This window comes from Somniosus microcephalus, chromosome 23 (genome assembly GCF_052327205.1).
Source record: "Somniosus microcephalus isolate GS21.2 chromosome 23, FLI_Smic_1.0, whole genome shotgun sequence".
Classification (NCBI taxonomy): Eukaryota; Metazoa; Chordata; class Chondrichthyes; order Squaliformes; family Somniosidae; genus Somniosus; species Somniosus microcephalus.
Genome location: NC_141009.1, coordinates 53,638,155 through 53,710,243, shown reverse-complemented (window position 1 = coordinate 53,710,243; position 72,089 = coordinate 53,638,155). Strand labels below are relative to the sequence as shown.

Genomic DNA, 72,089 nt, shown 5'->3' with positions numbered 1-72,089 from the left:
TCTATTTCATTTCCTTTCCAGTTTTGAAAAAGGGTCAGACATAGAAACATAGAAGATAGGAGCAGGAGTAGGCCATTCGGCCCTTCGAGCCTGCTCCGCCATTCAAAGAGATCATGGCTGATCATCCAAATTCAGTACCCTGTCCCTGCCTTCTCCCCATATCCCTTGATCCCTTTAGCCTCAAGAATTATATCCAACTCTTTCTTGAATATATTTAATGAACTGGCCTCCACTGCCCTCTGTGGCAGAGAATTCCACAGGTTCACCACTCTCTGGGTGAAGAAATTCCTCCTCATTTCAGTCCTAAATGGCTTACCCCTTATCCTTAGACTATGACCCCTGGTTCTGGACTCCCCGGCCATCAGAAACATCCTTCCTGCATCTAGTCTGTCCAGGCCTGACAGAATTTTATAGGTTTCGATGAGATCCCCTCTCAATCTTCTAAACTCCAGTGAGTATAAGCCCAATCGACACAATCTCTCCTCATACATCATTCCTGCCATCCCAGGTATCAGCCTGGTGAATCTTCCCTGCACTCCTTCCATGGCAAGAACATCCTTCCTCAGGTAAGGCGACCAAAACTGCACACAATATTCAAGGTGCGGTCTCACCAAGGCCCTGTACAACTGTAGCAAGACATCTTTGTTCCTGTACTCGAACCCTCTTGCTACGAAGGCCGACATACCATTTGCCTTCTTAACCGCCTGCTGCACCTGCATGCTTACCTTCAGCAACTGGTGCACAAGAACACCCAAGTCTCTTTGCACTTCCCCTTCTCCCAATCTATTGCCATTCAAATAATAATCTGCCTTCCTGTTTTTGCCACCAAAGTGGATAACATCACATTTATCCACATTATAGTGCATTTGCCATGTTTCTGCTCAATCACCCAACCTGTCCAAATCGTACTGGAGTTTCACGATATCCTCCTCACAGCATACCCTCCCACCCAGCTTTGTGTCGTCTGCAAATTTGGAGATATTACATCAATTCCCTCGTCCAGATCATTAATATATATTGTGAACAGCTGGGGTCCTAGGACCGATCCTTGCGGTACCCCACTAGTCACTGCCTGCCACTCGAAAACGACCCGTTTATTCCAACTCTTTGCTTTCTGTCCGCCAACCAGTTCTCTATCCAAGTCAATACCTTGCCCCCAATCCCAGGTGCCTTAATTTTGCACGCTAATCTCTTATGCGGGACCTTATCGAAAGCCTTCTGAAAGTCCAAATGCACCACATCCACTGGTTCTCCCTTATCTATTTTACCAGTTACATCCTCAAAAAATTCCAGTAGATTAGTCAAGCATGATTTACCTTTTGTAAATCCATGTTGACTTTGTCTGATCCTGTCACTGCTTTCCAAGTGCTCTGCTATTACATCTTTTATAATGGACTCTAGCATTTTCCCCACTACCGATGTCAGGCTCACCGGTCTATAATTCCCCGCTTTTTCTCTGCCACCTTTTTTGAATAGTGGGGTAACATTAGCTACCCTCCAATCCATGGGTACTGTTCCAGAGTCTATCGAGTTCTGGAAGATGACCAGCAATGCATCTACTATTTCTAGGGCCACTTCCTTAAGTACCCTGGGATGTAGACCATCAGGCCCTGGGGATTTATCGGCCTTCAGTCCCATCAATTTTCCTAACACCATTTCCCTACAAATACTGATTTCTTTCAGTTCCACCCTTTCATCAGACCTTATGTTCCCCAGCATCTCTGGGAGGTTATTTGTGTCCTCCTTTGTGAAGACAGAACCAAAATATGTATTTAGTTGGTCAGCCATTTCTTTGTTCCCCATTATAAATTCCCCTGATTCTGACTGCAAGGGACCTACGCTTGACTTCACCAATCTTTTTCTCTTCACTTATCTATAAAAGCTTTTACAGTCGGTTTTTATGTTCCCTGCAAGCTTACTCTCATATTCTATTTTCCCATTCTTAATTAATCCCTTTGTCCTCCTTTGTTGAATCCTAAACTGCTCCCAATCCTCTGGATTATTGCTTTTTCTGGCCAATTTATATGCCCTCTCCTTGGACCTTATGCTATCTCTAATTTCCCTTGTTAGCCACGATTGAGTCACCTTTTTTGTTTTATTTTTATGCCAAACTGGGATGAACAAATTCTGTAGCTCATCCATTCGGTCTTTGAATGTTTGCCATTACCTATCCACTGTCAACCCTTTGAGTGCCATTACCCAATCAATCCTACCCAACTCGCTCCTCAGACCATCGTAGTTTCCTTTATTTAAATTGAGGACCCTAGTCTCTGAGTCAACTACTTCATTCTCCATCTTAATGAAGAATTCGATCATATTATGATCGCTCCGACCCAAGGGGCCTCGTACAACAAGATTGCTAATTAATCCTTTCTCGTTACATAATACCCAGTCTAAGATGGCCTGATCTCTGGTTGGTTCCTCGACATATTGGTCCAGGAAACCATCCCGTAAACACTCCAGGAATTCCTCCTCCACAGTATTGTTACTAATTTGGTTGGCCCAATCTATATGTAGATTAAAGTCACACATGATGACTGCTGTGCCCTTATTGCACACTTCTTTAATTTCCCTTTTAATGCCATCCCGAAACATCGACTCTAATTTCTCTCCACGGATGTTGCCTGGCCTGCTGAGTTTTTCCAGCATTTTCTGTTGTTACTTCGGATTTCTGGCATCTGCAGTATTTTGCTATCGTACAGCTGAACCCAATCCTGTTCTCACCTGACACTCACACCTGCACACTTAACGGGGGTGGGGCGGTGGAAAGGGTGTCAATTAATGGCAGTCAGAAGTGAGGATCTTGGCTGTTTTTCTTTGCCCTCTCCCAGGGAACCGGTACTTCGTGCAGCAGAGGCCCAAGCCAAAGCCACCTCCTTCAGTGAAGTGCGGCATCTCCGTTGGTATGTGTGCCGCCTCGTGTATATCGGGAGCTTGTCAAACACTTGGGAACTGCCACTGGCAACAATGCAACAAAATAGGACTGTTCTCCTTGGAACAGAGCAAGTTAAGAGGTGACTTAATGCATCTTCCCCTCACCTCCCCTTTCAGCATTCCGTCGGGATCGCTCCCTCCGAGACACCCGAGTCCACTCCTCTATCACCCCCAGCACCCCTTCCCCTTCGCCCGGCACCTTCCCGTACAAGCGCAGGAGATGCAACCCCTGCCCTTATACCTCCCCCCTTCCCACTGTCCAGGGCCCCAAACACCCCATCCAGGTGAAACAGCGATTTACTTGTACTTCTTGCAATCTAGTATACTGTATTCGCTGCTCACGATGCGGTCTCCTCTACATTGGGGAGACCAAACGCAGATTGGGTGAACACTTTGCGGAACACCTCCGTTCAGTCCGTAAGGGTGACCCCGAGCTTCCGGTCGCCTGTCATTTTAATTCACCGCTCCATTCCCACTCGGACCTCACCGTCCTCGGCCTCTTGCATCGTTCCATGGAAGCTCAGCGTAAGCTCGAGGAACAGCACCTCATCTTTCGATTAGGCACTTTACAGCCTTCCGGACTCAATATCGAGTTCAACAATTTCAGATCATAACCTCGGCCCCTATCATATTTATATATTTTTTATCCGCACTTTTGGTTTGTGCCTTTTCCTTTTTTTTCTCTCTCCCACATGGCAGCTGTCTCTCACTCTGCCAGCGCATTTCACACTTCATCTAGAGCGATTGTCTGTGTCTGTACCTGTCCTATTACTATCTCGTCTCACCTTGAATATCTCTTAATGTCTCTTCACCTCTCACAGACCTTCCCTTTTGTTCTTTCATCCCTGCCCCCATTTCCCAGCCCCCAAACTTGCTGTTTAATCTGTTTCATTTCCTGCTTTTTTCTCCGTTCTGACAAAGGGTTTCGACCTGAAACGTTAACTCTGTTTCTCTCTCCACGGATGTTGCTTGGCCTGCTAAGTTTTTCCAGCATTTTCTGTTGTTATTTAAGAGGTGACCTAACAGGTTTTCAAGACGATGAGAGGTTTTTATAGAGTAAATAGCAAAAAAATATTCCCTCTGGCGTGTGAGTCTATAACTAGAGGTCATAGATCCAAAATCATTGGAAAAAGATCTAGCGGGGAGATGAGGAAAAAATTTTCACTCAGAGAGTTGTCGGGATCTGGAACGCTCTACCTGAAAAGGTGGTGGAAGCTGATTCCATAAATACTTTTAAAAGGTAGTTGAACAGGTACTGGAGGATGAACAGGTACAGGGTTATGGACAAAAAGCTTTATAAAGCGCTGGTTAGGCCACAACTGGAGTTATGCATCCAGTTCTGGTCACCACACTTTAGGAAGGATGTGAAGGCCCTTGAGAGGGTGCAGAGGAGATTTACCAGAATGGTTCCGGGGATGGGGGAATCTTAGCTACAAGAACAAGTTGGAGAAGCTGGATTTATTTTCATTAGAGCAAAGGAGGTTGAGGGGTGATTTGATGGAGGTGTACAAGATTATGACGGGTTTGGATGGGCTAGATGGGGAAAGGCTGTTCCCACTAGTTGATGGTACAAGGACTAGGGGACACAGATTTAAGGTTTTGGGCAAGAGATACAGGGGGGACGTGAGGAAAAACTTTTTTACACAGCAAGTGGTGATGACTTGAAATTCACTGCCGACGGAAGTGGCGGAAGCGGAGACACTCAATGTTTTCAAGGGGAGACTGGATAGGCACTTGAGGGAAATAAACTTGCAGGGCTACGGAGATAGAGCGGGGGAATGGGACTGACTGGATTGCTCTACAGAGAGCCGGCATGGACTCGATGGGCCGAATGGTCTCCTTCTGGGCCGTTATGACTCTATGGGGGAAAAATTGAGTCACGCCCCCTTTGGGGCACTAACTTCGCTGGGGCTGAAATTGAGTGGTAGCGCCCCAAGAGGGAAGTGGGGCGCTAGTGGAAGCACCCTGCCTCCCTCTTGGGGCGCGGCGAGGGAATAAAGGGGAGGGGCCTTGCTGGGCCACCGGGGATCAGGGTGCCAGCAAAAGAGCCCGGCACTTTTCTTGAGTCATGGAGTGCAGCCGTCACTCCGCGGGGGGGGCGGGTCAGGAGGCCGGGGACGGCAGCAGAGGCAGGTGCTGGCAGGCGGCCAGCAACAAAAATGGCCGCCTGGCACCTCGCTTTTAAATAGCGCCGCCCCAGCCGCAGGTAGGCCCCCCTGATCCCGTCGGACATAGCGTCCGGCGGTAAGTCAGGGGGCGCTACCGAAGATTGCGGCCGGAGTGCGAGCGGGGCGGATGAATGGTTAGTGCCGCCGCTAACCTCCTGCTGAATTTCGCGGGAGACGTTGGCGGCGCCATACCCGGGCGCTAGTTGCTTTGCGCCCCCTTAGCGCCCTCTTACGGCACAAACGGGAGGCACAAAGCAACCGAATATTTCCCCCTATGACTCTAAGCAGGGACGTGGAACTAAGCACGACTGCTCCTTCAAAGAGCCGGCACAGGCACAACAGGCCAAATGGCCTCCTTCTGTGCTGTAAGATTCTATGAATCTATGAATAAATGCACCAAATACTAAGTTTGGGGGCTGCGTCAACAGGTCTCACAATAGGGCCTCTCGTAAAGGAGTTTACAAGATGTCTTCCTGCCTTCTATAGAGGGCTGAGGGCCAGACCCAGCAATGAATATACACCAAATGCATAGTGATGGATATTTCAAGTAACACGGGTGTCTCACATAATGGCCTCATTAGAAGAATTAGCCGTCAGAGCTGATCCCTGTTAGTATTTTACATTCGGTTCCATATGTATGAAATGGTTTGAAGGAATTAACACTGATTAAATAAACAACATAAAAAGGAGCTTCTGATTGCTGAGTTGCTCTGAGCGATGGGGAGAGGATTCTAATAGCGAAAGGCTGATCGATCAGTGTTTCTTTTCATGATGGCATGCCACATTTTCTATTTGACCTGGGCCAACAAATTCAACTCAGCTCCCTCGGTGGTGAAGGGCATTGTGTAAATATAATCAGCGCTGTGAAATGCCAGCAAAACAAGGTGTGCTCAATGCCCCAGTGACTCAGAGCTTACCCAGTGATTAGTTGAACCATACCCACCAGGAGGGTATGAGTTTAGACCGCCCCCCCCCCCCCATTCCGTGTCGAGTTGCTTGATTTCGGGCCAGAGGAATAGCCTGCTAATTAGCCACTGTTAAGGCTTGTATGTGACTAATCGCCACCGTGGTGAGGAAGTAAAGGGGGACCTGAGTCTGTCCCCAGCGAGGACTGCCTTCAAGAAAGGAGGGGAGGGGACACGGTGTGTTATGCTGCCTAATAGTTCAATTGGTTGTGAGGTAACCAGGCCATGATCCCTAAATTTAATTTAAGAAAGATTTGCACTTATACAGCACCATCACGACCTCAGGGTGTCCAAAAGCACTTTACAGCCAATGAAGTACTTTTGAATTGTAGTCACTGTTATAATGTAGGGAAATGTGACAGCCAATTTGCACACAGCAAGCTCCCAAAAACAGCAATTAAATAAATGACCAGATCATCGGGATGCTGGTTCATAGATAAATATTGGCCAGAAAATTCCCTTGCTCTTCTTCGAATATTGCCGTGGGATTTTTTTACATTCACAAAAAAGGGCAGACAGGGCCTTGGTTTAATGTCGCATCCAAAAGACGGCACTTCTGACAGTGCAGCACTCCCTCAGTACTGCACTGATATGTTAGCTTGAATTACATGCTCAGAAGTGGGACTTGAAACAACAACCTTCTCGACTCAAAGACTAGAGTGCAACCAACTTGTTTTTTATATACTTTATTGAACATTAAGAACATTTACAACATCGTGATCATTTCATTGTATCATACAAATCAATTCCGCCGCTCTGCACAGCCATTCCGCCACCACATTTTAACATCAAAACCTGAAGTTTAATTTGTCTCCTGTAACATATATTAATCGATTGTACTTTAGAAATTGATTGTAAAATACTATCTTTAAATTCCTTTCTGAATAAAACATCCACAGAGCCTTATAATGATCTTTTAGCTTATATTTAAAATACTCTTTTAGATTGATTCTCCTCCCCTTAAAAAACAGAGCATTCCTTCTTTGCACAATCATGAATCTAGCCAAACTGAACATTAAATTCAACAAAAAACATTTTTTCTTCCTTTCCGATGTCCAGGATCGCAAGTTTCATCAACTCTTGGACACCAACGCCCCTCCGGAACCTTCTTCCCCTTCACTTTCCTCTGACCCCCCCTTCTCCCAATCTCACCCCCGCCACGTTTTCACTATCCCCTCTGACCTTCCACTCTCTGACCCCGAACGATCAGTCTTCAGCAAAGGCCTGAGCTTCATCCCCTTACGCCCCCACCTCAATGAATTTCGAGCTCGGCACGATCTTGAGCTCTTTTTCCGCTGCCTTCGTCTCCGTGCCCACTTCTCTGGCCAGGAGTCTTCCCCCCGCACAACTGGCCCTTTCTTCCGCTTTCAGAATTCCCGTTCTACCTGGACCCCTCCCCCTGGCCTCTTACCCTCTCTAGATCTTTTCATCGCTAACTGCCGCCGTGACATCGGCCGTCTCCATTTCTCTGCTCCCCTCACTCACTCCAACCTACCTCCCCCTGAACTTGCAGCACACCATTCTCTTAGATCCAACCCTGACATTGTCATTAAACCTGCTGACAAGGGTGGTGCTGTTGTTGTTTGGTGAACTGACCTCTACCTAGCGGAAGCTGAACGCCAACTCTCCGACACCTCCTCCTACCTCCACCTTGACCATGACCCCACTACCGAACATCAAACCACCATTTCCAAGACTGTCACTGACCTAATCTCCTCTGGAGATCTTCCCCCCGCGGCCACCAACCTCATAGTTCCCAACCCCGCACAGCCCGCTTCTACCTCCTTCCCAAGATCCACAAACAGGACTGCCCTGGTAGACCCATCGTTTCAGCCTGTTCTTGCCCCATGGAACTTATCTCTTCCTATCTCGACTCTATCTTTTCTCCCCTTGTCCAGTCTCTTCCCACCTACATCCGCGACTCTTCGGACGCCCTCCGCCACTTTAACAGTTTCCAGTTTCCTGGCCCCAACCGCTTCCTTTTCACCATGGACGTACAATCCCTCTACACCTCCATCCCCCACCCGGATGGCCTGAGGGCACTCCGCTTCTTCCTTGAACAGAGGCCCGACCAGTCCCCATCCACCACCACCCTCCTCCGCCTGGCTGAACTTGTTCTCACATTGAACAACTTCTCCTTTAACTCCACTCATTTCCTCCAAATCAAAGGTGTTGCTATGGGTACCCGCATGGGTCCTAGCTATGCCTGCCTTTTCATGGGATATGTGGAACACTCTTTGTTTCAGTCCTATTCAGGTCCCCTCCCTCACCTCTTTTTCCGATACATTGATGACTGTATCGGTGCTATTTCCTGCTCTCGCCCCGAACTAGACAATTTCATTCACTTTGCCTCCAATTTCCACCCTTCCCTCACCTTCACATGGTCCATCTCTGACTCTCCCCTTCCCTTCCTCAACTTCTCCGTCTCCATCTCTGGGGATAGGTTATTGACCAATATTCACTACAAGCCCACTGACTCCCACAGCTACCTGGACTACACTTCCTCCCACCCCGCCTCCTGTAAGGACTCTATTCCATTCTCCCAGTTTCTCCGTCTCCGCCGTATCTGCTCCGACGGTGCCACCTTCCACACCAGTGCTTCCGACGTGTCTTCCTTTTTCCTCAACCAAGGATTCCTCTCTACCGTGGTTGACACGGCCCTCGACCGTGTCCGTTCTATCTCCCGCACTTCTGCCCTCACCCCTGCCCCTCCCTCCCGGAACCACGATAGGGTTCCCCTTGTCCTCACCTTTCACCCCACCAGCCTCCACATTCAACGGATCATCCTCCGCCATTTCCGCTACCTCCAAAGTGATCCCACCACCAAACGCATCTTCCCCTCCCCTCCCCTTTCAGCATTCCATAGGGACCGTTCCCTCCGAGACACCCTAGTTCACTCCTCTATCACCCCCAACAGCCCTTCCCCTGGCACCTTCCCGTGCAAGCGCAGGAGATGTAACACCTGCCCCTATACCTCCCCCCTTCCCATTGTCCAGGGCCCCAAACACCCTTTCCAGGTGAAACAGCAATTTACTTGTACTTCTTGCAATCTAGTATACTGTATTCGCTGCTCACGATGCGGTCTCCTCTACATTGGGGAGACCAAACGCAGATTGGGTGACCGCTTTGCGGAACACCTCTGTTCAGTCCGTAAGGGTGACCCCAAGCTTCCGGTCGCCTGTCATTTTAATTCACCGCTCCATTCCCACTCGGACCTCACCGTCCTTGGCCTCTTGCATTGTTCCACGGAAGCTCAACGTAAACTCGAGGAACAGCACCTCATCTTCCGATTAGGCACTTTGCAGCCTTCCGGACTCAATATCAAGTTCAAGAATTTCAGATCATAACCTCGGCCCCTATTACATTTTTACTTATATATATTTTTTTCCACCCCTTTGTTTTGGGTTTTCCCTCCCCACCCCCCCCTTTCCTTTTTTTTCTCTCTCCCACATGGCAGCTGTCTCTCATTCTGCCAGAACATTTCACACCTAATCTGAGCCGTCTTTTGTCTCCACTAGTCCGATTACCATCTCGTCTGGTTTTGAATACCTGTTAATGTCTCTTCACTTCTTTTGTTCTCTCACAGCCCTGCCTTCGATCTATTTCATTTCCTTTCCAGTTTTGAAAAAGGGTTCGACCCGAAACATCGACTCTAATTTCTCTCCACCGATGTTGCCTGGCCTGCTGAGTTTTTCCAGCATTTTCTGTTGTTATTTCGGATTTCCAGCATCTGCAGTATTTTGCTATTGAACATTAAATTAATTGCCACTCCGCTAGACTCGGGCAGACTCTCCTGCAATCCCCATCTCAAAATTGAGTCCCACGGGATTCTCATTCTCGCTCTTCAGGCCCCACCCAGCAAAAAAATTTCACACAACTGTTGAATATAGTACTTAAAATCATTTAACTGTGGACATAACACCAGTAAATGGGACAGAGTCCCATCGCGTGAAATCCAGTTCAATCCACTCTGGACATTTAAAATTCGCCCACACTCCCTTCCAAATCCTGTTGAAGTCCAGCTGTGGGTATATACTCTGCCAAAACTCCTGACCAGCAGGTGTCTTGAATCTCCATTCTCTAAATACCTCATAGAAATCTCAAGTATTACAGTTGTCAAATTGAACCATCTCTCCCCCTTTCTCCAGCAGAAAGCTTGGACAAGCGGGACGCATTTTACTTCCTTTGGAGATTTCCGCATTTATTTCTTCCATCCAATCCTGTGTCATTGCCCTCACAAACTTCTCATACATGATCCCTATTGCTTTTTCCTCTACCTCCTGATCCTCCTCCCACACCATGTCCCTCACTATCGCTTCTGGCAACCAACCTGGAATTACCTCGTATAGTACATCTTTCACACATATAATACCAGCTTTTATAAAAGCTAGATTAAATAATACCTCTCCTGCAATGTTGACCCACCTGTTCAAAAATAAGGGCTGTTCTAAAAATTCCTCAGCCCCCTTGGGCATAAACTGCACACTTTTTAAAAATTGGGCCCAAGTCTCTACAACCCCCTTATAAACCTAGGGAGTTTAATCGATTTCAAAAACATATTATTGTATTCCATATACAATATCCCCTGCCCTCCTATCCCACTTCAGTTTTAAAAATGCTCAAAATAACTCTTCCAAAAACTTGTATTTGACTTCTGAAGAAATCTCTTCACCCATTTGATTCTAAAGGATTTTTTCTTCAAATCAATATCTGGAAAATTGAGTCCTCCCTGATTTCTCCGTCCAATGATGGTATTGTAAGCCACCAAGGCTGGTTTCCCTTCCCATAAAAACCTCACACAAGCCTCTCAGATGGACTTTTCCGCTCACTCAGGAATATCCTCCACCGTCAATAAGTACCATAGCTTAGATAACAGGAGAGCAGACACCACTGTCGCTCTTCCTTGCACTTTCAACCACCTTCTTTCCCATCTTCCCAAAATCTTTATAATTTTCATAACCTTCGGTTCCCAATTTAATCAATCCACTTCATCCCTGTCTTTCTTGCACCCCATATGCACCCCCAGAACTTCCAAAACCTCCACCACCTTAAAGGGACTCTCCCCCAACCATTCCCCCCAACCTCTTCCTGCAACCAGGCATTGGGACTTACTATAATTCACTCTGGCTCCTGAAGCTCTACAATATTCCACCACTACATCCATAGCTTTCCTCACTGACTCCCCATTTCTCAATGTTAAGGTTGTGTCATCTGCATATTGGTGTATCACTGACACCAGCCCGGAACTGGGAACCACAATCCCAACTACACCTTGTTTCTTTCGCATCATGTAACCTAATGGTTCTGCTACCAATGTGTACAACAATGGGGACAGGGGACAACCCTGTCTCACTGATCTCTGTATCGGAAAATACTTGGATAAAAAACCATTACATTTAACACAGCTAAATATGTTTGAATAAAAAATCCTTATCCACTCAATGAAATTTTCCCCGAAACCAAATGGTTCCAAAACCTTCAATAAAAACTCATGAGAGACCCTATCAAAGGCTTTCTCTTGATCTATCTTTAATACATAAGCCTCCCTCCCACTCTCTTCCATGAGCTCTATCACATCTCAGATTGAGACCACAGAGTCTGCGATGTCCCGGCCTATGACTCCATAGGACTGAGAGGGCAAAACTATCTGCGGCAACACCTCCTTCATACGATTTGCCATAACCCTCGCCAAAATCTTATAATCCACATTTAATAATGTGATGGGCCTCCAATTCTTCAGATCCCTTCTATCCCCTTTATTTTTATATAAGCTAAGCTTATGACACCTCTCCTCATAGATGGGGCCAGGCTTCCCTCAATTTTAATTTCCTTAAAAACTTCTAAGAGCAATGGACTTAAAATCTCGAAAAATTCTTTATAAAATTCTGCACTTACTCCATCAGACCCTGGGCTCCCCACCCCCCCCCCGCCACCACCCGCGGCCTTCATTCCACTTATTGCTACTTTTATTTCCGCTAATCCTACTTCTTTGTCACACATGCTTCTCGCATCCTCCTTTAAACCCTCTTCAATAAAAGCACTAACCTTCTCAATCGCCAAATTGGAAATGTCTTCTTTTGTATATAATCCTTGATAAAAGCTTCTAGCCGCCTCTAAAATCTCCCCACTTTCATGAATGATCTTCTCCCCAACCTTCAACTCTCCAATTAATGATAATCTCTGTCACAGCTTAGAGTCATAGATCATAGAGTTATACAGCACAGAAAGAGGCCCTTCGGCCCATCGCGTCCACGCCGGCCATCAGGCCCTGTCTAATCTAATCCCATTATCCAGCATTTGGTCCGTAGCCTTGTATGCTATGGCATTGCAAGTGCTCATCCAAATGCTTCTTGAATGTTGTGAGGGTTCCTGCCTCTACCATCCTTTCAGGCAGTGAGTTCCAGATTCCAACCACCCTCTGGGTGAAAAAGTTCTTCCTCAAATCCCCTCTAAACCTCCTGCCCCTTACCTTGAATCTATGCCCCCTTGTTATTGACCCCTCTACTAAGGGAAAAAGTTCCCTTCTATCTACCCTATCTATGCCCCTCATAATTTTGTACACCTCAATCAGGTCCCCCCTCAGCCTTCTCTGCTCCAAGGAAAACAACCCCAGCCTGTTCAGTCTTTCTTCATAGCTGAAGCGCTCCAGCCCAGGTAACATCCTGGTGAACCTCCTCTGCACCCTCTCCAATGCAATCACATCCTTCCTATAGTGTGGCGACCAGAACTGCACACAGTATTCCAGCTGTGGCCTAACCAGCGTTTTGTACAGCTCCATCATAACCTCCCTGCTCTTATATTCTATGCCTTGGCTAATGAAGGCAAGTATCCCATATGCCTTTTTAACCACCTTATCCACCTGTTCTGCTGCCTTCAGGGATCTATGTACATGCACACCAAGGTCCCTCTGATCCTCTGTCTTTCCTAGGGTCTTACCATTCATTGTGTATTCCCTTGCCTTGTTAGTCCCTCCAAAATGCATCACCTCACACTTTTCAGGGTTAAATTCCATTTGCCACTGTTCCGCCCATCTGAACAACCCATCTATATCGTCCTGCAGACTGAGGCTTCCCTCCTCGCTATTTACCACCCCACCAATTTTCATGTCATCTGCGAACTTACTGATCATACCTTTTACATTCACATCCAAATCATTAATGTAGACCACAAACAGCAAGGGACCCAGCACCAATCCCTGCGGTACCCCACTGGACACAGGCTTCCAGTCACAAAAACAACCTTCGACCATCACCCTCTGCCTTCTGCCACTAAGCCAGTTTTGGATCCAATGTGCCAAGGCACCCTGGATCACATGGGCTCTTACCTTCTTGACCAGTCTCCTATGCGGGACTTTATTGAAAGCCTTACTGAAATCCAGGAAGTCACACAACACCAAGTTATAGTCCAACAGCTTTATTTGAAATCACAAGCTTTCGGAGCGCTGCTCCTTCGTCAGGTGAAGTGGAGAAATGCATAAAGACTCAGCTTATATAGTCAGAGAATAATGTCAGATGTTTACAGGTAATCTTTCCAACTGCCATTTATCACACCTCGGCAGAGAGATAATCACAGCAATCAAAGGTGTGAATGGTGTCCAAACAGGTCAGTCAGGAAAACATTACATCAAAGAACAATGAGGTGGGGTCACAAGGGGTCAAATGTTGCAGATGCTGGGGTCTGTATGAAAAACAAAAAAAGACAAAAAACATTTTTTTTTTGCTGGAAATCACAGCAGGTCCGGCCGTATCTGTGTAGAGAGAACAAGCCAATGACGACTCGAGTCTGGATGACCCTACGTCAGGTGGGGTTACATGTAGTGTGGCATGAACCCAAGATCCCTGTTGAGGCCGTCCTCATGGGTGCGGAACTTGGCTATCAGTTTCTGCTCGACGATTTTGCGTTGCCGTGTGTCTCGAAGGCCTGAAATCTATGTATACCACATCCACTGCACTACCCTCATCCACAAACCTAGTCACCCCCTCAAAAAATTCAATCAAATTAGTCAGACATGATCTTCCCTTGACATAGCCATGCTGAATATCCCTGATTAATCCTTGCCTCTCCAAGTGGAGACTAATTCTGTCCCTCAGAATTTTTTCCAATAATTTCCCTACCACTGATGTTAGGCTCACTGGCCTGTAATTCCCTGGTTTATCCCTACTACCCTTCCTGAATAATGGTACTACGTTAACTGTTCTCCAGTCCTCTGCAACATCCCTTGTAGCCAGAGAGGTTCTGAAAATTTGTGTCAGAGCCCCTGCAATCTCCTCCTTTGCCTCGCACAGCAGCCTGGGATACATCTCGTCCGGGCCTGGGGATTTATCCACTTTTTGGCCTGCTAAAACCGCCAGTACCTCCTCCCTCTCGATGCTAATATCTTCAAGTATATCACAGTCCCCCTGCCCGATTTCTATGTCTACATCGTCCTTCTCCAAAGTGAACACAGATGCAAAAAATTCATTTAAAACCCCACCTACATCTTCTGGCTCCACACACAGATTGCCACTTTGGTCCCTAATGGGCCCTACTCTTTCCCTAGTTATCCTCTTGCCCTTAATATACTTATAAAACACCTTAGCATTTTCCTTTATTTTGCTCGCCAGTGTTATTTCATGGCCCCTCTGTTGTGTATGTACCTTTAAGAGAATAACTGGTCTCGGACTGCAGTACCGGCAGTGACCACCCCTGTATAAAAGGCGCTAGAGAGCCTCTGTTTGTTAGTTTCGCTATTGACTTCCACCAGTAAAGACTTGTTTGTTTTCACTCCTGCTGGTCCGTGTCTCAATCATTCACGGACTTAACACTGGCGACGAGTAAGAAACGAACTTACCTGCAACTCGGCAGCACCTCAGACGATGTAGTTGAAGGTCGGAGCCAGAAGAAAGAAAAAAAAAATAGAGTCCAAAGAAACTCGGGAAACGGGCGTCGACCGTCAATCATCGGTTTGAAAACTTGCAGGAGAGACTGTCCAGAGCCAGGCTGGGTTCCTCGGTCTGTGGTTTCCCAGCTAATCGGGCTGGTGGCAGGTAGTGCTCTGATCCTTCCTGGGCTGCGGTGGGCTGAAGCTAGATCGGGTGGCTTTTCAACGGGGCCGGGCAGCGAGTCGGGAAGCAAAGAGAGAGAGAGAGGGTGGAGCACACAGGGCGCGGCCGGTGCTTCGAAGCCGGGCAGCGTTCGAACCTAAGAAGAGGGAGGGAAGTGTCCCAGAGGGTCCGCTCCACGACAGGAAAATAATAAAAGAAAAAGAATCAATATTTAACGCGCAAGAAACCGTGGAAAACAGCGCTAACAACAGCAGGGAAGAAGGCAAAGCGCGGGAGGCGCCATTTTGTTAAATCGGGGAAGAAGGCAAAGCGCGGGAGGCGCCATTTTAGATTTGCAAGATGCCGAAGACTGGCTGTATCACTGCTTTTGATAATACATTAGAGGACTGGACCACGTATGTGGAAAGAGTCGAGGTATATTTCGAGGCAAACGAAATAGCGGAGGGGAAAAAGGCATCGATATTGCTTAACTTAATGGGCGCTAGAACGTACGGCCTATTGCGGGACCTGATTACTCCAGCCAAACCGAAGGCGAAGAGTTTTAATGAAATTGTTGCTGTCCTACAGGAACACTTAAACCCTGCACCGCTGTTGATAGCAGAAAGATTTAAATTCCACAGGAGAACTCAGCACAAAGATGAGAGCAATGCTGAGTATCTTACGGAACTACGCAAGTTATCAAAGCACTGCCAGTTCGGAGCAGGACTGGCAGATACCCTACGGGACAAATTTGTCTGTGGACTCCTGAGTGAAGGAACACAGAAGAAGTTACTCTCAGAAAAAGAGCTGACGCTAGATAAGGCTTTCAGCGTGGCAGTATCGTATGAAGCAGCAGCCAGGGGAGCTGCAGAAATTCAACAAAAACCACAGGAATACGGCACCCACGAAATGACACAGGGATTTGCAAAATGTTATCGCTGCGGCAGAACTAACCATGACCAGAAGGACTGCTGGTCCAAAGACAAAATATGCAGACAATGCGGGAAGATTGGACACATTGCACGAGTTTGTAGGTCTGGGAAGAAGACCAGCGACAACAAAAAGGCTACTAAGGAACCGTACAAGAAAGTACAAAAGATGACGGACAGTAGTTCCGAAGATCAGATGAGCGATAGTGAATCCGGGAACAGGAGACTAAGCTGTCTCAAACTTCACAATGTAATCGCAAAAGAGGATCACCGAACCATTTGGGTCACCCTCACGATAGCAGGGTCCCAAGTTAAAATGGAATTGGATACAGGATCAGCGCTAACCGTCATGAATCGACGAGACTACGAGCGGCTATTTTCACACATACCCTTGAGAGAGACATCCATCATCTTGACGACGTATACGGGGCAAAAAGTATACCCCAGAGGAAAAATAAGGGTGCCTGTCGAATACAATAGCAAGAAAATACGGAAATTGTATCTCTACATACTGCCAAATGGTGGACCACCGTTATTGGGATGGGAATGGATCAGGAAGATAAACTTAGATTGGCATTCCATTCATGCAATGACGGTGGACGGTAAAAAAGATGAAGACGTCACTCCTGGACGATTGTCAACAATCTTAGCTAACGCCAAAGAGGTATTTCAACAAGAACTGGGCACGCTTAAAGGCGTAACCGCCTCGATAAAAATAGAAGAGAATGCAGTCCCCAAGTTTTTCAAAGCAAGACCGGTACCATATGCAATTCGCCCAGCCGTCGAGGCAGAGCTGGAGAATCTGGAGAAGGCGGGCGTGTTGTCTAAGGTCGACTGGAGCGAGTGGGCGACACCCATCGTTCCTGTCATGAAGAAAACGTTAAGCAATAAGTCCGGAGAGCCAAGGAAGATTCGCATCTGTGGGGATTTCAAGGTGACGGTGAACCCTGTCCTTCACAGAGTACAATATCCTCTTCCAAGGATAGAAGACATCTTCGCCTCACTGTCTGGAGGGAAGCGTTTTACAAAAATTGACCTAGCACAAGCATATTTGCAGATGGAGGTTGAAGAGTCCTCTAGGAAGTATCTCACAATAAACACTCACAAAGGTCTTTACCAGTATCATCGATTGGTATTCGGAGTAGCATCGGCCCCGGCGATATGGCAAAGAGCGATGGAACAAGTTCTGCAAGGGATTCCGGGGACTCAGTGTTACTTGGACGACATCCTTGTAACAGGTGAAGATGACAGTGAACACCTTAACAACCTAGAACAGGTGCTCACTAAACTACGGGAACATGGGCTGCGAGCCAACCGCCCCAAGTGCGAATTTTTTAAGAAACAGATATCGTATTGTGGCCACGTGATTGATGAAGAGGGGTTACATAAGTCCCCTGACAAAATTGAAGCGGTTGTTAAGGCCCCAGCACCTGAAAATGTGTCGCAACTGAGGTCATTCCTCGGATTGGTGAATTACTATCATAAGTTTTTGCCGAATTTGTCGACAATTTTGCACCCACTGAACGCCCTGCTACGAATGGGGGTAGCATGGAAATGGAGCGATGGTTGTAAGCGTGCTTTTCAGAAGAGTAAGGACTTAATCACTTCAAGGGAAGTATTGGCTCACTACAACCCAGCACTGCCGATCAGACTGGCGTGTGATGCGTCTCCCTACGGCATTGGGGCGGTACTGTCACATAAGTTCCTTGATGGGTTAGAGAGGCCGATAGCTTTTGCATCACGCTCGTTAACTTCTGCCGAGCGTAACTGCACCCAGATTGACAGAGAGGCCCTCAGCCTAGTGTGGGGGGTGAAGAAGTTCAATCACTACCTGCATGGTCAAAAATTTACTCTACTAACCGATCATCAACCTCTTGTCTCCATTTTCAACCCTCAGAAGGGCGTGCCGATAATGACGGCACAACGGCTGCAGAGATGGTCCCTTTTCCTAGGGGCACACCAATATGACATCGAGTACAAAGGAACTAAACAGCATGGAAATGCTGATGGATTGTCACGCCTACCGTTGCCGACGGTGGGAGAAGAAGACCTTGCAGTGGATCCAATGGAGTTATTCCACTCGACCATAGTCGAATGTCTCCCTGTGACGAATGCAAACATAGAAAAGGAAACACGGAATGACCCGACACTATCACGGGTCTATGATTTAACGGTGAAGGGATGGCCAACACATGGCGAACCACTGCTGCCAGCATTCTCGCCGAGAAGAGAATAGCTGTCAGTGTGCAGAGGGACCTTGATGTGTGGATCCAGAGTAGTAATTCCACCTAAGTTGACGGCTAGAGTACTCAATGAGCTTCATGAGGGTCATCTGGGTGGGGTAAAAATGAAGAACTTAGCCAGAGCGTTTGTGTGGTGGCCGGGAATCGATAGAGAAATCAAAGAAATGACCAAGAGCTGTGCAGGATGCCAGAAGGTCCAAAACGCCCCACCACAAACTCCTCTGCATCCATGGGAGTGGCCCTCATCTCCATGGCAATGGGTGCACATTGATTTTGCTGGTCCCTTCATGGACTCGATGTTTTTAATTGCGGTGGATGCACATTCAAAATGGCCAGAGGTAATAAAAATGTCCTCAACCACCACAGAAAAAACTATCACACTTTTACGAACCATATTCACCAGGAATGGGCTGCCTGAACAGATTTGCTCTGACAATGGACCACAGTTTGTGTCTGAAGAGTTCCGGAGGTTCTTAAAGAACAATGGCGTTAAGCATTACACATCTGCCCCATATCATCCAGCCACTAATGGATTGGCCGAGAGGTTTGTCCAAACATTCAAGAAGGCTACCAAGGCAATGTGTAATGAAGATATACCCCTACAACACAAGGTGGACAACTTCTTGTTTGCCTACCGGAATGCGACACAGGCGGTTACCAACCAAACTCCAGCCATGATGTTCTTCAATCGAAGACTACGATGCCGCTTGGATTTGGTTAAGCTAAACGTCCGAAGAGATGTGGAGAACAGGCAGTTTCAGAATATGAATGGAAGGCCGACCAGGAGTTTTAAGATAGGTCAACCAGTTTTGGCCCGGGACTACCGCACTGAGAAATGGCAGCCAGGAACGATTTGTACACGACAAGGACCTCTCATGTATACCGTGGACGTTGGGGAGAGCATTGTAAGACGCCATGCTGACCAGATTCTAGAGTCACTGGAAAACGCCAACTCCACACCACGATCTGATACACCTGGTAATGAACTTGACGTTCCAATTGCAGCTACCGCAGAACCGGTAATATTGGAAGCAGATGAACCAAACAAAGACATTGATCCCGACGCAACATTGCCAGAAGAACCTGATACCCCAAAGAGGCGTTATCCAGACAGAATCAGGAAGCCTCCGCAAAGACTGAACTTATAATTGCTTAAACTTAACCAATGTATCTAACAACAGTAATTCGTTATCATTTAGTTGTTAAATGAATGTTATGTACTGTTTATCTAAAAGGGGAGGAATTGTTGTGTATGTACCTTTAAGAGAATAACTGGTCTCGGACTGCAGTACCGGCAGTGACCACCCCTGTATAAAAGGCGCTAGAGAGCCTCTGTTTGTTAGTTTCGCTATTGACTTCCACCAGTAAAGACTTGTTTGTTTTCACTCCTGCTAGTCCGTGTCTCAGTCATTCACGGACTTAACACCCTCCTCGCTCTCCTAATTTCTTTTTTAATTATCCCCCTGCACTTTTTATACTCCTCTAGAGCTTCCTCTGTCTTTAGTCCTTTGTATCTGCCAAAAGACCTCCTTTTTTTCCTAATCCATTCTCGTATATCCCTTGACATCCAAGGTTCCCTGGGCTTGTTGGTCCCACCCTTGACCTTTATGGGAACATGTTGCCATTGTACTCTCTCAATTTCCTTTCTGAAAGACTCCCATTGCTCCGAAAATATCTAGTGCATCTTTCGCCCTCCAATGCATCTCTAGCCTTTGCACGGAGAATGGCCCCCTTGCATTTTTCAGCTTGCAATAATTCCCACTCTTCCTTTAGCACCCGGAACTTAGTCTCAGCTCCCTTATCCCTTCCGTCAACTGCTTTACAGACATCCGTAAACCTTTTGTTTATATTCTCTTCTCAATGCCGGTTAGCTGCCGCCCTCTTTTTCCCATAACGTATCGAAAAAACTTTTACCTCATATTTGAAATTATCCCACCAAACTCTTCTTTCTTTCAAGAACAAATGTTCCTTCCGAGCATTCTTTATTATATTTAAAATCCCTTCTTTATAAGCAATTTCTTTCAGGTATTGATTGTTTAAAATCCACAGACCTGAACCGATCTTAACTCTGCTGTTCCTAATTCTAAGAGCCAAAGCCGAGTGGTCACTAAAAAATACTTTTTTATAATAAATCTCCATCACCTCAGAACTTAACCCTTCCCACATTAACACAAAATCTATTCGGCTCTGTTTTAAAACATCACCCACCCAACCTGTTCTGGAGAACTCCCTCTTTATGGGGTTCCAGTCCCTCCATACGTCTCTCAAATTTAAATTTGCCATCATTTTTACAATCATCCCTCTGGAGTTATCATCCTTAAAGGTCATCTGGGCTGAATTGTCCATCCGAGATAAAAATACTTTAAAATCCCCCATTATACAAGGATTTTCCACCTCTGCCACTTCAGTGAATAACCCCCGAAAATACTCGCGACGCTTGCAATGGTCGTTCGGTGCATAGATATTAAAGAGATCGCAATTAAATTCCTCCATTTTTACCCTTAGCCGTAAAAATCTCCCCTCAGTGTCCTTGTCCACCAAGGCAACATTCTCATTTATGGACGGACTCACCAAAACAGCCACCCCTCTACGGTTATTGTTTGCACAACTTGCAAACACCTCTCCCTTCCAAACCTTCTGAACTCCTTCTAGGATATCCTCATCCCAAAAGGTTTCTTGCAGACACAACGGGCTCGAATTTCATCGGGCCGTGGAGGCGGGATTGGAGGCGTATGGGGGGTTAAAATTGCCAAAACTAGCGGGCGGGCCCAACCCCGCCTCCAAGCAATTTTCATTAAATCGTGCCTACTGGTCCCGTCTCCGTCCTGCCTCCAAGAGGCGGGATAGTCCATTAAGGCCCTTAACAAGCAGTAAATTGCCTCTATAATGCTATTTTGACAGGCCTTTGTGATTTTAACCCTTTTCCCACGTGAAGCACGCCTGTTCTGAAACACGACGGTGAAACCTGGCGGGAGCACAATTGGATTGCTGACTATCAGCTGCAGCTCAACCATTAAAGAGGAGATTTGATCAGCCATCATTTGCAGGTGGCAGGACTTTGTTGTCTCAGGTCTAGGGGAACTTTTAGAAGGCATAACCACAGCTGTGGAAGTTTGGAGCCTGACAACCATCTCCAGTGTGACCTCCTGGGAAACCCCTCTCGCCACCTTGACTGAGCGCTTCCTCAACTGAGGCATATACCAGAAGCATGGGAGCCATTTATTTCCTTCCCTTCTGGGCATTAGATGAGGACGAAGACCAGCCACGGCACCAGCAGAACCAGGAACAGCAGCAGCACCAACAGCAGCAGCAACAATAGGAGCGCCAAGCTGCTGCTCACCCACCTGAAGCTGCACAGGCCAGAAGGGGCCAGCACATGGAAGCCCATCGGCGCAGGAGATACCCCCCAAACAGGGTGTACAGACGCAGGGTCAGCTACCTCAACATGTTTGAGCAGCAGTGCCAAAGGTGGCTCTGACTTTCGCGAGAGGTAGTGGGTGACATCTGCGCAATGCTGCAACAAGACCTGGAGCCCAGAGGACCAGGTGGACAACCCTTACCAGTGGCCATCAAAGTCACCACCGCACTCAACTTTTTTGCCTCAGGCTCATTCCAGGGATCAGCAGTAGACATCAGTGGCATCTCCCAGGCGGCCGCACACACTTGCATCATGCAGGTAACCGATGCCCTCTTTGCCCTCGCGCACAATCACATCCATTTCACCAAGGATCGAGCAAGTGTCACGGTGCGTGCATTTGGATTAGCTCATCTGGCAGGCTTTCCAAGGGTGCAGGGCATCGTTGACTGCACACATGTGGCCCTTAAGGCACCCCATCGCAATCCAGGTATTTTTGTCAACCGCAAGGGCTTCCACTCCCTTAACATTCAGCTGGTGTGTGACCACAAGAAGGAAATTTTGCATGTTTGTGCCAAGTACCCTGGCAGTTGCCATGACTCCTTCATACTGCGCCAGTCTAGTGTGCCTCCGCTATTCAGTCCGCCAGACCAACTTAACGGATGGTTACTTGGAGACAAGGGCTAGCCCCTGAAGACGCGGCTAATGACGCCGTTGAGGAGCCCATCCAACGAAGCTGAGGAGAGCTACAACTCCAGCCACATGTCCACCAGAGCCATAATCGGTTTGCTGAAGATGCGCTTCAGATGCCTGGATAGATCAGGTGGAGCCCTGCAGTACTCAGCAGCCAGGGTCTCCAGAATCGTCGTGGTTTGCTGTGCACTTCACAACATGGCACACGTCGTGGCTGTTGTGTATGTACCTTTAAGAGAATAACTAGTCTCAGACTGCAGTACCAGCAGTGACCACCCCTGTATAAAAGGCGCTAGAGAGCCTCTGTTGTTTAGTTTCGTTATTGCCTTTCACCAGTAAAGATCTGTTGTTTTCACTCCTGCTAGTCCGTGTCTAAATCATTCACGGACTTAACACTGGCGACGAGTAAGAAACGTACTTACCTGCAACTCGGCAGCAGCTCCGACGACGTTATTGAAGGTCGGAGCCAGAAGAAAAAAAAAGAGGCCATTGAAACTCGAGAAACGGGCGTCGACCGTCAATCATCGGGTTCAAGGCTTTGCAGGAGCGACTTTTCTAGAGCCAGGCTGGGTTCCTCGGTCCGTGGTTTCCCAGCTAATCGGGCTGGTGGCAGGTAGTGCTCTGATCCTTCCTGGGCTGCGGCGGGCTGAAGCTCGATCGGGTGGCCTTTCAACGGGGCCAGGCAGCGAGTCGGGAAGCAAAGAGAGAGAGAGAGAGGGTGGAGCATACAGGGCGCGGCCAGTGCTTCGAAGCCGGGCAGCGTTCGGACCAAGAAGAGGGAGGGAAGTGTCCCAGAGGGTCCGCTCCACGACGGGAAAATAATAAAAGAAAAAGAATACGCACAAGAAACCGTGGAAAGCAGCGCTAACAACAGCGGGGAAGAAGACAAAGCGTGGGAGGCGCCATTTTGTTAAATCGGGGAAGAAGGCAAAGCGCGGGAGGCGCCATTTTAGATTTGCAAGATGCCGAAGACTGGCTGTATCACTGCTTTTGATAATACATTAGAGGACTGGACCACGTATGTGGAAAGAGTCGAGGTATATTTCGAGGCAAATGAAATAGCGGAGGGGAAAAAGGCATCGATATTGCTAAACTTAATGGGTGCTAGAATGTACAGCCCATTGCGGGATCTGATTACTCCATCCAAACCGAAGGCGAAGAATTTTAACGAAATTCTTGCTGTTCTACAGGAGCACTTAAACCCTGCACCGCTGTTGATAGCAGAAAGATTTAAATTCCACAGGAGAACTCAGCACAAAGATGAGAGCAATGCTGAGTATCTTACGGAACTACGCAAGCTATCAAAGCACTGCCAGTTCGGAGCAGGACTGGCAGATACCCTACGGGACAAATTTGTCTGTGGACTCCTGAGTGAAGGAACACAGAAGAAGTTACTCGCAGAAAAAGAGCTGACGCTAGATAAGGCTTTCAGCGTGGCAGTATCGTATGAAGCAGCAGCCAGGGGAGCTGCAGAAATTCAACAAAAACCACAGGAATACGGCACCCACGAAATGACACGGGGATTTGCAAAATGTTATCGCTGCGGCAGAACTAACCATGACCAGAAGGACTGCTGGTCCAAAGACAAAATGTGCAGACAATGCGGGAAGATTGGACACATTGCACGAGTTTGCAGGTCTGGGAAGAAGACCAGCGACAACAAAAAGGCTACTAAGGAATCGTACAAGAAAGTACAAAAGATGACGGACAGTAGTTCCGAAGACCAGATGAGCGATAGTGAATCCGAGAACAGGAGATTAAGCTGTCTCAAACTTCACAATGTAATCGCAAAAGAGGATCACCGAACCATTTGGGTCACCCTCACGATAGCAGGGTCCCAAGTTAAAATGGAATTGGATACAGGATCAGCGCTAACCGTCATGAATCGACGAGACTACGAGCGGCTATTTTCACACATACCCTTGAGAGAGACATCCATCGTCTTGATGACATATATGGGGCAAAAAGTATACCCCAGAGGAAAAATAAGGGTGCCTGTCGAATACAATGGCAAGAAAATACGGAAATTGTATCTCTACATACTGCCAAATGGTGGACCACCGTTATTGGGACGGGAATGGATCAGGAAGATAAACTTAGATTGGCATTCCATTCATGCAATGACGGTGGACGGTAAAAAAGATGAAGACGTCACTCCTGGACGATTGTCAAGAATCTTAGCTAACGCCAAAGAGGTATTTCAACAAGAACTGGGCACGCTTAAAGGCGTAACCGCCTCGTTAAAAATAGAAGAGAATGCAGTTCCCAAGTTTTTCAAAGCGAGACCGGTACCATATGCAATTCGCCCAGCCGTCGAGGCAGAGCTGGAGAATCTGGAGAAGGCGGGCGTGTTGTCTAAGGTCGACTGGAGCGAGTGGGCGACACCCATCGTTCCTGTCATGAAGAAAACGTTAAGCAATAAGTCCGGAGAGCCAAGGAAGATTCGCATCTGTGGGGATTTCAAGGTGACGGTGAACCCTGTCCTTCACAGAGTACAATATCCTCTTCCAAGGATAGAAGACATCTTCGCCTCACTGTCTGGAGGGAAGCGTTTTACAAAAATTGACCTAGCACAAGCATATTTGCAGATGGAGGTTGAAGAGTCCTCTAGGAAGTATCTCACGATAAACACTCATAAAGGTCTTTACCAGTATCATCGATTGGTATTCGGAGTAGCATCGGCTCCGGCGATATGGCAAAGAGCGATGGAACAAGTCCTGCAAGGGATTCCGGGGACTCAGTGTTACTTGGACGACATCCTTGTAACAGGTGAAGATGACAGTGAACACCTTAACAACCTAGAACAGGTGCTCACTAGACTACGGGAACATGGACTGCGAGCCAACCGCCCCAAGTGCGAATTTTTTAAGAAACAGATATCGTATTGTGGCCACGTGATTGATGAAGAGGGGTTACATAAGTCCCCTGACAAAATTGAAGCGGTTGTTAAGGCCCCAGTGCCTGAAAATGTGTCGCAACTGAGGTCATTCCTCAGGTTGGTGAATTACTATCATAAGTTTTTGCCGAATTTGTCGACAATTCTGCACCCACTGAACGCCCTGCTACGAACGGGGGTAGCATGGAAATGGAGCGATGATTGTAAACGTGCTTTTCAGAAGAGTAAGGACTTAATCACTTCGAAGGAAGTATTGGCTCACTACAACCCAGCACTGCCAATCAGGCTGGCGCGTGATGCGTCTCCCTACGGCATTGGGGCGGTACTGTCACATAAATTCCTTGATGGTTTGGAGAGGCCGATAGCTTTTGCGTCACGCTCGTTAACTTCTGCCGAGCGTAACTACGCCCAGATTGACAGAGAGGCCCTCAGCCTAGTGTGGGGGGTGAAGAAGTTCAATCACTATCTGCACGGTCAAAAATTTACTCTATTAACCGATCATCAACCTCTTGTCTCCATTTTCAACCCTCAGAAGGGCGTACCGATAATGACAGCACAACGGCTGCAGAGATGGTCCCTTTTCCTAGGGGCACACCAATATGACATCGAGTACAAAGGAACTAAACAGCATGGAAATGCTGATGGATTGCCACGTCTACTGTTGCCGACGGTGGAAGAAGAAGACCTTGCAGTGGATCCAATGGAGTTATTCCACTCGACCATAGTCGAATGTTTCCCTGTGACGAATGCAAACATAGAAAAGGAAACACGGAATGACCCGACACTATCACGGGTCTATGATTTAACGGTGAAGGGATGGCCAGCACATGGCGAACCACTGCTGCCAGCTTTCTCACCGAGAAGAGAACAGCTGTCAGCGTGCAGAGGAACCTTGATGTGTGGATCCAGAGTAGTAATTCCACCTACGTTGACGGATAGAGTGCTCAATGAGCTTCATGAGGGTCATCTGGGTGGGGTAAAAATGAAAAGCTTAGCCAGAGCGTTTGTGTGGTGGCCGGGAATCGATAGAGAAATCGAAGAGATGACCAAGAGCTGTGCAGGATGCCAGAAGGTCCAAAACGCCCCATCACAAGCTCCTCTGCATCCATGGGAGTGGCCCTCATCTCCATGGCGAAGGGTGCACATTGATTTTGCTGGTCCCTTCATGGACTCGATGTTTTTAATTGCGGTGGATGCACATTCAAAGTGGCCAGAGGTAATAAAAATGTCCTCAACCACCACGGAAAAAACTATCACAGTTTTACGAACCATATTCGCCAGGAATGGGCTGCCTGAACAGATTTGCTCTGACAATGGGCCACAGTTTGTGTCTGAAGAATTCCGGAGGTTCTTAAAGAACAATGGTGTTAAGCATTACACATCTGCCCCATATCATCCAGCCACTAATGGATTGGCCGAGAGGTTTGTCCAAACATTCAAGAAGGCTACCAAGGCAATGTGTAATGAAGATATACCCCTACAACACAAGGTGGACAACTTCTTGTTTGCCTTCCGGAATGCGACACATGCGGTTACCAACCAAACTCCAGCCATGATGTTCTTCAGTCGAAGACTACGATGCCGCTTGGATTTGGTTAAGCCAAACGTCCGAAGAGATGTGGAGAACAGGCAGTTTCAGAATATGAATGAAAGGCCGACCAGGAGTTTTAAGATAGGTCAACCAGTTTTGGCCCGGGACTACCGCACTGAGAAATGGCAGCCAGGAACGATTTGTACACGACAAGGACCTCTCATGTATACCGTGGACGTTGGGGAGAGCATTGTAAGACGCCATGCTGACCAGATTCTAGAGTCACTGGAAAACGTCAACTCCACACCACGATCTGATACACCTGGTAATGAAATCGACGTTCCAATTGCAGCTACCGCAGAACCGGTAATATTGGAAGCAGATGAACCAAACAACGACATTGATTCCGACTCAACATTGCCAGAAGAACCTGTTACCCCAAAGAGGCGTTATCCAGACAGAATCAGGAAGCCTCCGCAAAGACTGAACTTATAATTGCTTAAACTTAACCACTGTATCTAGTAACAGTAATTGTGATTGTAATTCGTTATCATTTAGTTGTTAAATGAATGTTATGTACTGTTTATCTAAAAGGGGAGGAATTGTTGTGTATGTACCTTTAAGAGAATAACTGGTCTCAGACTGTAGTACCGGCAGTGACCACCCCTGCATAAAAGGCGCTAGAGAGCCTCTGTTGTTTAGTTTCGTTATTGCCTTTCACCAGTAAAGATCTGTTGTTTTCACTCCTGCTAGTCCGTGTCTAAATCATTCACGGACTTAACAATGGCTTGCAGATTCCTGAGGACCAAGTGGCTCGTCACATATCCTCCTCAGATGAGGAAGAGGAGGAGGAGAGTGAAAACGAACATCTTGCAGAGGCCCATCAACCAGCGGCAGCAGTACGCGAGAACATTGCTGCCCGGGATGCAAGGAATGCACTCATCTTGGCCAGATTTTCTTAGCCTAGCCAATCAAGCACTTTTGCCTCGCAGCTTCTTACCTGAGCATCGACAATGGCCAAGAACCAGCAGATTCCTAGCAATTTGACCACCATACTGACAATTGCAAGTAATCCTAAGCCCTCAATGTGGAAGTCCCATTCGCGAAATAACACACGCCACAACTACAGCAGTAGCCTTCAGATTTTATATTTACAGTAATCATCTGATGGCTTTTTAACATAAAACATCAAATTTCACCCAAGTGACTACCCTTGTGACTATTTGTGCAGTATCTTCCTTTTATGCATGCTCCTACATGGTGCTTCCCCTGTGGCTTCAGCAGATGTGGAGGCCTCTTGCTCACTTTCCTGCTCCTGTCTCGACACCTTTGGCGGGCGTCCTCTGGGGTTGCGAACCTGTGAGGGCTCGCCAACAGTCTGCTGCTCCTGCAGCTGTGCAGGGGTTGAGACGCCAATATCAGACGGGTGTGGTGGACTCTGTTGGGGCTCTGAACGAGGGCTCTGCAGTGGCATGGAAATGTGAGCGCTTGGAGAGGAGCCCCCACTTCCTTGATGTCTGCCACCAACTTCCCTCTCATGGGTCAGGTCCCCCTCAGCGCTTGCAAGTGGCTTGAGAGCACCTTGCTGCACATCAGGGGGGCCATGGGGACCCGTATCTGCACTGGCAGTCCTACTCAGAAGGACTTCCATGAAGGTCTGGTTTCTCTGTTCAATAGGTGACCATCGCTCCTCCAGAGATGTCATTCTATTCAGAACACTCACCATGTTTTCTGCACTCTGGCAACTTATCACCTTCATGGAGGTTGCCATCCTTTCCATGGTGATGCGTTCATGCACCAATGACTCCACAAAGGCTCTGCTCATGTTTGCAATGGACTCCTCCATTCGCTCCACACTCGCAGCGACCCTGGAGACAAAACCTGCCAGAGACTCCTGCATCTGTTCCTGGAGTTCCAGCACTGCTGATCTTGTGGATGGACCCAGAGGCAGAGGGTCGACATGCAGCTGAGCCGAGCTGGGAGTGTCCCGCGCCCTCCGACTAGGGCTCTCCACTGCTGTCCCTGTCTCCACCATCTGCTGATGCTCACTTGTGAGCTGTGATACACCAGGTGACAACTCTATGTCCCGAAGGTCCCACTGAGGTGTGAGTGTCTGCGCTGGTGCAGGGTGCGCTTAATTCTGCTGACGCTGCACTCTCAGAGGTTGCAGCTTCCTCTGAGGAGATGGATGCTCAGGCTCTTCCTCCTGGCTAGTGGGGATGGGTGCTTGCGATGGTCCTGTGGGGGAGTAAAGGAAAGAGTCAGAGATGTGATGCCAAGGTTACATGCACATTGCATATTGCAGATGATCATAAGTCCATCTGTTAGAGCTTCAGAATCATTATCAGCGACTCATGCAATGTCAATGAGAGAGATGGAAAACCATTCTGTCACCTTTTGCTGTGATGCACCCATCTGTCCGTCCCCCACTTGCGCATCGTCCTCCACTCCCAAGATCTCCAGGACCGCATTCTGCCAGGGGGTGAGGTGGGCTACTGAGGGTGGCCCTCCTCCTGTCCTCGCTCTTTCTCTCTTATTGTGAGCTCTCTTTTCCTGCAATGAGGGAGACAAGTGGAGGTTGAGTGAGAATGAAGAAGCGAGTGTAGAGAATTCATAACATAGATGCTTAGAAGGAGACAAAGATTGAGTGAGGTGGCAAGACCAAGGGCCCTCCCTGTGTTTTGTAAGTTGTTTTCATAGCATCACAGTGATAGGGAGTGTGAGGGCTGCATAGTCAAATAGTTAAGTGAATGTGACCATAGAGAGAGAGAGGGAATGGGTAAGGGTGCATGGATGTCAGTGTCAAGTGGGATGTGGAGGAAGAGATTGCTAAAGCTGAGTGCTGGTGAGGAGATGCAATGGGGATCAGATTGAGGGTGATGGGAAATTCATACTCACTTTTCCAGTGCGCAGAAGGTCATTAAATCTCTTCCTGCACTGAAGCCAGGTTCTGCGGATTACTGACAAAGAGTTGACCTCCTCTGCCACCTGGATCCAAACAGCCTTGGTCTGCTGAGGAGGCTTCTTCCTCCCTGAAGAAGGGAAGAGCACCTCTTCATTTGCTCTTGCTCCCTCTACTAAAACCTGCAGGGCAATGTCATCGAAGCGGGGTGCAGACCTAGGTCTCTGGCTGGCCATTCTTCCTGCAGGTGTCTCTCACTGCAAAGGCCAAAAGGTTGGCAGTCTGCGGAAGAAGCAAGGCTTGTTGCAGACCTTAAAAGCAGCAGCAATGATGACGTCATCGGAGGCAACTTTCAGACTGGAAAAACTCATTGGCCAGGGTTCCCACACGTTGGAACTCAATTGGCCAATTAAGTTAAAATGGCATCATTTTCCCTCATCGATGTAGAATCGGGTGGCTAACACGAAATGCGGATTACACGGCCCCAGCCCGCCCCAGTATCAAAATCCAGCCCAACAAGTCCGTGCCTTTAAAACCCTGCAACAATTGCTGCAATTTCTTCTCACCCCTCAGTCCGTTCACATTAATCGAGACCAATGTAATCATGGCTCCGAAGAAGGGAAGTATGCCTGATAATCTCCCCATCATTTAATCTCTGGCCCTTCCCTCCTCTCATGCTCCTTCCCAACTTTTCGGCCAGCTGTTGCTTTTTCCTGCAGCCTCCGACTCTTTTTCACCTCCTGTTTGAACCTTCCCTGCTGTTTCAGCCTCTTCCTTGCATTAAGTTTGGGCCAAGGAGCTGCCCTTTCTCCCTCCTTCTGCCCCTCACTAACCTTTCCCTTTCCACATGATGCCACCCTGTTGAGTCTGTGTGTCCCAGTTATGTTTAGGATCAATCACTGGACACAGACAACAAGAATAACTTTTAACAGGTCTTTACTATTCAGAGGTCAGGGCTGAACTGCCCAGCAAATCCTTACACAACACTTATATACCGGTGTGGTCACCACCGGTATTACAGTATACAGCAGCCAAGAGAAAGTAGTACATCTCTTAAAGTAGTTCTCTTAAGGTGGAACAGGTTACATACACCACACACCCCACCCCCCATTTCCATGTCTCTGTCCCCCTCTAATTCCTCACTCTCAAGCTCTTCTGTAACACCCTGTGCCTGCTCCCCGTCTGATACATAATCCTGCTCCCCGTCAGATACTTCATCTCCCACAGAGAGTCTTCCTGCTATCGTGGTTTCTCCAACAGTGCCGCTCCCTTCAACCTCCTCTCCACCTCTGGCCCTTGCTCCCTGATCCTTCTCTCTCTGGGACAATGGCGCACCTATATTGCTCCCTTCTGGCGTCTTTGGCTCGCCGCTCCCATCCTGCTGCCCCTTTAAGGCTCCTGCCTCTTGTACCCTCTCCTTGTCTTGCCCCCTCCTGCTCACCAAGATGTCCGACTCCCAGTCTTTCTTTGGAGTACTTACATTTACCACGCACCCCGCTCCCGCCTCCTCTCCCCCCGCGTAACGGGTTCCATCTGCTACCCGTGTTCCTGGATAGTATCTCTTTATTGCTGAGCAAATTTTAATGTCCCACGACTCCAACTTTTTGATTAGCACATCGTCCTCAATATAAACTGGCAGGTTTAAGAATGAGACCACCATCTCTTCAGAATATAACAGAGATACCTCCAAGAACTTATCACCAACGTTCAAACTGAGTAAAAGTCTTTCCACCTCCTCTCGGCCACTGACCGTCACCTCGAACCCAACATTCAGCTTTGGTCGGCAGGCAAAGCAGCTTCCCTCGCCACAGTCCTCATGTACCGCCTGGATAATATCCCAAGCTCGAATCTCCTTATCCTCGCACTGAACCACCACCGTGTTTTCTTTTCCAAACCTCCTGGGGTCCCGGCCCAAATCTTTGGGCCTTTTTCTTTCCCTTCCAACCACAGTTTCTCCCCTAATTAAATTAATCTTGGGAACACTGTCCTCTGAGGGGCCCGGCACTCCGGACCCCTCAGCAGCCATCTGGCTGTTGTTTATGGGCGAAAAAGTCCTTAAAAGCTGAAAAAAAACCCACCACCAACCTTTTACAAACTCACTCCAACTCCCTGCAGCAATCAGGCAACCAGTAACACCTGTTCACTCCTAGCCCCTCCCACCTAGCGAGTGCTACCAACTGAGCCACAACTGACAGCATATTTGTGAATACACATTCCAGGGTATTGCCAATTGCACAGGGGTGGCAGGAACAGGACTACTGGATCAGTGCAGCCCTTACTGCAGGATACAAGTCCCACACTATCTCCCAGTTTCACAACAGCTTTCCATGGCACTGGTACCAGTCCTGAATACAGAATTAAATAAGATCCAGAAGAGGACCTGCTGATAATATCATAGATTCATAGAAATTAATGGCACAGAAGGCAGCCATTTGGCCCATCGTGTCTGTGCCGGCCGACAAAAGCTATCCAGCCTCATCCCACTTTCCAGCTCTTGGTCCGTAGCCCTGTAGGTTACGGCACTTCAAGTGTATATCCAAGCACATGTCGATAATCACCCAGTCATGTCTTCAGTAAGTCACAAAAACATTTTTCCCCAGTTGTTTTCCTCTCCTCTCACATTCATTCTTAATGAATAGGTTTTCAGGGCAATTTTATATCAAAGTTAGGGTGCTAGGCATTGAGAGAGAGGCTGTGGTGCCAGGTTGGAACAGGCAAGCCCTCTTTTATATGCCCCTACTCCATGCTGCCACTGTCCACCCCCCATCCAGGTACTTTATCTCCCTCGATAGACAGATTTTTGAATGGTAAGGGAGTCAAGGGTTATGGGGAGCGGGCAGGGAAGTGGAGTTGAGGCCAAGATCAGATCAGCCATGATCTTATTGAATGGCGGAGCAGGCTCGAGGGGCCAAATGACCGACTCCTGCTCCTACATCTTATGTCCTTATGTCCCCGTGCTATCACAGTGCCCCTCTCCCCATGCTATCACTGTGCTCCTCTCCCCGTGCTAGCACTGTGCTCCTCTCCCCGTGCTATCACTGTGCCCCTCTCCCCGTGTTATCACTGTGCTCCTCTCCCCGTGCTATCACTGTGCTCCTCTCCCCGTGCTATCACTGTGTCCCTCTCCCCGTGCTATCACTGTGCCCCTCTCCCCATGCTATCACTGTGCTCCTCTCCCCGTGCTATCACTGTGCCCCTCTCCCCGTGCTATCACTGTGCTCCTCTCCCTGTTCTATCACTGTGCTCCTCTCCCCATGCTATCACTGTGCCCCTCTCCCCGTGCTATCACTGTGCCCCTCTCCCCGTGCTATCACTGTGCCCCTCTCCCCGTGCTATCACTGTGCCCCTCTCCCCGTGCTATCACTGTGCCCCTCTCCCCGTGCTATCACTGTGCCCCTCTCCCCGTGCTATCACTGTGCCCCTCTCCCCGTGCTATCACTGTGCCCCTCTCCCCGTGCTATCACTGTCCCTCTCCCCATGCTATCACTGTGCCCCTCTCCCCGTGCTATCACTGTGCTCCTCTCCCCGTGCTATCACTGTGCCCCTCTCCCCGTGCTATCACTGTGCCCCTCTCCCCGTGCTATCACTGTGCCCCTCTCCCCGTGCTATCACTGTGCCCCTCTCCCCGTGCTATCACTGTGCCCCTCTCCCCGTGCTATCACTGTGCCCCTCTCCCCGTGCTATCACTGTGCCCCTCTCCCCGTGCTATCACTGTGCCCCTCTCCCTGTTCTATCACTGTGCCCCTCTCCCCGTGCTATCACTGTGCCCCTCTCCCCGTGCTATCACTGTGCCCCTCTCCCCGTGCTATCACTGTCCCTCTCCCCATGCTATCACTGTGCCCCTCTCCCCGTGCTATCACTGTGCTCCTCTCCCCGTGCTATCACTGTGCCCCTCTCCCCGTGCTATCACTGTGCCCCTCTCCCTGTTCTATCACTGTGCCCCTCTCCCCGTGCTATCACTGTGCCCCTCTCCCCGTGCTATCACTGTGCTCCTCTCCCCATGCTATCACTGTGCCCCCTCCCCGTGCTATCACTGTGCTCCTCTCCCCGTGCTATCACTGTGCCCCTCTCCCCGTGCTATCACTGTGCTCCTCTCCCCGTGCTATCACTGTGCCCCTCTCCCTGTGCTATCACTGTGCCCCTCTCCCCGTGCTATCACTGTGCCCCTCTCCCCGTGCTATCACTGTGCCCCTCTCCCCGTGCTATCACTGTGCTCCTCTCCCTGTGCTATCACTGTACCCCTCTCCCCATGCTATCACTGTACCCCTCTCCCTGTGCTATCACTGTGCTCCTCTCCCCGTGCTATCACTGTGCCCCTCTCCCCATGTTATCACTGTGCTCCTCTCCCCGTGCTATCACTGTGCCCCTCTCCCCATGCTATCACTGTGCCCCTCTCCCCGTGCTATCACTGTGCTCCTCTCCCCGTGCTATCACTGTGCCCCCTCCCCGTGCTATCACTGTCCCTCTCCCCATGCTAACACTGGGTCTTTTAAGGGGCAGGAAGGGACTGACTCCGGGAGCCAGTGATGGTCAGTTGACCAGCGTACACTGCTGCTTCTGACTCCCCAGAAGTGAGCATAAGTTCATTATCAAAACTTTAAAGTGGGTGCCCATGTAGAACCTGCACTACCCACAGGAGAGAGTGGGAGAAAATAGAAGGGGATAAAAAGACTGTAGCCGGGAATTATATCTGGAGCGGGAGCCCGCATCCCAGCTGGAATTACTGCCTTCAGGAGAGGAGAGAGGAAAACTGCCTCCCGAGTTATTATAACAACTCCCCCACCCCCCGCCCTAAAAAAAGGAGGTTGGCATTCCAGGTTGGCTCAAAGCCCAGGAATGCACTCAGCTTCCATTAACCATTAACCATCACTCTGTCGACCTCCGACGTAAGGGGTGTTCTACGCGGAGTGAACACACGAAAGGCTGCTGGACCGGATAGCATCCCTGGACAGGTACTCAAGGAATGTGCTGATCAGCTGGCTGATGTCTTCACCGCCATCTTCAATCTGTCATTGGCCCAGGCAGTAGTCCCTACATGCTTCAAGACCGCTACCATTATCCCTGTGCCAAAACAAACGGCTGTGACGTGCCTGAACGACTATCGACCTGTCGCACTCACACCCATCATAATGAAGTGTTTCGAGAGACTGGTCCTGGCTCACATCAAAGCCAGTGTTCCCGCCTCTCTTGACCAACACCAGTTTGCCTATCGTGCAAACAGATCAACGGAGGATGCAATCACAACTGCTCTACACTCTGCACTGAATCACTTAGATGGTAAAGAGACCTACATCAGAATGCTGTTCATAGACTACAGCTCAGCATTCAACACTATCGTCCCCAACAAGCTGGCCACCAAACTCCACACTCTTGGCCTGAACACTTCCCTCTGCAACTGGACCCTGGACTTCCTAACAAACAGACCCCAGTCTGTCAAATTAGGTAACCACACCTCCCCCCCCCGACCCTGAACACGGGGGCCCCACAAGGTTGTGTGCTGAGCCCCCTCCTCTACTCCCTCTTCACCCACGACTGTGTGGCTGTTCATAGTTCCAACACCATCATCAAGTTTGCGGATGATACCACGGTAGTAGGCCAGATCACCAACAACGATGAGTCAGCCTACAGGGAGGAGGTCCAGCATCTCGTGAAGTGGTGCGCCGATAACAACCTGGCCCTTAACATCAAGAAAACCAAAGAAATCATTGTGGACTTCAGGAAGTCTAAAGGCGGAAGTCACACCCCCATCCAGATCAATGGGGCTGTGGTGGAAAGGGTGGACAGCTTTAAGTTCCTCGGAGTCCACATCACGGAAGACCTCTCCTGGTCCCTCAATACCTCCTCTCTGGTGAAGAAGGCCCAGCAGCGCCTATATTTCCTAAGGAGGCTGAAGGGATGTAACCTGTCACCCCTGATCCTCTCTAACTTTTACCGCTGCATAATAGAGAGCATCCTGACGAACTGTATCACAGTATGGTATGGCAGCTGTAGCTACTATGACCGGAAAGCCCTGCAGCGGGTAGTCAAAACTGCCCAACGCATTACCGGCACCCGGTTACCGACCATAGAGCACATATACCAGAAACGTTGTCTACGGAGGTCACGGACCATCATCAAAGACCCTACCCACCCCAGCCACAGTCTGTTCGCCCTCCTGCCATCTGGGAGATGCTACAGATGCATTCGCACCCATACGACCAGATTGAGGAACAGCTTCTTTCCCAGGGCTGTCATCCTACTGAACTCCACAAATAAACTCTAAAGCCTGCACATCTGCCAATGCACTTTATTATGGTTATGTTTATGTTAATGTATTACAAGCCAAATGTATGTTGAATGTTTAAATGTCTTAATCTAAATGTACACTCTCGGGAGCCGCAAGCCTACATTTCGTTGTACTGCACTTGTGCACTAACAATGACAATAAAGTTGATTATTATTATTATTATTATATGTCAACAGACACGACACTGACACGAGGCCCCCGGAAGTCTCCTCGTTCCTGGTGTTGCTGGGGAGTGGCCATTCACCGGTACCAACCCAAGTACCGGCTCCTGGCAATTCGAATGTGTGAACCAACCAGCACGCCCTCCCTCTATCTCCCTCCGTCATCATGATGCAACAGAGTCCTCAGAGTACCTGAAGAAATCAATCAGATTAGCCACTTCCTGTCTGCCCTGAGGCAGGCTAAACATCCCCGCGGTATAACAATGCCCCATTACTGATGCACCGAGATCTCTCCACAACCCACTTGTAACAGGTACATACTCTCGCACCCTGTCTAGTCATCCTGCCACAAGCTATGCCTCATTGGCCGACGGTCTCATCCCTTGTTTGGTCAAAAGGACTGTTTCCATTTCTTTAGTTGACTATGATTTATTTATCTCCCAGCACCACCCCCCCCACCCCCACCTCTCTTAAAGAAGCTAACTGATACTGGTGTACAGTCCCAGAGCTATTGGGTAGCCCCTGATCACTCCATTCTTCTTCACATGTAAGCCTAAACACTGAGTGGTCACAGAACGTTCCAGCACAGAAACAAGCCACCTGCCTCGGGTTGCCAACTCGGGTTGGACATATACCAGGAGGTTTCATCACATGGCCTCCAACCGCTCTGCCCAATCGAACAGTCTTTATCTCCCATTGCCGTTATTTTTATAACTAATAAACTCGATCAAAGAAAACTAAAATCCCCTGGACCTGATGGCCTGGCTGGAGAGTCTAGAACTAGGGGGCATAGTCTCAGGATAAGGGGTCGGCCATTTAAGACTGAGATGAGATGGAATTTCTTCACTCAGAGGGTTGTGAATCTTTGGAATTCTCTGCCCAGAGGGCTGTGCATGCTGAGTCTTTGAGTATATTCAAGGCTGAGATCGATAGATTTTTGGACTCTAGGGGAATCAAGGGATATGGAGATCGGACGGGAAAGTGGAGTTGAGGTCGATGATCAGCCATGATTTTATTGAATGGCGGAGCAGGCTCGAGGGGCCATAAGGCCTACTTCTGCTCTTATTTCTTATGTTCTTAAAATAAAACACGCAATTTTTTTAATGTCCGAATGATTTTTCTCCTGGGGTACTGTCCCAGAGATCAATCTCTGATTCCTGGGTGGATTCTCCGCTCAGGTCTGAGTTAAAATTACAGTCGGGTCTCAATGATGCCATTGGGCCGCAACATGCATAGATGTAAAGAAGGACCCTGACGAAAAGGTCATCGACCTGAAACGTTAACGCTGTTTCTCTCTCCACAGATGCTGCCTTACCTGCTGAGTGCTTCCAATATTTTATTTCAGATTTCCAGCATCCACAGTATTTTGCTTTTGTAAAGAAGGACCCTGCTGGCTCCGGGCGTGTGTCCTCGCTGCCTGCTCAGGAGAGCAGGTTAAAATTGCAGATGTTGCGATCATGGCGGCTTTTGGACAGGTAAGACCCAGGGCGATTTTAACTGCCTACCCGCCAGGTTTCTGCTGAGCGAGTCGGTTTAAAATCCCCCCCCCCCCAGAACCTCCAGGACAATCCTGATGGGCTAGCAATGCTACACTTGGCCCATCAAGGCTCCATAGAGCTTCCTAGTCTAATCCTGCTCACGCTCCGCACTCTTCAATATTCCTCTCTTTTTAAACAGCTCTCGACATCCTTTCTGAAAATACTTAAATTCTGCTTGTGGCTGACAATTCCAAATTCTAAGCTCCCCTTTAATTCTCTTTGTGTAATATTAAACTTGTGCCCTCTCATATTTGTTGCGGAGAACACAGCCAAGCTAAACCCCGTGTTCACCTGACACCCATTCAAACATACTTTACAGTGGTGGGCTACTGCTTTGCAATCAGGTAGATAAGGTGGTTAAAAAGGCATATGGGATACTTGCCTTCATTAGCCGAAGCATAGAATACAAGAGCAGGGAGGTTATGATGGAGCTGTACAAAATGCTAGTTAGGCCACAGCTGGAATACTGTGTGCAGTTCTGGTCGCCACACTATAGGAGGGATGTGATTGCATTGGAGAGGGTGCAGAGGAGATTCACCAGGATGTTACCTGGGCTGGAGCGTTTCAGCTATGAAGAGAGACTGGACAGGCTGGGGTTGTTTTCCTTAGAGCAGAGAAGGCTGAGGGGGGACCTGATTGAGGTGTACAAAAGTATGAGGGGCATAGATAGGGTGGATAGAAAGGGACTTTCCCCCTTAGTAGAGGGGTCAATAACCAGGGGGCATAGTTTCAAGGTAAGGGGCAGGAGGTTTAGAGGGGATTTGAGGAAAAACTTTTTCACCCAGAGGGTGGTTGGAATCTGGAACTCACTGCCTGAAAGGGTGGTAGAGGCAGGAACCCTCACAACATTCAAGAAGCATTTAGATGAGCACTTGAAATGCCATAGCAAACAAGGCTACGGACCAAATGCTGGAAAATGGGATTAGAATAGACAGGGCTTGATGGCCGGCGCGGACACAATGGGCCGAAGGGCCTCTTTCTGTGCTGTATAACTCTGTGACCCTATGATCTAATACTGGGAGCCCCGTCTGATTTTTTTTTAATCCGCTCCCTAACCCAGGGTCACTGCATCATCTGAGATCAGCTAATCAGACAGGGGATTGAAGTTGGGACCTTGCTGGTTTGAATGGCTCAGTCGTGGCCGATGCAGTTAGCCATTGAGACAGGTGTCAGCCGTGGCTCAGTGGGCAGCACTCTCACCTTCCGAGTCAGAAGGTTGTGGGTTCAAGTCCCACTCCAGAGTCTCAAGCAGATAATCTAGGCTGACACTCCCAGTGCAGTGCTGAGGGAGTGCTGCACTGTCGGAGGTGCCGTCTTCCGGATGAGACGGTAAACCGAGGCCCTGTCTGCTCTCTCAGGTGGATGTAAAAGATCCCATGTCACTATTTGAAGGAGAGCAGGGGAGCTCTCACTGGTGTCCTTCTCAACCAACATCTCTAAAAAAGACAATGATCTAGTCAAGCTGTTTGTGGGAGCTTGCTGTGCACAAATTGACTGCCATGTTTCCTACATTAAAACAGTGGCTACACTTCAAAAGTAGTTAATTGAATATATTAATTGAAGCATGTTGTGACAACTATATAAATGCAAGCTTTTCTTTAGGTAATGAAATCCAATTGGAGTTCTAACTATTTGCAGCAGTGAATTCACTTCTTGTTTTGCCTCCAGACTCGTGTTCTTAATAAATATTTCGAAGCTTTTGGGTCTCCTGATGGTTGAGTGTGAGACTGAGCCATGCAGACCAGGAAGGAACCAGCCTCCCATCTCGCACCCTCCGCAGACTAGAGCTCGTCCAGAATTCTGCTGCCCGTATCCTAACTTGTACCAAGTCCCGTTCACCCATCACCCCTCGCTGCCCTACACCGGCACCTGGTCCGGCAATGCCTCAATTTTAAAATTCTCATCCTCGTGTTCAACTGCTTCCGTGGCCTCGCCCCTCCCTATCTCTTTAACCTCCTCCAGCCCTCCAGAAATCGCTGTTCTCCTTCAATTCTGGCCTCTTGCGCATCACCGATTTCCTTCACTCCTCCATTAGTGGCCGTGCCTTCAGTTGCCGAGGCCCTCAGCTCTGGAATTCCCTCCCTAAACCTCTCCGCCTCTCATTCCTCCTTTAAGATGCTCCTTAAAACCTACCTCTTCGACCAAGTTTTTGGTCACCTATCCGAACCTCTCCTTATCTCGGTGTCAAGTTTTGTTTGTTAACGCTCCTGTGAAGCGTCTTGGGATGTTGTACTATGTTAAAGGCGCTATATAAATGCAAGTTGTTATTGTGTAATCCAGGTCTCATTCAGGGCGATGAGTAAGGAGCTGCAATTGGCTTCAGCGCCTTGGGTGATAAAGAGGAAGCTGGGCTGGGGATCCCTGTTCCTTATCAATATTTGGCGATGTGTGTGTGTGTGTGTGTGGGGATGTCGGGTGAGGGCAGTATCAGGCAACGGTGTGATTCCCCCTGCAGTCAAATAGCATGTTCACACTCACTGTCAAAGCTGACACATGAATAATGCCCATTTGGGAAAAGTGCCAGAGGGCACCCATTGCCCATGGGACTGTATAGTTTCAGGAGAAGAGGGGAGGGGAGAATAAAGATTACAATTGACCTCAAGCCCTGAGCTACAGAGGCAGAGAAAAAAAACGGGTTTCCTGCTCTTGCTCCCTACTCAGTGACCCGTGCTGGCAAGCGCACATGTGCAGACTTCGGGTCAGAGCAGAATCGGTCCTGACTGTGATGCCTCCCATAGTCAAATAGGCCACCAGCTCTCACTGCCCAGCCTCACGCAAAGAAAATGGCCGTGATGAGATAGTTCCTTTTTTAAAAAAAAAGTAAAAGCACGGAGCTGGATTCCCTCGCTTGTAGCGATAAGATCGCAGATCGCGGATCTTCCCACTAACTTTCCTTAAGAGCAGGGCCATCTGGTACAATAAAGAGCTGCATACAGAGATTGTGGGTCTGAGTTTGAGCGCATTGTCCTGAGATCACTCATCTCAATAAAGTGCCCAGGGGTAATTGAAACAGTCTCTTAATCTGGTTCAATTAACCCCAAATTCTGGTTCTTCACTGGAGCTTTTGTTGCCCTTGGAGTCCCTTCCCTACACTCACTGCAAACGTTTTTGCATAAGGAGGCCCTGGGGCCAAATCCAGCAGTACCAGCCCTGCCGAGTCTTCTGCTTGTTCTCAACTTGTTTCTTTCCTGAATTGTGGGAATAGTTTTAATACTGTAGCTACAGGTGACATTGGTGAGTTCAGATCAGTCTCAGTCCATAGGATCTGATGGGATTTGTGGGAGTTTATTTAAGTTTGCGAAACAGGCAGAACAACCTAACAAAAGCAAAATACTGTGGATGCTGGAAACCAGAAATGAAACCAGAAAATGCTGGAAACGCTCAGGCTGCATCTGTGGAGAGAGACAGAGTTAGCCTTTCAGGTCGATGACCTTTCATCAGAACAACCTGTTTGGAGCCAGGAATTGGGATTACCACACTTTAGCTGAGCACGCTTCTATGAGGCACCGTGGGACATTTTTCTAGTAAAGGACGCGATATAAATGCAAGTTGTTGTTGTTGTCGGTGCCTTTACATGGCTGCTTGCTTAGCTTGGATTGTGGGGGAGCGGCGACCATGTGCGAGCTGCCATCGTTTACAGTGTCAAAGTGGGCCCCTTATCCCGACAATGGAATAGAGTCAAGATGGCGACCGAGGCAGTCCGGTGCTAGCGCGCTCTCCCTGCTTCGGGCGGCCCGCTCTCGCCGCTCGCTCCCGCAACCGGGGCGAGGTGTTCGGCGAGTCGGGCGGAGGCAGCGCAGCGCATCGAGCAGCAGCAGCAGCCACGTCGACCCGCTAGAGCACGTCGGCCGGCAGCTCTTCAGCGGGAAGGCATTCCGACTGGGAGGAGGGGAGCCGAGCATGGCGGCCAGAGGCCGGACCGGAAGCGGGAGAAGCAGGCCCCGGGCCGTCGGACCGTGGAGCCGGCGACAGTGAGGTGGAGGCCGCGGCGACCGGAGAATGTGTTCGGCGAGTCGGGCGGAGGCAGCGCATCGAGCAGCAGCAGCAGCCACGATGACTCGCAGTCCGACTGGGAGGAGGGGAGTCGGGAATGGTGGCCAGAGGGTGAGCGGGAGAAGCAGGCCACCACAGGTGGAGCTGAGCCGGTAACAGTGAGGAGGAGGCCGCGGTGACGAGGAGGACGGAGCGGCTGAGGGACATCGTGCTCCCACTGCCACTGGATACCATTGAATTGACTTTCTGAACACGGCGCTGTAAGAATAGCTGACGTGTCCCCACGGGGAGTAAGCATTCCATTGTACTTGTACTAGTACTTGTTACATATGGCAAATAAAATTGAATTGAATTGAATTGAATTGGAATCAGAGACCAATGAATATATGGGGTGACCATTCTGCCACTGAAATAATGGAGCATGTTTTACCAACAGAAACAGGGGAACTAGTGTACAAACACCACTCTCCATTGACCCGAACTAAACAAGTGCTCATCAAAAAGCACCGTACGAGACTGAAAGAAAGAAAAAACTTGCATTTATTCAGAGCTTTTCACGACCTCAGGATGTCCCAAAGCACTTTACAATCAATTAAGTACTTTGGGAATGTAGTCACTGTTAATAATGTAGGAAACGCGGCAGCCAAATTGTGCACAGCAAGGCCCCACAAACAGCAATGAGATAATGACCAGATAATTTGTTTCAGTGATGTCAGTTGAGGGATAACTGTTGGCCAGGACACTGGGGAGAACTGGTCCTTTAAAGTAATTTTATGTTAAAAGTTGGGGTCCTGGAGACTCAGGAGCTGCTTGCTCGTTAACCTGCAGCTGATGTGAAGTCAAACAGTGTGAATTTACCTCAGTAAGAGATGGTCATAGAGTTATACAGCACAGAAAGAGGCCCTTCGGCTCATCGTGTCCGCGCCGGCCATCAGGCCCTATCTATTCTAATCCCATTTTCCAGCACTTGGTCCGTAGCCTTGTATGCCATGGCGTTTCAAGTGCTCATCTAAATGCTTCTTGAATGCTGTGAGGGTTCCTGCCTCTACCACCCTTTCAGGCAGTGAGTTCCAGATTCCAACCACCCTCTGGGTGAAAAAGTTTTTCCTCAAATCCCCTCTAAACCTCCTGCCCCTTACTTGAAACTATACCCCCTGGTTATTGACCCCTCTACTAAGGGGAAAGGTTCCTTTCTATCTACCCTATCTATGCCCCTCATAATTTTGTACACCTCAATCAGGTCCCCCCTCAGCCTCTCTGCTCTAAGGAAAACAACCCCAGCCTGTCCAGTCTCTCTTCATAGCTGAAGCGCTCCAGCCCAGGTAACATCCTGGTGAATCTCCTCTGCACCCTCTCCAATGCAATCACATCCTTCCTATAGTGTGGCGACCAGAACAACACACAGTATTCCAGCTGTGGCCTAACTAGTGTTTTGTACAGCTCCATCATAACCTCCCTGCTCTTATATTCAATGCCTCGGCTAATGAAGGCAAGTATCCCATATGCCTTTTTAACCACCTTATCTACTTGTCCTGCTGCCTTCAGGGATCTATGTACATGCACACCAAGGTCTCACGTCACTTGCCAAGATTGCATGGATGTGCAAACTGCTGCATAACTGGCTCACAAGCTGGACTAGAATGACTGTTTCCTTCTCCTGAAGACTCCTTGCTGTGGTGCGGCTTCACTGGCGCTGGTCACCCTCCTGTATCGCACCCACGTGGTGAGATTCATGTGTGAGGTTTGACCGTGAATGCTGGTAAACGCATGTCCGTTTCCCCACCCCAACCCCAACCAACCCTGAGGTGAGCCTCATCCTGTTGCACTTGATGTCTGTATGTGCGCCCTACCGACAGGGGTCACTGGATAGTGATGGGGAGAGGGAAGACTGGCTGAGTTGCCCCTCCCCTAATGTAGGGACTCTGAAGTCAACAATAGCGTCCCCACCCCTGTCCCGGATGAGACCATGTGACTCAGCACAGACTGAGGATTGGACACAGGACCCCCCTGGTCCGTAGGACGCAACTTCTCAGCATAGACTCACTGAGCCTTTAGGACAACCTAAAATACCTCTAAATGGCACCAATTGGATATGTCACTTTATTGCATAACTTTACCGAGAGTCCAGCAAAATCTGGGCGTAATCGGCCAAACCAGCGTAACAGACCGTGAAATTTAAACATGGGAGAGTTACACCCAAAAGCACTTACACTTGTGCTTCCCGCAATATTTTAAGCTGGTTCAAGAATCTATTTGCCCGGATCAGGCCCCGCCCACAAACCTGGCCCCGCCTCCAGGTCAACATTGCGAGATTCCACCGATTGCGCTGGTTCGGGGATCCTCTTCAAATTGCGCTCAGTCTCTTAGGCGCACAGACACTAGTCGGCACGTTTTAAGAGTTTTTGCATATCAAAAAATATTTAATTTACTAAGAAACTGACTAGTGTTCACCATTGAAACTATCAAATGGTTCAGTATAGTTTTTTAAAAGCATTTTCAGTGATTTTAAATCGGGTTACTCACAGGCGGAGGACTAGACACGTTTATTAAAAATGCTTATTTTTGCTGATAAACCCATTTTCAGCTGTGTTAATAAAACTGTGCCAGGTTACCGCTCTTAAATACATCAGGGAATGGTCTTTAATGGAAAGTAAAAGAGTAACGAATACATTCTATTACACTGTAATATTACATATTACACTGCCCGATCGCACTGGTTCATGGAAGATTTTACGTTTGTGATTATATAAGTTTCCTGATTGCGCCCATAGGTTTATGTTTCGGACTGTTAAGAAAGAACTTGCATTTATATAGCGCCTTTCACAACCTCAGGATGTCCCAAAGTACTTCAACAACAACGTGCATTTATATAGCACATTTAACATAGTAAAACGACCCAAGGCCCTTCACAAGAGCGTTACCAGATAAAATTTGACACGACCCACAGAAGGAGATATTAGGACAGATGACCACAAACATGGTCACAGACAATTAAATACTTTTGGAGCGCCGTCACTGTTGTAATGTCAGTAATCACTGCAGCCAATTTGCCCCACAAACAGCAGTGAGATAATGACCAGATAATCTGTTTTAGTAATGTTGGTTGAGGGATAAATATTGGCCAGGATTCTCCTGTTCCTCTTCGAAATATTGCCATCGGATCTTTTCTGTCCACCTGAGAGGGAAGCTTGGTGTAATGGTTCAGAAGTTATTATATATCATCTCAATAAATGAATATACTTCAAATTTACAAATTTACAATTCTACCCGAAGACAAAAAAATCCCTCAAAACCTCAAAGCGAAAAAGTGAAACTCAGTTTCTGAGACAGGAGGCCAGTAAATAGGAGATAACAGTGTTGACCAAGCCCTCCAGACTTGGTGGGGGAGGGAAAGAGGAGAAATCTCAAGTTTGAAGTTGGTCAATGAGTGAAGTTTAGGATCAGAAAGAGTGAGACGGATTACCAACCGATTTAAATAAGCGGCGCTGTGTTTATTATCGGTGTGCCTCTCCCTCCCAATAACTGAGAAATTGATTTTTGTTTTAAACTTTTAGAGCAAAAAAAAATCAGCGCCAAGAAACAAAAGTCTAGGCCGGAGGGCGGATTTTATTTTTGTAACAGGCGATGTTTTCGAGAGTGCCTGGGGGGACACTTTGTGCCTCTACGTCGCAAACCGGTTTTGAAGTCTTTTTTTTTGAAAGTTGTTTTGTGGAGGCTGATCTGAGACTCTGCAATGGGGGGTGAAGTTCTCCTCGGAAGTGAAGCTCCGGGAGGCCCCATTCTCTTTTCGGCCACAAGTGCCGCGGATTAAGGTCGCCTCTGATAGCCGCCAGCGCGCACAATGGTCCGGCGGCGCCTTTCATTTATTGTCCTTCCCCAGCGGCAGCTTTCTCCCCCACTGTTCCCCCTGACAGGCAGCCAATAAATACATCAACCTCTCACCATAATACCATGATCTATTTACTGCTTCTAAAAAAAAGGAGCGCCTTGAGTGTGAGGTGCAAGGAAAGAGATCCTATAAATGGGAAACTTGGGGATTTTAAGGCATGGATCTCGGAATATAATAGCAAAGACTGTCCATATAAAAGGCTCTTCAAAAAGGAATACATTGCTTTACTTAATTCCCAAAGGGTGTTACATAGCTGAGCATGTGTGAGATGCTGAGTTACTAAAGCTTCCCAAAAGCCATAGCAATTTACAACAATGTGATCTAAAGGTGATGGGTCTTTTCCCTCTCCTTCCTGCAGTTCCCCTTCACAACGATCCTGTTGGTGTGTTTTTGATTTGCCCAGAAGAAGTTTACAACGTCGCTGTTAATGGGGGTTGAACGACTTCTTGCTTCGAAGCAGCAGCTGTCAATCACAAGGCAAAGGCTGAGGGGACCAAGCCCAAGAGAAGCCATCAAGTTCATTTACACCTCGCCCCCACCCCCACCCAGCGCCAATAAGGAGGGCTCCAATTAGCATATTGATCCAATCAGGCTGCTCAGTCAAGCTCCAGAGGTCCATCTCTTCCCCTCTGGCTCAATGAGCTGAGTGTTGTGGGCCTGGGTTGACCGCTTCAGTGATGGACCTCTGGAGCTAGGTGGTGCCTGTGTCTGTGGACTAACCGGTTGGAAGCATGTCCGGCCGGCCAATTAGTCCTGGCCTAGGAGCTAATCTGGCCAGGCCAATCCATTCCCCAGAAAGACCTGCTCTCTTGCCTTTTGGCAATGGGGTTGTTCAAGATGTAAGCGCTCAGTTTTATAAGCCGGTTTACAATGGCATCTTTCCTTTCCCACCCCTCAAAGTAGAATATGGCCATGCACAGGCTCAGGCAGGAGACTCTGCGGCGGTGTCCCACTCCGGCTACTGGTATCCATTCACCCCCACTGACCCACCACCCCATGGACCGGTGCATGGCCATCAGGGCAGCGGGCATGCTTCGCCCCTGGCTACCCCCGGAGGACTACTCAACAGATCGGAGATCAAAACGGAGAAGGAAAGCAAGGGCTTTCCCCAGGAGGCGAGCTACAGCACCCCGACTACCCCAACCCCTTCCTACAGCCACCGCTGGAGCACCACTTTCTGGCAGCCGGCCCTCGCCGCCTCCACCACCTCCACCTCCACCTCCTCGGCCCCGCTTCCCAGCCAGACCTACCCTGGGTTCGGCGCCTTCCCTTCGCCCCCAAAGATGTACCCCAGCCCCTCGCAACAGAGCGACAGCAGCCAGCCTGCCCAGTCCAACAGTGGCTCCACCGGGACAACCAGCGAGGAAGGACAGTCCAGCGACAGCGAGGAGGTAGCTTTTTCATTCAAATGTTTAAAACATACATTTTGTTTAAACGAAAGTCAAGTTTTGCTTGGAATCGTCAGGGTTTTTTCTTCCATGGGGTGCAATGTAAAATGCAGAATTTTCCCCATGTATTTCAGGGTGGTGAATATCTTCAACTCCCCAGGTCTCTCCTGGGCTGTTCTTGCTGCATGTAAATAAACGCGACCCCCACCTCCTGCTTCTCATTCTCGGTCCCTGGTTCTCTGTCTTTGAAGTTTCTAACTTCTGCAAACTGTATTTTAAAGTTCGGTCTGTTTTTGTTGGACTTGTGCAACGGTTTCCGTATCTGAGAAGTCTGTCTGCAGGATTGGAGAGCCTTTGTGGGATGGATCTTGGAGTTGTTGATTTAATGGGGTGGCCTGGCAGTGTTTTCTGTGTGTTCAGTGTAAGATGTCTCACTTTCTGTGGATCATAGTCTTTTAATGTTTAACAGAGAAACAATTGAGCTACACACAGGAAACCTAGTGTTCCAGAGCTCTTGATTAACTTGATGTTTGATACAGTATCATTTTGGTTCCATGACTGCACACCCTAACTTTCAATTAGCTCTAAATGCTTGGAATATGAACAGCTCTCCCAACTTTATCCTCTCTTGTGCTTAAAGGAATATCCCACCAAAGAAAGAATGGAACAGTTTGCCAAAGAACTGAAACACAAAAGGATTACACTTGGCTTCACACAGGCTGATGTTGGATTGGCTTTGGGGAATCTCTACGGTAAGTCAGCCTGAGCCTCTCCTTTTCTGAAGTTGTGTACACTTATTGGGGATAATTGATGTTAAAACCACCAATGCTATAATTCCATTAAGAATATACAGTACATTACCAGTACAATTTACAAGGAGCTGCTGTTTTAAAATATGCTACGCGTTCTTGCAATTCCCATCTTTAATTCGGGATGGTGACTGGTCTGGGCCAGTGATTGTTGGAGGGAGGTGGGATAACGCAGGCTGCTATAAATACAAAGGTTTCCCTTGAGAAATGTTGATGTTTTAAGATGGACGCAGTTGGTGATGCAGTTCTCCTCTAGTTCTTTTTAAGCTGTGTTTGGGGGGTGGGGGTGGAGGTGGAGGGAGAGGGGGGAAGAGAAAGGGAGGGAAGAGAGAAAAACATTGGCTCAAATGTTAAACTCTTTTTGAACCTGAACATTGAGCGTGGCGTTGCAAATGTCAGGGTTTTTATAAGCTTGCCTCTCATCCTCCGCCCTCTGAAAACGTCATCTCATCCAAAACTCTGCTGCTGGTACCCTACCCCATACCAAGTCCTGCTCAACCCATCACCCCTGTTCTCGCTGGCGTGCTGTTGGCTCCTGATCCTCCAATTTAAAATTCTGATCCATGTTTAAATCCATTCATAGCCTTGCACTCCCTCCCTATCTCTGTAACCTCCCCCCTCAATTCCACAAACTTTTGCCTTTTGTGCATCCTTGATGTCGCTCCCCCCGGCAGTTATTGTCAGCCATGCCTTTATCTGCTGCTGGAACCCTTGACCATTCCAAGTCTCTCCTGGCCGGCTTCCCATCCTCCACCCTCCATAAACTTGAGCTCCTCTAAAACACCACTGCCCGTGTCCTAACTCGCACCAAGTCCCATTTACCCATTAGCCCTCTGCTGTTTGTGGGACCTTGCTGTGTGCAAATTGGCTGCTGTGATTGCTTGCATTACAGCAGTGACTACACTCCAAAAGTACTGCCCATGTTTTTGGTCCTCTGTTCGAATATCCCCTTGTGTGGCTTGTGTCAAATGTTGTCTCCTATGAAGCACCTTGGGATATTTTACTAAGTTTAGGGTGCTATATAAATGCAAGTTGTTATTACCTCTCCATCTCCCTCTCCTTTTTAGGATTCTACTTAAAGCCCACCTTGTTATTTCATTCTTGTGGGTGACAATTTTATTTTGTGTCTATTACACCTCTGAAGTGCCTCGGGGTGCTTTTCATTGTAAATGGTGTTGTATAAAGGCAAATTGTTTCATTGGCTTCTGATTTTTGCAATCCTGCATTGCTATTATCCGCAATACAAAGGTGCCTTACTGACTTCCAATCTGATCTGAGGTGTCAGACAGTGAAACTCACCTAGCTTAATGAGAAGATCTGTGCCAGTGTTAAGCATGTACTGCTTTCAGCTTCCCAAGTGATGTGTGTTTTGGGGAGAAAGGGGAAGAAAGTGGAGCACTGATTCTTTAATTTAAGAACATAAAGTTAAGATTGTAAAATTCCCAGGATTCCTGTAGTTTCACGATGGACTGGAGTTGTATTAATGTTCAAATGTTGAAGCGACCCCCCACTAGAGATGCTCCTGCATCATTGGTGCTGCTGCTGATTCTGTGCTGGTGAATTGCAGCGGCCTGTGTTGTCCCCAGAGATGGCATTGTTGCTGTAGAAATGGGGGGCCAGTGTATAATTTGCTGCTCTTCAGCAGAATCTCTTGAACCTTTTTTGTCCATTCCCTTCATTATTTCCCTTCTAGCCCCAAAGGCGTTGACACCCTTACTGGGACGGTGGTTCCACTCGTGTGTCCTCTGGTACCTTGCCCAAGTGACCATTATTGGTGGGAGCCCAGAAAGAGTATGGCGTCTTGCGTCTTATCAGCTGAGGACAACCTGAACCAAGCTGGATCCCATCCTCCTTGTCTGAGATCCGCTTATAATATTCAAGTAGGGGTCACTGGCGATTGATCTGCACTGAGATTTATTTTTCTCCTCTCCTCTCTGCTAATTCAGTACCAGTACCAACCAGCAATTGAACTCAAGACTCCAGTCTTTGTCCTTTGTGGCTCCAGTTTTTTCTCTTGAGCCATGGCACTTGTTGGTGTGGCTTTGTCCTTTTTTTAAAGGAAAGAAAACTTAATGCAATTGATACAGCCCATTGTTGCATTTCTCAGCACTTTATGTACAAGGACCAGTGAAGCGGGGATTGTTCTCCTCGATCAGAGATGGTTAAGGGGAGATTTAATAGGGGTGTTCAAAATCATGAAGGGTTTTGATGAAAATAAATAAGGAGAAGCTGTTTCCATTGGCAGAAAGATCGGTAACCAGAGGACACCGATTTAACGTAATTGGTAAAAGAACCAGAGGCGACATGAGAATTTTTTTAACGTAGTGGTTATGATCTGGAATGCACTGCCTGAAACAGGCAGATGGAAGCAGATTTAATAATAACTTTCGAAAGGAATTGGATAAATACTTGAAGGGAGGAAGACATGTGCATGGCTGTGGGAAAAGGCAAGGGAATGGGACTAATTGGATAGCTCTTAAGAGCTTACACAGGCATGATGGGCCGAATGACCTCTACTGTATCATTTTAAAAAAAAAGTGCAATCGCTGTAGCCATGCATGAGAATGCAGTTGCCATTTTACTCGCAGCACGGTCCCGCAAATGCCAGAGAGATGTTTTTGGTGGAGTTGCTTAAGGGAAGAATGTTGGCCAGGACACTAGTGAAACTTTTTTGAATAGTGCCATGGGATCTTTATTTGAACAGACAGGACCTTGGTTTAATGCTTCAGCTGAAGGTTCACACCTTTGACAATGCAATATTCCTCCGGTACTAGTGTTAGCCTAGAATCTGTGCTTGAGTGGGGTTTGCACTTCTGCAGGCTGCACTGGGGTGCTGTCGTGTCAGTGGTGCCGTCTTTCGGATGAGATGTTAAACAGAGTCTAAACTGTCTGCCCCCTTGGGTGGGTGTAAAAGATTCCACGGCACTATTTAAAGACGAGTAGGGGAGTTCGCCCTGGTGTCCTGGCCAACATTTATCCCTCAACCAACCTAATAAACAGATTATCTGGTGATTATAGAAACATAGAAACACAGAAGATAGGAGCAGGAGTAGGCCACTCGGCCCCTCGAGCCTGCTCCGCCATTCAATGAGATCATGGCTGATCATCCAAACTCAGTACCCTGTCCCTGCCTTCTCCCCATATCCCTTGATCCCTTTAGCCTTAAGAAATATATCCAACTCCTTCTTGAATATATTTAATGAATTGGCCTCCACTGCCTTCTGTGGTAGAGAATTCCACAGGTTCACCGCTCTCTGGGTGAAGAAATTCCTCCTCATCTCTGTCCTAAATGGCTTACCCCTTATCCTTAGACTGTGACCCCTGGTTCTGGACTCCCTGGCCATCGGGAACATCCTTCCAGCATCTAGTCTGTCTAGTCCTGTTAGAATTTTATAAGTTTCAATGAGATCCCCTCTCATTCTTCTAAACTCCAGCGAGTATAAGCCCAATCGACCCAATCTCTCCTTATACGTCATTCCTGCCATCCCAGGTATCAATCTGGTGAATCTTCGCTGCACTCCCTCCATCGCAAGAACATCCTTCCTCAGATAAGGCGACCAAAACTGCACACAATACTCAAGATGTGGTCTCACCAAGGCCCTGTACAACTGCAGCAAGACATCTTTGTTCCTGTACTCGAACCCTCTCGCTACGAAGGTCAACATACCATTTGCCTTCTTAACCGCCTGCTGCACCTGCATGCTTACCTTCAGCGACTGGTGCACAAGGACACCCAGGTCTCGTTGCACTTCCCCTTCTCCCAATCTATTGCCATTCAGACAATAATCTGCCTTCCTGTTTTTGCCATCAAAGTGGATAACCTCGCATTTATCCACATTATACTGCATCTGCCATGCTTCTGCCCAATCACCCAACCTGTCCAAATCATACTGGAGTTTCTCGGCATCCTCCTCACAGCACACACGCCCACCCAGCTTTGTGTCGTCTGCAAACTTGGAGATATTACATCTAGTTCCCTCGTCTAGATCATTTATATATATATATATTGTGAATAGCTGGGGTCCTAGGACCGATCCCTGCAGTACCCCACTAGTCACTGCCTGCCACTTGGGAAAAGAGCCGTTTATCACATTGCTGTTTGTGGGAGCTTGCTGTGCGCAAATTGGCTGCCGTGTTTCCCACATTACAACAGTGACTACACTTCTAAAGTACTTCATTGGCTGTAAAGTGCTTTGGGACGTCTTGAGGTTGTGACTTACGGAGGGGTGAGTGATGCATAGAAGTGAAGGAGGAAAGAGTCATTTCCAATCCTTTACATAGGATATAAAGCACAGAAACAGACCATTTGGCCCAACCAGTCCACGCCAGCATTTATGCTCCACTCGAGCCTCCTCCCATCTTTCCTCATCTAACTCAGTCAGTATAACCCTCTATACCCTTCTCCCTCATATGTTTGTCCAGCCTCCCCTTAAATGCATCCATACTATTCGCTTCAACCACTCCCTGTGGTAGCGAGTTCCACATTCTCACCACTCTCTGGGTAAAGAAGTTTCTTAAATTCCCTATTTGATTTCTTGGTGACTATCTAATATCGATGACCTCTAGTTTTGCTCTTCCCCACAAGTGACAATACTCTGAGTGGACACAATCAAAACCTTTCATAATTTTAAAGACCTCTATTAGGTCACCCCTCAGCCGTCTCTTCTCAAGAGAAAAGGGACTCAGCCTGTTCATCCTTTCCTGATGGGTATAAGTTCACATTTCTGGTATCATCCTTGTAAATCTTTTTTGCACCCTCTCCAGTGCCTCTATATCCTTTTTTTATAATATGGTGACCAGAATTGTGTGCAGTACTCCCAAGTGTGGTCGAACCAAGGCAAAGCGGTTTTTGTTTTGCGCCCATGCTAAAGTTAGTTTAAGTGTAACCGTAATCGGTTGTGGCAGACTCACTGGCTGCATGATGAGGACCTGGCCCACTGCTTCTAAAGGTTGGACACCCCTGCCCTACATCTTCCCCCATCAGCATCTAACAGTTTGTTTCTTGTTCCCATGCCAACTCTTCACTATTCACAAGGATTACATTTATTGGCCCAGTTATCTTAAAGATCTGAACCTGGTTGCATTGTCCCTCATTCGTCCTGCTTCCTATTTCGGTTTCCGCAGCAAATGGATTTGCTTACAGTACTTTTCCTTTGCAAACTGAGCAGTGAAGGTTCCCAGCCTAATGCCTGGGGTACTCTGCTCATAAACTCCTTTTTGAATAGTTTCTGCTTAAAGCTTCTGTGTCTCTCTGTTTTTTATAATCAATTTTTCACCCAGTTATTATCACTTTTTTCCCTTCTCTGTGAATCCTCATCTCTGCCATTAGACATCAGTGTGGAAATTTGTCAAAAGCTTTCTGAAAATCCAGGTACAGTCAAACCCTAAAGTACCTTGGCAAACTGGCCATTTGTTAACTGTTTGTACATAGCATTTGCAAAATGCAGGAATACACCTAAACACTCTTGGTGTTATGCGAAGCTTGTACAAAAGATAAAGTTTACTGAGTGTCGTTTTTGGGTGAAGCGGGTTTAAAGGGCAGAGAAAATTGAACCAGGGCAAGCAGGCATAATTCAGTCCCCAATTTAAAGTTGTGGGTTTGATTTATTTTTTAAATGGAAATTGTGTGTAAACCTGTCACGCTGTAATTACACCCTTCGGCCAGTGGAAATGCTGCAGCGCCACCCCTGGCAGGAGGGCGTGATTACAACCTGACCAACATTGGCCGTTTCCATTACGGATTCCTTTGTCTACATCTATAATGGAAGTTGATTGTGTGCAGAAGCAAGGTTGACAAGCTGGTGTTAAAATTTAGTGATGCAGTACAGGTAGACTACCCTTTATCCGGACTTCCGAAAACCGAAACCCTCTAAAAACCGAAGGTTTTTTCAGTCAGCGTAAGTCGTGCGCACGACATGACCAGAGTGGCGCACGACTTACAGGCCTAGCCGGATAAGGGATAGTGTAGCATTTTTCCGCACTTCTGAAAACCGAAATTGCTCAGCGTAAGTGTACCAGCCTTTATCCGCACATCCGAAACCAGAAAACCTCTGAAAGCCGAAGGTGGAGCAGTATTTATAGTCGTTATTTATCCCACCCTTTCGGATAAGGGATAGTGTATCCTTTATCCGCACTCCCGAAAACCGAATTACCTCTGAAAACCGAAGTGTTTTCGCGCACCTTCCGAAATCCGAAATTTTCACAAAACCGAAACACGGCTGGTCCCGAGGTTTTCGGATAAAGGATAGTCTACCTGTAGTATGGTTAATTGCATTTTTGATTTTTTTTTTTCCCTACTCTATTCTTATTTCAACCAACACATTCTGCATCAGCTGTCGCTCCATTTCTCCAGCCCAGTAATATTTATATATGTGCTTTTCCCTCCTGATTCCTGGTGCTGGTTTCAAGTTGGAGGTGGCAGAGCAGGATAGATGCAGGGAGGGCAGCAGCAGCAGGTATAGGCCACAGTACAAGAGGTTCCACTTGTGTAAATGTTCCCACTTGTCAAAATATTTGCACATAACGGTACCATGTCCCTTGTGCTGTACGCGGAGGTTCACTGCATGGAGTGGGTGGAGTGAGATTCACTGCATGGAGTGGGTGGAGTGAGATTCACTGCATGGAGTGGGTGGAGTGAGATTCACTGCATGGAGTAGGTGGAGTGGGATTCACTGCATGGAGTGGGTGGAGTGGGATTCACTGCATGGAGTGGGTGGAGTGAGATTCACTACATGGAGTAGGTGGAGTGGGATTCACTGCATGGAGTGGGTGGAGTGGGATTCACTGCATGGAGTGGGTGGAGTGAGATTCACTGCATGGAGTGGGTGGAGTGGAGATTCACTGCATGGAGTGGGTGGAGTGAGATTCACTGCATGGAGTGGGTGGAGTGAGATTCACTACATGGAGTGGGTGGAGTGAGATTCACTGCATGGGGTAGGTGGAGTGGGATTCACTGCATGGAGTGGGTGGAGTGAGATTCACTGCATGGGGTAGGCGGAGTGGGATTCACTGCATGGAGTGGGTGGAGTGAGATTCACTACATGGAGTGGGTGGAGTGGGATTCACTGCATGGAGTAGGTGGAGTGGGATTCACTGCATGGAGTAGGTGGAGTGGGATTCACTGCATGGAGTGGGTGGAGTGGGATTCACTGGATGGAGTGGGTGGAGTGAGATTCACTGGATGGAGTGGGTGGAGTGGGATTCACTGGATGGAGTGGGTGGAGTGAGATTCACTGGATGGAGTAGGTGGAGTGAGATTCACTGGATGGAGTGGGTGGAGTGGGATTCACTGGATGGAGTGGGTGGAGTGGGATTCACTGGATGGAGTGGGTGGAGTGGGATTCACTGGATGGAGTAGGTGGAGTGAGATTCACTACATGGAGTGGGTGGAGTGGGATTCACTGGATGGAGTGGGTGGAGTGAGATTCACTGGATGGAGTGGGTGGAGTGAGATTCACTGCATGGAGTAGGTGCAGTGAGATTCACTGCATGGAGTGGGTGGAGTGAGATTCACTGGATGGAGTGGGTGGAGTGAGATTCACTGCATGGAGTGGGTGGAGTGGGATTCACTGCATGGAGTGGGTGGAGTGGGATTCACTGCATGGAGTGGGTGGAGTGTGATTCACTGGATGGAGTGGGTGGAGTGAGATTCACTGGATGGAGTGGGTGGAGTGAGATTCACTACATGGAGTAGGTGGAGTGGGATTCACTACATGGAGTGGGTGGAGTGAGATTCACTGGAAGGAGTAGGTGGAGTGGGATTCACTGCATGGAGTGGGTGGAGTGGGATTCACTGCATGGAGTGGGTGGAGTGGGATTCACTGCATGGAGTGGGTGGAGTGGGATTCACTGCATGGAGTGGGTGGAGTGGGATTCACTGCATGGAGTGGGTGGAGTGGGATTCACTGGAAGGAGTAGGTGGAGTGAGATTCACTGGATGGAGTAGGTGGAGTGAGATTCACTGCATGGAGTAGGTGGAGTGGGATTCACTGGAAGGAGTGGGTGGAGTGGGATTCACTGCATGGAGTGGGTGGAGTGAGATTCACTGCATGGAGTGGGTGGAGTGGGATTCACTGCATGGAGTGGGTGGAGTGAGATTCACTGCATGGAGTAGGTGGAGTGAGATTCACTGCATGGAGTAGGTGGAGTGGGATTCACTGCATGGAGTGGGTGGAGTGGGATTCACTGCATGGAGTGGGTGGAGTGAGATTCACTGCATGGAGTAGGTGGAGTGGGATTCACTGCATGGAGTGAGTGGAGTGAGATTCACTACATGGAGTGGGTGGAGTGAGATTCACTGGATGGAGTGGTTGGAGTGGGATTCACTGCATGGAGTGGGTGGAGTGAGATTCACTGCATGGAGTAGGTGGAGTGAGATTCACTGCATGGAGTGGGTGGAGTGAGATTCACTACATGGAGTGGGTGGAGTGAGATTCACTGGATGGAGTAGGTGGAGTGGGATTCACTGCATGGAGTGGGTGGAGTGGGATTCACTACATGGAGTAGGTGGAGTGAGATTCACTGCATGGAGTGGGTGGAGTGAGATTCACTACATGGAGTGGGTGGAGTGAGATTCACGACATGGAGTAGGTGGATTGGGATTCACTGCATGGAGTGGGTGGAGTGGAGATTCACTCCATGCTGGTATTTCATTTTGCCTTTGCACTATTACTGCAATGTTTTTGGCAGGGAGGAGGTGAAGTTCCAGTTTAATTAAAATAACTTTCCTTTCAAAATATTTGGGTGAAAAATTCTCAATTCCTCCCCCCTCCCCGCCCCCCCAGGGGTGATTCTCTTAACCTGCACATTGATTGCGGAAAAACTGAGCAACTGTTGGGAATGAATATTTTCTGCTGGTTATGATTAATTTGTCTACTTTTGTCCAGCCAGTTTTCTTCCCGCCCCTAAAAGGTGTTGATTCCTTCCTAGGCCTCACGACTTGTTCACGTGACTGTTCAGGTGTGAGCTGTGATGGGAAGTGTTGGTCGGTTGTTGACCTCCCGAGTGCCCTTGCCTGACATCCACACACGTGGACTTGGAGCTGGGGTGAAGGAATAGCAATTGGGAGAAAACTATTCTCCCTCCTTCCCCCATGCCTGCTGAGCTAACTCTGCACACACTGGGGCTTGAGCTGAGATTCCTGGTCTGTAATACAGTAGTTCAGATCTGTATGCTGTCTTGTTGCTGTATCAAGTTTAGTTTGTTCTGTAGCCAGAGTCCACTCAAAAGGCTGTTCTAAAACGATTGGCCACATGTGGGGGATCTGGCGTGGTGCAGCTTTAGTACAATGCATCTGTTTGAAACTGCTGGTCGGCACATGCTTTCCCTGCGGCATTGTGGACCTGGACTGTCGGTGAAAGGGTCACTTGGTGCTGTTGCCCACGCATCAAGTCCGGCAGGTGAACGGCTTGTTTCCTGCATCTGATCATCCCAAGATAATCGTGACACGAGCAACTCTGCCTTTTGTTTTTGTACGATGATTTGTTCGCTCACCTTCTCATCCTCGATATCTCCACTGATATAAATTCTTCCGCTTCCATTTTAGGGAAGATGTTCAGTCAGACCACGATCTGCAGGTTTGAAGCGTTGCAGCTGAGTTTCAAAAACATGTGCAAACTGAAACCGATACTCCAGCGCTGGCTGAACGATGCAGAGAACAACGGCGGACTGCACGAGGTAGGAGCATCTTGTTGATGTTGTAAAATCCATAATGCTCATATCATAGTGATGGATAATTGTACTACTCCCATCGCTGTTCCTTCTGGCACCTGGGTGGATTGCGCTTTGTGTGAGCGTTGATAGTTTTTGGCAGGATATTTTACTGGGTGGGGGGGGGGTGGGGATTGAGTGCACTCCTGTCTCATGATGTCGCCAAGTATGAACTTTCCATGATCGAAGTGGATAGGTTCACACTTGCTCGCCACTTCCAGTGCCCCAACTGTTTCCCTGGTAGAAATCAGCAAACGCACTAATAACCAGGGCAGAGGCCCTGAGTCTTCCCAGTCTGTGTGGGTGATTAACCACTCCAAGTGACGTATTTAATCCTCGCACTAAGGCAGAGATGGTTTGAGAACCTCTTCTGTTAATCTGTTTGGTGAAATGTTAAGACTACAAAGGTTGCAGTAATGAACTTGAAGCTACGATGTATGTTTGGAACCTAAACCCTTGATGTGCAAACTTTTAATAACCCTGGAATAGGCCAAACTAAAGGATGGCTTCAACTAAAACTCTCCCCATGAAATAGTCTCATAATTCTGATCAATCCAAGTTTATTTACCCACATGACCTTCCCATTATTCATCACTGGAGCTAGAAAGCATTTGATCAATCTTTGTCCAATTTGCTCACTGCTTCTGCTAGTTGTGCCAGATGCCCCACTGGTGGCCTGTTCTACCTGTGAGTCTTGGTGGCGAGTGAGTGACTAGTCGTGGGGCTACCTGGATCCCGTGTGCCAACAGCAGGAAGTCTTCGACTGTAAGTGTCCTGTGCAAGTAAATTGAGTCTGGCCACAGGCTACGTGGAAAGTTCTGGAAGATATGAACATAGGTTTGCCTTTTTTTTTTTGTCCTTGCATTCAAATGTTCTTAATGTAATGGTTTCTTTTCAATCCTTTCCCCCCCCCCCCAAGATTTGTAATGTGGAGCAGGTTCTGGATCAGTCCAGGAAACGTAAGAGGAGAACCAGCATTGAGAACGGCGTGAAGAGAAACTTGGAGACCTACTTCATGAACTGTCCCAAGCCCACGAGCGAAGAAATCTTCCAGATTGCTGAAGACCTCCGATTAGACAAAGAGGTGAGTGTTTCTGTGCCTTTTTACTGGTCAGCATCATTGGATTACCACTACCAAACACAACTTGCACTTTATATAACAACTTTAACATAGTAAAACCTTCTAAGGCGCTTCACAGGAACATTATCAAACACAATTTGACACCGAGCCATAGAGATATCAGGACAGGAGACCAAGACATAAAGGAGGAGTGAGCTAGCGATGCGGAGAGGTTCAGGGAGGGGATTCCAGAGCTTAGTGCCTCGGCAGCTGAAGGCACGGCCGCCAGTGGTGGAGCGATTTGAAATTGGATCTGCCAAAGGTCAGAATTGAAGGGGCAGAGATCTCAGGGTTGTCTGGCTGGAGGAGGTTACAGAAATAGGGAGGGGTGAGGCCATGGAGGGATTTGGAAACCAGGATGAGAATTTTTAAATTGAGGCGTTGCTCAACCGGGAGCCAATGTAGATCAGCGAGCACAGAGGTGAAGGGTGAACGGGACTTGGTGCGAGTTAGGATGGGGGCAGCAGAGTTTTGGATGAGCTTATGGAGGCTGGAACATGGGAGACCAGCCAGGAGTGCATTGGAATCGTCAACTCTAGAGGTAACAAAGGCATGGATGAGCTGATGCAGGGTCCGAGACAGGCAGGCAGTGTTACGTAGGTGGAAGTGGGCTGTTTTAGAGTAGGAGCGGATATGTGGTGGGAAGCTCATCTCAGTCAAATAGGAAACCAATGTTGTGAATGGAGTTCAGCCTCAGTGGCTAGCGAGAGGGATGGAGCCGGTGGCCAGGGAACGGAGTTTGTGGCGGGGACTGAAGACAGTGGCTTCCCAATATTTAGTTGGAGGAAATTTCTCCTCCATCCAGTACTGGAGGTCGGACAAACAGCCTGCCAAAGCAGAGACACTGGCGGGGTCGAGTGAGGTGATGGTGGGGTAGAGCTGGGCGACCTGGCCAATATTCATCCTTTAATCAACATCACTAAAACATTATCTGGTCATTATCACATTGCTGTTTGTGGGAGCTTGCTGTGCGCAAATTGGCTTTCATGTTTCCCACATTACAACAGTGACTACATTCCAAAAAATACTTCATTGGCTATAAAGCGCTTAGGGATGTCCTGAGGTTGTGAAAGGCGCTATATTAACGCAAGTCGTTTTTTTTTCGTTCTTTACTTGTGGAACCTGATGTGTCTTCAGATGTTGTCTGAGGGGCAGCATGTTGATGAGAAATAGGAGGGGGGTCAAGGATATATACTTGGGAGTCTCCAGAGTTCTCTGGCTATGGCTGGATAGATAAGAATGGAACCAGGCAAGGGCAGTCATACCTAGCTGGATGACAGAGGAGAGACGTTGAAGGACGATGGTGTGGTCAACCGTATTAAAGGCTGCCGACAGCTAGAGAAGGATGAGAGGGATAGTTTACCACAGTCACAGTTACAAAAGATGTCATTTGTGACTTTGATAAAGGCCGTTTCAATTTTGTTAACGGGGCGGAAACTGGATTGGAGGGATTCAAACATGGAGTTATAGGAAAGATGGGCATGGATTTTGGCGGCAGCAACACGTTCAAGGACTTGAGAAGCAATGGAGGTTGCAGATGGGGCGGTAGTTTGCAAGGACAGAGGACAATGTAAAATGTGTAACTTTGAGTGCAGATCACCGTATATGCCAGAAAAGGAAGGGTGTAATTTGAGGGAAGAGTTATATACCGACCGGGCCAGTGTTGATCAGCTCCCAGACTTGTCTCAGTGGCAGGTAGAGGGAAGGAATCCAAAAAGGGATGGAGACAGAAACTAGTTATGTACTGTATAAATAAAGTACTGATTTGTACTCTCTGAAATGTTACACGTTGCACAAATAATTATATATGATGATAAGGAGCAATGCAGAATGCATTCTGCTAAGGTGAGGTGTCCTTTTTAAGGCTGCAGTCTAATCACTAATTCGAGTTTATTCAAAGGTTAATTGTTTTTTGGTTAATGTTTTTTGGGCTGCAGATTGGAATCCTGGCCTAGATTGTAGGGAGGTTAAGAAGCTGCAGATATTGTGGGGTTGGTACCTTTCTCTGCCGGAGAGTTTGTAGATTACAAATGACTGCAAGAGGTGTATTGACTACGTTAGTCTGGAAGTAGGACACACACAAGAGGAAATGCAATCAGATATACTTTTTCATAACGTGCGATGCTTGAGCACAGAAGGAGACCATTTTGGCTCATTGTACCTCTGGTAGCTGCACCCTATCTATCCACTCCAGCTCCATTTTTCAGCTCTTCCTGTACTCCCAACGTTTTACGCCTTAAATGCTAATTCGGCTTTGCTTCAATAGCCACTTGTAGATCTGTGTTTTCAATTTCTAATGAAGCTTTTACATGAAGAAAACCTCATTTAAAAAAAAAAAAAAAAAAAAATTATATTCCTAATACTAATCCTGAGTTTGTTCCTTTTCTACCAGTTCATTGAACAGTGGAAACAGAAAAATAGGAGCAGGAGTCAGCCATTCGGCTCTTTGAGCCTGCTCCGCCATTCAATATGATCATGGCTGATCCTCTCTATCTCAATACCATATTCCCGCTCTCTCCCCATACCCCTTGATGCCTTTTGTGTCTAGAAATCTATCTCTCTCCTTCTTAAATAAAGTCAATGACTTGGCCTCCACAGCCTTCTGTGGTAGAGAATTCCACTGGTTCACCACCCTCTGAGTGAAGAAATTTCTCATCTCAGTCCTAAATGTCCTACCCCGTATCTGGAGACTGTGACCCCTCATTCTAAACCCCCCCCCAGCCAGGGGAAACATCCTCCCTGCATCCAGTCTGTCTAGCTCTGTCAGAATTTTATACGTTTCAATAAGATAAATTAAATCTCTTGCTTACCCCCTCAACGTCTTTCATAACTTAGATTTCCCTTTAATCCTGTGATTACAGCATTTCCCCCCCCCCAAATTTAATCACAGTAACCTTTCCCCCCTGGTATGTATGAATTCTGTTGCACTTTTTCCAATCTTCAAATATCCTTTCTGAAATGGGATGCCAAAAAAGGTACTTGGGCTCCACTCCCTATTTGTCCCGTTTCAGTGGATTTTGGCTGAAATCTTGCCTTTTGCTCTGTATCTGTATCCCTAGATCTCTGTTCCGCCACAGAGCGTTCCTCCGTGTGCTGACTGCTTTAATCTTTGCACTCCTGACATCAATGGCTCAGTATTTACTGGGAAAATAACAGAGCGAATTAGTGCTTATATTAAATTTGCACAAAACGGCAACTTGTGGCGAGGAAGAGATACGCCGTGAGTTGCAAATCATAAAGTGCTGGACAATTTGTGTCGTTGGCCTCGTGAAACGGGACCTCCTCCTCCACTGCCCAGTGAGTTTCAAGAAATTGCTGCATTTGTGCTAAAAACAAATTAAACTTGCCGCAGAAAGTTAGGTCTGGTATTTAATGACCAGATTTACATTCCTGCAATGCCACGCCACCTTGAAGGGCCAGAAAGGACTTTGCTCCAACAAAAATTCTGGGCCAATAATTATGGAGGTGATTGAGAGGCCATTACCAATGGTCACTTCCACCGGAGCAGAATGTACAATAGGGAGGGGAAAGAGGATGTTAAATGGTCCATGTACAAATTATTTTTTTGCTTGGCATATGTTGTCTAGGTTATGTTGCAAGTCAACTGTGGTTGGTGCTTGACTAAAACTAAATGTTTCCATCTTTCGGTAGGTGATCAGAGTTTGGTTTTGCAATAGAAGACAGAAGGGGAAGAGGATGACACTACCTTGTATGGAAGAGAATGATGTACAAATCCATGAGGGGAGCCCACTTCACATGTCCCCCAGTGCCCTGATGCTACCTGACCCCATAGTAACCCAAGGATACAGTGCAGCTATGGTGCCACCTCCCATGTATATGTCCCCCTTCCCTCAAGCTTTGCACCCTGCTGTCTCCATGGGCAATCACAACAGTTAGAAGATCCGCTGTGGGTTTCTATTAACCCGAGTGCAAGGACTCCTGATTCTAGTGATACAAGTTGGTAGAACATGGCTGAAAGTTGTCTCTAAATTAATCTCGGGTCTAGGAAGTAGATGAGGGGTTCATCTGATATTAAATCTCAACTTTGCCTCCTTTTCTTTCTCTTTTTAAAATTCTTCCTCTCCCTTTCCCCAACTATAGGATTATAAATGGGATTGGACACTCGGCCCATTTTCTTTTTAAAAAAAAAACAACATATTTAATGGGAATTTTCTAACTTATTGAAAGTTTGTAGCGTTAATGTACTGAACGTTTTGCAATATAAACTATTTCCCCCTCTCTTTTCTTACAGTAGTTCTTTTCACGAAGATGTATCTGAATATTCCAATGCTGTAATTATAACATTGCTTGAAACTGCCAAGTGGAGTTGAACCACTTGGTGCTGAATGTTCCCAAACGAGAGGCTCCGTCAAAATGAATGACTGACTGTCGTAGGTCCATAAATCGGTGTGAATTTGGGCAGGAAGAAACTAGCTTCAATAACTCTCAGGGATTGCTGAATAACTCTTTAATCTGCGGAAATTCAGTGCCTATTTTAAGGCCTTACTGGTCCGTTGCTGTTTCAAGTACGTAATGTTTTGACCAGCTCTGCTTTTTTACTTGGGTTCTTAGCGTTCCCCACTTGTCCCAAGGGAGGTTGGGGGGTGGGGGGGATATAGAAGATGGATGGAGGTGGCTAGAGTCAGGACAAAAGTGCATGGGCTGGGCCATGAGGCTGGTAGTGATTGGAGCAAGGCCATGTAGGGATTTGGATCAGTGTTTTGAATTCCATGTATTGAGATGGGGAGCCAGTGAAGGTCAATGAGAATAGGATGGGGCCATAGGGATTCTGAAGGTATCAATTTGTTTAGGAGAGCTCAGAGCCACTGAGAAGGGCTAGAGGACGAGCCTGGAGATGGGAGTGTTTCCGTGGCAGCGGTGGGGGGGGTTGTGAAGGGCAAAGGTTAGTGATGTTACGGAGGTACAAAATAAAGCGATTTTGATGGACGGATATGGGGGGGTTTGCTCAGTAAGACCCAAGCTTTAATCAGGTTCAGCCTGAGTGAGTAGTCTTGGGTTGGGAGTGAGGATATAGAGTTTTTGGGAATTGAACAGGATCGATTTAGGCTTGGTAGATTTTTTTGGAGCAAGTTCCTTCTTGCCCTTGACTTGATGGACAAGCAATCTGACAGCAAAGTAGCAGCTGTGGAGTTGATGTTTAGTGGGATGGCAGAGCTGGGTACCGTCAGCAGAGAAGTGGAAGAACCTGGCCCTATTCTGAAGATAATATTGCCAAGGGGCTGTCCTTCCTTCCCTTCCCTTCCCTCTCCCTCCCTCCCTCTTCTCCAACCCTCCTTCTCCCCAAGAAGAATGGAACTACTAGTTACTTCAGAGGTGACCGTGGCAGCGCAAGGCGGGGGAAAGCCACGTTGGGCTGATGAGTTGAATGAAGCGAGGATGATCCATGGAGGAGAATGGAGTGATTTAATCATGTCAAATACTGCAGAGAAGAGAGGGAGGGCCAGGAGAAAGCGTACCATAATTGCGGTCCCCATGGTGACTTGGTCAGGGTAGACGCGATGCTGTGGGTGGGGCTGAAACCAGAATGTAGAGATTTAATCAGCTGGCGATGGGAGAGGTGACTGGGCAGTGAGGCAAAGTCGGTGAGAAATGGAGGGCACCGAACATTGGATGGAACTGTCCCCAAGCAAGGGATCTGTCTTGGTGGGAGAAGAGGGCAGAGCTTCCTGGTTGAGGGTTGAGGGTGAGCTTTTTGAGAAGAATGGAGGCGGAGAGGGAGCAATGCCTGTTGAAAAGCAGCTGTTAACAGCAAGCACCAAGTCAAACTGGGGAGTTGGGAATTGGGTTTGGTGGTGGTGGGTGGGGGGGGGAGGGGGTAATAGTCAATATTGAGTTTTCAGCATTTGTTTTGAAATTGCAGGAATGGTTTTTGTATTGGGGAGGGGGTAACGGAGCTACTATTTTGAATTTGGACTATTGGCCATTAATTCAGTGATTAGCAGTGTGTTCATATTGGGATAACACTGGTACTTTTTTTTAATAGATGGTTAGCATTATACTGGCCACTTACACTGGTGATGTCCGTGCATGTGCCCGACTTGGGGCAGTGTTGACTATTTATACAATTGTAGAGACCATCTCCAAATGCTCCTCTGTGCTATGGATCTTCAGCTTAATGTGTGGTGCAGCTGAAATTGTTTGCTTTCAAAATAAAGCACTCTCCATTGGGCAGTGGGAAGAGTTGTACAAAGTGTGTCCTGATGTGTAAACAGGGTGCAATGAATGGCTACGGTGGAGGACGTGTTGGTTCTTTGACAGACCCAGTCGGGAAACAATATGGACTTGTAACCATGATGTCAATCTTTTTTATATACATTCACGTGATCTGGGTGCTGCTGGCAAGGCCATCATTTATTGCCCTTGAGAAGGTGGTGGTGAGCCGTCTTCTTGAACCGCCGCAGTCTGTGTGGTGAAGGTGCTCCCACAGTGCTGTTAGGGAGGGAGTTCCAGGATTTTGACCCAGCGACGATGAAGGAACGACGATATATTTCCAGGTCAGGATGGTGTGTGACTTGGAGGGGAGCTTGGAGGTGGCAGTGTTCCCATGCACCTGCTGCCCTTGTCCTTCTAGGCAGTAGAGGTCGCGGGTTTGGGAGGTGCTGCCGAAGAAGCCTTGGCGAGTTGCTGCAGTGCCTCTAAAATGCTGGCGGGGAGGCCACTTTTGATGTACAACTTTGCCAGTCTGGCTGCAAACCTTGCTGACTGCTGGCTTATGGGGAGCAGCCAATGTGAATCCAGTGGGCTGAAGGGGTCGGCCTATTGGTCATCGACCTCGCTGGCGACCCTGACCAAGAGCAGCGCCACTGGAGAAGGCGCAGGAGAAGTCCCAGGGCCTTGCTTCATCTATTGGGACCTCTATAGTAACCGGTGATCATTTCAAAACCTATTGCAGGCATTCCCTGACTTGGTAGATTAACTACTTTGAGCTTTAGTACAGTACAGGTTTGCCTCTTGTAGTGAGACCATTCTGCAATATAAACTATTGAGTCTTCCCCTTGAAAGCACCAACATGCTTTGAATTGGCAGTCTCTCCTCTCCTCGGCCCCCAACAGTGCCTTGGACCAAATCTTCCAACGGCAGCAAATATAAATGGTGAGCACCAAGTGCTGCTTGGGTTGGATCCATCATTCTGGGGTCTAGTCCTGTGTATCTACATTGGCATATACGGACTCCCGCCCCCCCCCCCCCCCTTTACTTCCCTTCTCTAAGCTCCCCCACCCCCCCCCCCACCAACATCAGAATTGAAAGGGATGCACATGACCAGATGGCCACTAATGGCACATGCAGAAGATTGATGCTATTTTGTTGGCAAATAGCGTTTGCAGGCTAACTGGGGATAAATTGGTGCGCTGAGTGTAGCCTGGGTGTGAACAATCGGCCATTGATATGTACCCAACTCCTCACCTGAGTTTTTGTAGCCTTGTACTTCAAGGGCTTCAGTCACTTCGGTAATCAGTAAAAACTGTATAGTAACTTGATCCGAGTCTCACTTAGAACTGTTGGCATTGGTGGCAAGCCTGCCCCATATGCCATTCCTAGTCTGCTGATCTCGGCCATGGTGGCAGTAGGGACACTAGCATTGGCCTCTGACCCTTGGGCTCGGGAAGGGGAAAGGCCCATGAGCGAGGCCATTGTCATAAAGTCATAGAGTTTTACAGCACAGAAAGAGGCCCTTCGGCCCATCGTGTCTGCGCCGCCCATCCATCCCTGTCCAGTCTAATCCCATTTTCCAGCATTTGGTCCATAGCCTTGTATGCAATGGCATTTCAAGTGCTCATCCAAATGCTTCTTGAATGTTGTGAGGGTTCCTGCCTCTACCACCCTTTCAGGCATTGAGTTCCACATTCCAACCAGCCTCTGGGTGAAGAAGTTCCTCCTCAAATCCCCTCTAAATCTCCTGCCCCTTACCCTGAATCTATGCCCCCTTGTTATTGACCCCCCTACTAAGGGGAAAAGTTCCTCTTTATCTACCCTATCTATGCCCCTCATCATTTTGTACACCTCAATCAGGTCCCCCCTCAGCCTTTGCTCCAAGGAAAACAACCCCAGCCTGTCCAGCCTCTCTTCATAGCTGAGGCGCTCCATCCCAGGTAACATCCTGGTGAATCTTCTCTGCACCCTCTCCAAAGCAATCACATCCTTCCTATAGTGAGGCGACCAGAACTGCACACAGTACTCCAGCTGTGGCCTCACCAGCGTTTTGTACAGCTCCATCATAACCTCCCTGCTCTTATATTCTATGCCTCGGCTAATGAAGGCAAGTATCCCATATGCCTTTTTAACCACCTTATCTACCTGTTCCGCTGCCTTCAGGGATCTATGTACATGTACACCAAGGTCCCTCTGACCCTCTGTACTTCCTAGGGTCCTACCACTCATTGTGTATTCCCTTACCTTATTTGTCCGTCCAAAATGCATCACCTCACACTTTTCAGGGTTAAATTCCATTTGCCACTTTTCCGCCCATCTGACCAACCCGTTTATATCGTCCTGTAGCCTGAGGCTTTCCTCCTCGCAATTTACCACCCCACCAATTTTCGTGTCATCTGCGAACTTACTGATCATACCTTTTACATTCTCATCCAAATCATTTATGTAGATCACAAACAGCAAGGGACCCAGCACCGATCCCTGAGGTACCCCACTGGACACAGGCTTCCAGTCACAAAAGCAACCTTCGACCATCACCCTCTGCCTCCTGCCACTCAGCCAGTTTAGGATCCAACGCGCCAAGGCACCCTGGATCCCATGGGCTCTTACCTTCTTGACCAGTCTCCTATGCGGGACTTTGTCAAAAGCTTTACTGAAATCCATGTAAACCACATCCACAGCATTTCCCTCATCCACCCCCCTAGTCACCCCCTCGAAAAATTCAATCAGATTTGTCAGACATGATTTACCCTTGACAAAGCCATGCTGACTATCCCCGATTAATCCTTGCCTCTCCAAGTGGAGACTAATTTTGTCCCTCAGAATTTTTTCCAATAATTTCCCTACCACAGATGTTAGGCTCACTGGCCTGTAATTCCCTGGTTTATCCCTGCTACCCTTCTTGAATAATGGTACTACGTTAGCTGTTCTCCAGTCCTCTGGTACATCCCCTGTGGCCAGAGAGGTTCTGAAAATTTGTGTCAGAGCCCCTGCAATCTCCTCCTTTGCCTCCCACAGCAGCCTGGGATACATCTCGTCCGGGCCTGGGGATTTATCCACTTTTTGGCCTGCTAAAACCGCTAGCACCTCCTCCCTCTCGATGCTAATATGTTCAAGTATGTCACAGTCCCCTTGCCCGATTTCTATGTCTGCATCGTCTTTCTCCATAGTGAACACAGATGCAAAAAATTCATTTAAAACCCCGCCTACCTCATCTGGCTCTACACACAGATTGCCACTTTGGTCCCTAATGGGCCCTACCCTTTCCCTGGTTATCCTCTTGCCCTTAATATACTTATAAAACATCTTAGGATTTTCCTTTATTTTGCTCGCCAGTGTTATTTCATGGCCCCTCCTCGCCCTCCTAATTTCTTTTTTAAGTACGCCCCTGCACTTTTTATACTCCTCTAGGGCTTCTTCCGTCTTTAGTCTTTTGTAACTGCCAAAAGCCCCCCTTTTATTCCTAATGCATTTTTGTATATCCCTTGTCATCCAAGGTTCCCTTTGCTTGTTGGTCCCACCCTTGACCTTTACAGGAACATGTTGGCGTTGTACTCTCTCTATTTCCCTTCTGAAAGTCTCCCACTGTTTTGATGTGGATTTTCCTATAAGTAGCTGCTCCCAGTCCACTTTGGCCAGATCCTGCCTTATCATATTAAAATCGGCCTTCCCCCAATTTAGAACCCTTATTTCCGGGCCGTCTTTGTCCTTTTCCATGACCACCTTAAATTTCACCGAATTATGGTCACTGTCGCCAAAATGCTCTCCTACTGACACTTCCACCACTTGCCCGGCTACATTCCCTAGAATTAGGTCCAGTACCGCCCCCTCTCTTGTAGGACTTTCTACATGTTGGCTCAAAAAGCTCTCCTGGATGCACTTTAAGAATTCTGCACCCTCTAAGCCTTTCACACTCTGACTATCCCAATTTATATTGGGGAAATTGATGCCTCCAGCAGTCAAATAGTCTGACACTTGGGCAAGGCGCTCAAACACTTGATGGCCACCACAAGAAGGCTACTGACCAGCACCTGTGCAACTGTACCCCAGTAGGAAAATAAGAACAGGAGTTGGCCCTTCAGCCCCCATTCCCAATCCTGCTCTGTCATTCTTGGATCATGTACCTCAAGTCCATTTACCTGTCCATTTTTTCCATATTCATTGGTACCCTTGCCTAATTTAAAAAAAACTCTGAAATTTCATTTGACCCAACATCCACAGCCTCTTTGGGGTGGGCATTCCAGATTTCCTATACCCTTTGTATGGAAAAAGTGCTTCCTGATTTTTATTCCTGAATGGCCTAGCTCTTGGATTGTGCTCTCTTGTTCTGGATTGCTCCACAAGAGGAAATAGTTTCCTTGTATCTCCCCTATCTCATCCTTTTAACAATTTAAACATCTCCCTCCATCTTCTAAACTACAGGAAGTATAAACCAGGTTTATGCAACCTGTCTTCAGAATTTAATCCTATCTGGTGAATCTGTGCGGTCCCCCCTCCTGAGGTGTGGTGCCCAGAACTGAACACATGACCCCAGATGGGGTCTGACCAAGGCTCTGTACAAATGAAGCATCACTTCCTCAACTTCTGAATTCCAACCCCTTGAGATAAAGGCCAACATTCCACTTGCCTTTTGAATACTTTTTGTATCCGTGCACCAGCTTTGTGATGTGTACTCGGATGTCCAAATCCCTTTGCTCTTCCAGAGATTTTGGCCTAGAAATTCGGTGGGCTGCGCCACCAGTTAGCGCCTAAAGAGGGCACTTAGTGGCTGTAGCGCCACTGGCCGCGCCTCCCGCGATATTTATCGGGGGCGCTAATGGCGGCGTTAGCCTGTAGCGCTGCGCCGCCACCGATGACGTCATCGGTGTGTGCAGCGCCCCGATCGCCATATTTGTTTGCGTCCGCCTCCGCTACTCTGGCCGCAAATCGTGCCCGGTTCACGGGGCCTACCTGTGGTGGGAGCGGCGCAAATTAAGGTGGGGGTGCGGGGCGGCTGTCTTTTTCGGCGGCCGCCTACCCGCACCTCCGTCCCCGGCCTCCTGATCTGCCCCCGCGGCAGTGCCGGCTGTTTTCCGAGAGCCCGGCACTTCTCCTCGGTGCTGGGCTCTTTTGCCGGCACTCGCGATCAGAGATGGCGCTGGTGCAGGCCCCTCCCCCTTAAGAATGGGAGGAAGGCCTGCAGTACCGCAGCGCGCCGTGCAGCGTGTGGCGCTGCGGCACGTTGCGCTGCGATATTCAGTTTCAGCGCCCTAAGAGGGACGCGGAGCGCCTCGAGCCTCGCCCCCGTGTCCCTCTTGGGGCACTCAAGCTGAATTTCCGGCGGTCGCAACTGCTCTGATCGCAGCGGTAATTCCAGCGCCCAGGCGAGCGTGGCGCCCCGTTTGGGCCTCCACCGAATTTCTAGGCCTTTGTCTCTTTTGAATCCAAAGTCGATGACCTCGCACTTCCCCACATTGAACTCCCTCTACCACAGCTCGCTCGCTCGCTCAGGCTGCTGTGACCCGCTGTAACTTTCAGCTCTTGTCTACACAACTGATGCACAAGCTCTTTGTTCCTTCACCCAAGTCATTAATATGTGGGGAAAAGCTTGAGGTCTGCCGACAGATCCCTGGGAAACACCACTTGCTACATCCTGCCCATTTGTAAAATGTTACCTTTTATCTTTACCTCCCAACCGATTACCAGCCCCGGTCACTAGGCTGCCTCCAAATCTGTGCACGCTTATTTTATTAAATGCCTTCTGAAAATCTATATAGACAACATCCATAGACGTCTGCCTCTGCACCATGCGAGTGACCTCACCAAAAAAAAATCAACCATATACATGGCCTAGGAACAGGAGGAGGCCATTCAGCCCCTCGAGCCTGCTCCGCCATTCAATGAGATCATGGTTGATCTGCGACCTAACTCCATATACCCGCCTTTAGCCCACATCCCTTAATACTGTTGGTTAACAAAAAGCTATCAATCTCCGATTTAAAAATAACAATTGATCTAGCCGTGCTGTTGCTTGTCCAACTCTTGTCACTTTGTCTCTGATGGCTCTGTAGTTAACCTGGTTTCTCTCTCGCTCCCTCCCAATCCATAGGTTCTAAAGTCGTCATTTAATGCATCTGCAATTTCCTTGTCTATTTCTTTAATACCCTGGTGTAGAAACCATCAGGTCTTGAACCTCCCCTGAGTGAACTGCGCCACGGAGAATGGACTCCCGCGAGTGGTGTGGGATCACCAGGTTCGGGTGTCTGGAGGGACTTCACTGCGACCTGAGCCACTGATGTACTGTGTTGGAGCACCCTCTAGTGGCCAAATACATAAATGACAACATTGAGGTAAGGCTTGTCTCAGACATTGGGCTCGATTTTCAGTGTGCCGTGGAGTCGGGATTGGAGGCGTGCGGGGGGTTAAATTCCCGAAATCGGGGGTCCCGACCCCAACCCGCCTCCATGCCAGTTTCAAAGGAGGTGGGTACCCGCCCCGCACTGGCACCCGCCTACCCGAGGCGGGAAGGGATTAGTGCCAATTAACTGCCTGTTAACAGGCAGTTTTTAGCCTAATCCCTATTTTGAAGCTTGAACTGTGGGAATCCCGATGGCACCAAACCACACCAAGTTGGAGGAGTCGAGATGTCGGTGTTCAGGTGAGTGATGTGTGCATGAGTGCAAAGGTAAGTGTGTTTGGTGTGTCTAAAGCGATTAAAGAAGTGTAAATTACCTTTTCAGCCTTCCTTCCTTTAGGTTCAGGGAGTCCCTCATCTCACCAGCACAGAAAGCAGAATGGCTGCGAACTGTCAAAAGTGACAGCCTGCAGCTTTCTGTGCAGGAGAGATTTCTAACTGAGTCAGTGGAGAAGGACTCAGGTTAGAAGTAAGACTGTCAGTGTTTGACAGCTTCAAACAGCTGTGAAACGCTGATATTTCATCTGTCAAAACGTCTTGACAGATGAAATTTCAGTCTGTGACGTCACCTGTTGCCGGGTGGCCCTTAATTGGCCTGCTGAGGCTACTGGGCGGGCTCAACAAGGTCAATCAAGTTAAAACCGCGTGGATTGGCCGCATCTCGATGGAGGCGGGACGACAACCCTGAAAGTTGTAGTCCTGCCTCCAACCCGACTTCTGAATGAAAATCCAGCCCATTGTGTCAAATACTGGAGATACAGCCTGTCTGCAACTGTGGAGGGAAACACGTTATTGTAAGTTCACTATTGTATTTATATGTAAAAGAAAAACCTGAACCGGAAATAGTGCATTTATCAACTGATGTGTATTGTGCAATAGCTATATCAACCGGTCTTTCACTTCATAACCTTTTACTGCTGGTTTCTGCCAAAACTGTTGAGAATAAAATTTTAATCTAATTGGATTACTTCAGTTTAAGCACTCTTCCATCCA

The 72,089-nt window shown here is 48.1% G+C and overlaps 1 protein-coding gene across 1 annotated transcript; it reads left to right on the top strand.

Annotated features, from left to right (window-relative positions):
- The first annotated feature begins 45,769 nt into the window (after positions 1–45,769).
- LOC147101854 (POU domain, class 5, transcription factor 1.1-like) lies at positions 45,770–62,770 on the top strand. The gene is made up of 5 exons (XM_085965987.1): positions 45,770–46,897; positions 47,535–47,646; positions 57,248–57,378; positions 58,331–58,495; positions 62,183–62,770. Exons 1-5 carry the CDS (start codon positions 46,238–46,240, stop codon positions 62,426–62,428), a joined length of 1,314 nt encoding a protein of 437 aa, XP_085822113.1. The 5' UTR covers positions 45,770–46,237; the 3' UTR covers positions 62,429–62,770.
- Positions 62,771–72,089: the final 9,319 nt, after the last annotated feature.

What these genes read in the sequence shown, in the direction of transcription:
- LOC147101854 (XM_085965987.1), top strand. Translation starts at nt 46,238, where the DNA reads ATGTCCGGCCGGCCAATTAGTCCTGGCCTAGGAGCTAATCTGGCCAGG. An exon ending in GGCTTTGGGGAATCTCTACG is followed by an intron (nt 47,647 to 57,247) that starts GTAAGTCAGCCT and finishes CTTCCATTTTAG; the next exon opens with GGAAGATGTTCAGTCAGACC. An exon ending in ACAACGGCGGACTGCACGAG is followed by an intron (nt 57,379 to 58,330) that starts GTAGGAGCATCT and finishes CCCCCCCCCAAG; the next exon opens with ATTTGTAATGTGGAGCAGGT.